The 72089-nt window shown below is 33.8% G+C and overlaps 1 protein-coding gene across 1 annotated transcript; it reads right to left on the reverse strand.

Moving 5' to 3' along the window:
* Nucleotides 1-17820: 17820 nt before the first annotated feature.
* LOC109093529 (PDZ domain-containing RING finger protein 4-like) lies at nucleotides 17821-57912 on the reverse strand. The gene is made up of 10 exons (XM_042752787.1): nucleotides 57656-57912; nucleotides 38738-38991; nucleotides 33622-33827; nucleotides 30083-30129; nucleotides 28083-28145; nucleotides 27311-27412; nucleotides 25142-25252; nucleotides 23328-23648; nucleotides 20978-21324; nucleotides 17821-19280 (listed from the first exon to the last, which is right to left on the reverse strand). The coding sequence occupies exons 1-10, from the start codon at nucleotides 57722-57724 to the stop codon at nucleotides 18863-18865; spliced, it is 1938 nt and encodes a 645-aa protein (XP_042608721.1). The 5' UTR covers nucleotides 57725-57912; the 3' UTR covers nucleotides 17821-18862.
* Between the last annotated feature and the right edge of the window lie 14177 nt (nucleotides 57913-72089).

Below are 72089 nucleotides of genomic sequence, written 5' to 3' on the forward strand. Positions count from 1 at the left end.
TTGTGAACAGATTATGATGAATGATTTATGGCAAACGATTCATCATATCAAAGATTTGAAATGGTCAGGTTGGAGGATTCAATTAAATAAATAATTTTTTGCCACTATTTTTTAAATAAAAAATACTAAATAATTACACCGTTGCTTAATTTTTACATTTTGATTTGATTTAATTTAGATTTTAAATCTAATTTTATTAATTCTTTATTTCATTCAAAGCAACTTACAGTGCATTCAAGGTATGCATTTATTTTATTTTATTTTATTTTATTTTATTTTTTTATTTTTACTTTATTTTTATCCAAACAATTTTATTTTATCCAAAGCAACTTACAGTGCATTCAAGTTATGCATTTATTTTATTTTATTTTATTTTATTTTATTTTATCCAAAGCAACTTACAGTGCATTCAAGTTTATGCATTTTTTTTTTTATTTAATTTATTTTATTTAAGTTATGCATTTATTTTATTTTATTTTATTTTATTTTATTTTATTTTATTTTATTTTATTTTATCCAAAGCAACTTACAGTGCATTCAAGTTATGCATTTATTTTATTTTATTTTATTTTATTTTATTTTATACTTACAGTGCATTCAAGTTATGCATTTGTTTTATTTAATTTTATTTTTATTTTTATTTTATTTTATTTTATTCTTTATTTTATTTTATTTTATTTTATTTTATTTTATTTTATCCAAAGCAACTTACAGTGCATTCAAGTTATGCATTTGTTTTATTTAATTTTATTTTTTATTTAATTTAATTTTATTTTATTTTATTTTATTTTATCCAAAGCAACTTACAGTGCATTCAAGTTATGCATTTATTTATTTATTTATTTTGGTAGGTGATTTAACGTAACTTAACTCAAACACTGTTTTTGCTCCTCAAGTTTAAATCCGAGATCCTAAATAATCGAAGTGTTGCTTAATTTAATATTGGCTATAAAATCATTGCACATATGTTTGTGAATATTAATGGCCCGTGACTGTAAAGCAGTAAATCTTTTGGTGAACATCCAGACATTTGTCTCATATAAACACAGCAGCAGCACATGCATCTGAAACATTAATCATCTATTTAAACATTCATAAGCACACAGTCTCTGTGTGAAATATGGAGAATATGGGTCAATGAAAGCTTGTGAATGTAATGTCAGACATCATTCTTGTGTTTTACAGTTCAGTTTCTCTGAGAGAGACAGGACTAGTTGAGTTTATGACTAGCAGCTCAGGTTTTTACTAGATATTTGTTTTGGATGATCTTTTGTACTCACTGTCGCTGAGATGAGAGCGCTGTGTGTTTGAGGTCACAGGTCTGTCATGTTCACTTCTGCTGCTGTTTACGCCTCTAATTACACCAGCTGTATATTACAGAAATATCTGTTTAACGATCTCAATAAAGCATTGACACACAGGGCCGTCTGCTCTGGATGACGGACACTGAATTATTTCTGAAGTGCAGCGTGAACGATGAAGCCACAGACGGAGGATCGATGATCTGCTGTTTGTTCAGAATCACTGACCGGCTGTTGCTCTGCTTGTGTTTCAGGAAAGTCTCACTATGAAGCTATGAAATACAGATCAGATCATTTGATGAGATTCAACTTTATGCTCACTGCGCTGCTACTTCTGGCTTTTTTTTTTGTTGATGTGCTTTTTTTTATTTTTTTTTTTGTTTTTTTTAATTTGTTTATTTTATTTTGTTGTTTTTTTATCAGCATCAGAGCTGTCACAGTAGTGTGAAGGTTCATGTGTTCATCAGGTGTGTGTGAGAGCAGCTCCATGTGTTTGAGATCATTATTTGGTCTCCAGAGCGCCTGCTGTTTGAGGTCAGAGGAGGTCAAGCACACATATTGATCATCAGAGTAATTAAGCAGCGCAGATGAGGAGAACATCATTAAACACTGAAGCTTCATGAACACACACACAGTATCGGTATGCTGTGATGAACTGACTCCCGGCATCTCTGCGCAGATATCTGAGAGATCTTCATCTCCGTGTTTGTCCCTCGCTCCCGTTCCTTCCCTGCATCAGCTGGAGGTTTGTCAGCTGCTTGTTCTCTGTGTTTTTCTCCAGACTCTGTGTATCTAAACACTGCAGTAATATCAGCTTCACGCTTGATTCTTCTGGGGCTCCCGGATGATTTGCTGATGTTCTTCTTCACACATCAGAGGTTGTTATGGTGTGTTTTCTCCTGAGAAGCTCTCACACGAGTCTCAGATACTGAAACCTCTTCTGGTTTTATCTCTCCATCACTTTCACAGATTCCAGTGTTTTATCATAATAACACTTTCCTCCAGGCTTATGTTCTGCAATACAGTACAGTATAACTCTCTTTGTTTGTTTCTTTGTTTTCATTTGGCTTGTGATTTTAAATGCCAAGCGTACTTGAGCACTGGAAAGGCTCTATATAAATCATTTTCTTCTCTTCTCTCTCTACAGGCGTCAGTCACAGTGAGCTGCCGCTGATGTTGTATTTTCAGTGTGCACGCTCCCATCATGCACTGTGTCTGTGTTTTTAGGGTGTTTGAGGGTCTGTGTGCTGTAGATCAGCTTTAGGGAAAGCAGGGCTTTGTTGTAATGCGATTTAAAATGATTTGATCAGAGTTGATGATTATCCAGTTCTGATAACGATGGTGATTGTGCCGGAGTGAGCCGCTCAAGGACAGGACCGACAGGGTAATGCTGCATTTGCATATAGATTATGCGCGCGTGCTAAACCTCTGCATGCAGGAATCTGATAATTGGATGATGCCATGTTTTCTGTCAGGTCCTTTCTGGAGGAATGTGGCGGACAAACATATGAAAATATTCCCTGCGGTGTTGGATTCAGACGCTCTTGTGACCCCATTAACTAAATGAGAATGAATTGAAGGGGCCGCTATGCAAAGCATGAGTTAATGCACCTACAGACTGAATATGAATCACACTCTTTTATCATAACCTAAAATATGTATAGTGGCATTTGTAAACATGTCCACTAGCATTTTGTCCATTTTTGCAGAATAAATATTAAAATGTCAACAAAGAAGGAATATATTAAAGCAACAGTTCAATTAAAATTCTGTCATTTTTAATGTCATTTTTCCACTCTTCTACAAATATCTGCCATAAAAATTTCTTACAGTGTTTTCCTATGTGACTGTTCGTCTAGGCTAATGTTTTTTAGTATTTTATTTTGTCTTTATAGATGCATTTATCCAAAATGGCTTAATTTTTCCACTCTTCTAGCAGTTTATTTTATTTTATTTTATTTTATTTTTTTATATTTTTTTATTTTTATTTTATTTATTTTATTTTATTTTATTTTATTTTATTTTATTTTATTTTATTTTATTTTATTTTATTTTATTTTATTTTATAGATGCATTTATCCAAAATGACTAACATTGCATTCAAGTCAGCATTATTTATTTATTTTTTTATTTTATTTTATTTTATTTTATTTTTAAAGATGCATTTTACCAAAATGACTAAACATTGATATTCAAGTCAATTTTATTTTATTTTATTTTATTTTATTTTATTTTATTTTATTTTATAGATGCATTTATCCAAAATGACTAACATTGCATTCAAGTCAGCATTATTTTATTTTATTTTATTTTATTTTATTTTGCAGATGCTTTTGTTTAAAGAAACTTATATTGCATTCCCGATATCCATTTTATTTACATTTATTTATTTTATTTTATACATTTGCCATCTGAAGTGACTTACATTGTTTTTATTTGAATTTTTTTACATTGCTTTGATTTATTTTTTTATTTTCCATTTAATTTACATTAATTTATTTTTATTTTATTTTATATACTTTCAAGGCTATTTATTTTTTTTTTACGTTTCAGCTATTGTTGATTTTTCAAGTAACTGTTTCTTCAACTTAACCCTAGCTGAAATCTAACAAGTTGAAGCTTTTTTATATTCTGATGTTTATTTCAGGTCATGAATATAGTTTTAGTGATAAGCCTGGAGCGCTCTGCACTTGACTCTGAAGTTACTGTAGTTTCAGAAGACTGTAAGTGTTGTCAGTTAAACCTCAGATATTCAGAGGATCAGAGCTGAACGAGGCTGCTGGACTTTGACGCTTGAAGCGGTCAGCGATTCCTCTGGACGTCTGTTTTACCCTCCCTCTGTATGCAGGAGCGTTCGCTCTGCTCTGTTTGACTCTTTACACACCTGAATGAGAATGGAGATGTTTCTGCTCCTCTGAGAGTCTGTGCTCGGGTTTCTTCCTCTGTTCTTACCGCGGTGGTAAAAGCTGTTGAATGTGTGTGGGTCAGTCTGTGTCTTTATTTTCATTCTGTGTGTGTGTGTGATGTTGTGGGAGGTGTTGTGCGTATGAACCTGATGAAGGTGTTTCTTCAGCACTGAGCTGGACAGGCCTCTGGTTTGTGGTTTTAAACTCATTTCATTATATATGAGCTCAAAATGAATAAGTCTGCAGTGTTGCATAACAAAGATGTGAGTCTCAAAGCTTCAGGACTCTTTTCTGATGAAGTTTCTGACTGAAGGTTTCGGTGGGAACTTTGCTGTTGTGTAAAAGTCCACAAATAAGCCAATTTTATTGAATCAAAGTGAGATTCACGATTCCTTCTCGACGTCATCAGCAGTTTGAATCTATCTAATGATTCAGTCACACTCGAAATGAACTGGAGAAGAGCTCAGAGTGAAAGATTCACATGAAGTTTTAGTTTTATAGTCTGTAAATCATACTTTAAACACATCCGAGTCCACGTATACTTATATAATAAGGACCTATAGAAATCTTCAAAAGAATTAAAAGAAACGGAATCATAAAATAGAATAAAAACCAGTAATTTTCAGTTGCTTATGAACTCAAAAAGGGTGAAAGAATCACCCTGAATCACATAGAAAGCTAAAACTATAATTATTAATTGTATTGTTTTTGTTCAATAGCCTATTTTTTTTTTTGTATGTAGTATATAATTAGGTCTAAAATCACTTTAAAATCTTCATATGTATCTTTAGGAAGCAGACATCATTAAACAGAATCGTAACCAGGACTGTTCAGTTTCTTATGAACTCAGAACGAGCTCATAGAGTGAAAGATTCACAAATCATTTAGGTTTTATTGTTCGCAAATGATAGCCTACTTCGAAACACATAAAAGATTTAAACACATTCAAATATTTAAATAATATTGGTTTTGTTAAATATTTTGTTTATAAGACTAATATTCTAGTGAAAATCTTCAAATGAATCAAAGAACCAGAATCGTTGAACAGAATCAGAACCAGGACCGTTATGATTGACTCGATAATGACAAGATCCCACTCTGTTATTTTCAGTGAGACTCTTTCTTCAACCATTTTGTGATTTAGATGACCTTTCTGTCAGCCGTTCTATTTAATATTCTTATAATATTTTTTTTTTTGCTTTAGTATCATATCATTTAAAACAACCATTTTCACGAGTCAATTGAATGAATCGCTGCGTCCGACTCCATCCGCCGTTTGCTGGAGTGAAGCAGATAAATGACTCACTCAATTGAATCGGTTGTCTGTTCTTTCGCTTTTCGCGCCTTTAGCCATATTTACACGATGCACTTAGCACTGCTAATTGCTTTTGGTTTATATTTTTAGTTTTTGAATGTTATAACCTGAAAAATATGATGTCTACGAATTAAATAAGCATGTTTCCAATCAGGAGATGTTTTCCACGTCAAAACTTCCAACACAAATCCACAATCATCAGGTGAGGTAACCGCTTTACTGCTCACTAATGAAACACTCTATTATTATGACGATCTGCTCTTTAAAATACATGTAAGATGGAAACACTGTGCTTTATGCTTTGTTGGATATCCCGGGTCTGTACTCGATGCTAGTGGGCTGAAGAACAGCCCTGTTTACACTGGTAAACACTGTATCGATCCAGAAGATGTGGAGGACCATGACCCACCTGAACCCAGAAGCCAGCGCAAAAGAAGATGTTCAAGAGCATGATTACCTGCAGAACAATTTAACAGCTTAAACACTGCAAATCAGTTCATGCTCTCAGATTGACATTGTTTAAGCCTGTCTAAGTTAATTACATAAAGGGATAGTTCACCCAAAAATTAAAATTAGCCCACGATTTACTCACCCTGAAGCCATCCCAGGTGTACATAACTTTCTTCTTTCAGATGAATGCAATCGGAGTTATATTGTGTGCTCAGACGGACATAGCCAATGCAGAGCTCTTTGTCTAGTAAATTTTTTATGATGGATGGATGCACTTTATTGGGCTTCAAAATATCAACAGCCATTCACTGCCATTATAAAGCTTGGACGAGACAGGATATTTTTTAATATAACTCCGATTGCATTCATCTGAAAGAAGAAAGTTACTGTATGTACACCTGGGATGGCTTCAGGGTGAGTAACTCGTGGGCTAATTTCTGGGTGAACTAACCTTTAATATGTAAATAGTTAGGTGTGTATGTGTTGTGAGGTTCAGTAGCAGTATTAGAGAGGTGCACTGCATCTCTTGCTTACAGCTTACATGCATTACATGGCATTTCAACTTTTTTCCCTCTCATTTTTGCTACCCAAATCGTTATTTTGAACACATACAGTGGAAGAAACATTTTGATGAAGTGAAGCCCTATATATGGGATCTCTAGAAGAATTTACATGTTAACCCTGAACTCCTTTTCATCTTCATTTTAAAACCTGTCTGTGAAAGTCATCTAACTGAAGCTGCTGAAGTTCATTTCCTTTTCGATGTTGTTTTAAACTCTGTTATACTACTTTATGGAAAAAAGCGGTGTGGTTTTCTCTGAAGCTTTGTGCTTCTTATCCATATGGAATTAAAAAAATAAAATAAAAAGAATACACTTTAAAGTTGAGTGTGTATGGGTAAGTGTTTTGGGATTTTGGTCTGTTTTGCTTCCATAAAATGTATTATTTTTAGGACTAGTGTAAATAAATCTCCAAAATACACATTTAATGGTTTATTTATTACACTTTTTGCAGTTTTAGGACAGGCAAAGGACAGTTTTAGGATATGATTTTGTTATCAGAGATGATTTAATTATTGGTAAATATACCAATAAATAATCAAATCATTCCTGTTGACAAAATATGTTCTCTCATGCTTTGTGTTGTATAAAATGAAGTGTTGTAAATGTTTAAACTGGTTGGACTGGTCTGGTGTGTGTAGCAGTATTATGTTTTTATATGTTGCATTTTATAAATAAGTAATTGTAAATTGTGCACAACTTTGTTGAAAAAAACAGTTTAAACCAGTCCAGTGTGGTTAGCTGGTCTACCAACATGAATAAACCGGTTAAACTGGTCTGTGTTTATGGTTTTTGAGACCAGCAAATCATCTCAAGGTGGTTTTAGTTGTGTTTTTGTCATTGGAAATGCTTCACTTACTGGTAAACCCTGTTTTGTCATATGTTGTATAAAATGAGTAGCTCACTGTAAATGCTGCAAAACTTTAATGAAAATCCATTTTAAGCCAGCATATGGTGGTTAGCTGGTCTTGAATAAACTGGTTAAACTGGTCTGTGATTGTGGCTTATAGGCACATTTAGGACCAGCAGACCATCTTAATTGGTTTAAGTCATGTTTTTGTCTGTGTCTGTACCTGTAAACTGTGTGTGTTTTAATGTTTATTGCGATACTTCCAGTGTAAGTATCAACAAAAAGTGTACAGGTGTTAACATTATGCCCAGATCGTTCCTCTGAAGACTTCTTCTGAGAGACACGACAGACGTTTGCTTCTTCTCGGGAAGTTTTTCAGCTTTCGTATGCTAATTCCTGATTGTGTGGAGCGTGATGGAGTCTTCAGGGAGTCTAAAGCCGCTCCCGCATTAAACACGCGCCGGGTGAAATCCTGCTGGAGTGACATTTCCGTTCTGCCAGATTAATAATGGAAACAGATTACAGACACCTCGAAGGGACAAACAAGACAAAACACAGGAAGGTTATTAAAAGAGCGACGATGCCGGCGACATGTCAAATAACGGCAGCTGGAACATATCAATATTTGATGGGCCTCCATCAGAGCGTCAACACTGTCGTGTGTGTGTGTGTGTGTGTGTGTGTGTGTGTGTGTGTGTGTGTGTTGGGCATATGGCGGCGAGTGTAACCCGCTTTAATGAGCTGTGTTATGAAGGCCTCCCGTGGAGAATCTCACCATGACTATTGATCTATGATTCAGGAGGCTGTAACGTCTCTCTCAGTGTCGGGAAACACCTCCATCTGACAGATGATCAAGACAATAGCAGCAGAATTACCTCCTCAGCTCTTTTATTCTGAAAAACAACAACCGAGCAGGTTAACCGCCGTAACCAAACAGCTGGCGAAGATGAGGCACAAGTTTGGTTAAAAACCAGCCTCATGTTGTTATTCAGTTTCCCAACAAGCTTGGACTGGTCTGTGTTTATGGTTTTTGGGCACATTTTGCAACAAGCAAACCATCGTTAACTGGTTTTAGTCATCATATGTTGTATAAAATAAGTAACTGTAAATAGCAACAACTTTTTGGAAAAAAAACAGCGTAAACAGCGTGAGGTAGCTATATAGACTGGTCTGTTTTTGATGTGTTTTGGGACCAGTAAAGCGTCTTAGGCTGGTTTAAGTCGAGTGATTACTGACTAACTGTGTGTGTGTGTTGTGTTGTGTTTATGTGTTTTGGGACCAGTAAAGCGTCTTAGGCTTAATTCACAGCAAAAAACACGATTCTCACATGCATAGACAATTTCACATGCATTAAAAACCTGATTCACGTACACACAAAAAAATTCACGTGCGTGAAAAAAAATATATATTCACAAAAAGCAATTCACATGCACAAAATAAATTATATATTCATAAAATACATTTCACAAATGCAAAACACAATTCGTAGATATACAACTGTGCACAAAACCCTTTGAATGTTTAAAATGTACGAGTGTCCTCTGATGTACAAATCGTCATTTACTACGAATCCACTCGGATTTGTGTGTGGTGTGTGTTTTTGAGACTTTCCTGGCAGAGCTCTCTTCCCACGGGGGTCTGTCGTACTTCTTTTAGCCCAATCAGATGCGAGCTTACCATTCAACCAATCATATCATAAGCCACTGAGAGTGCATTCAGAAGCTCGCAGCAATCGGGGAGACGTCAAGAGAGAAGCCCATAGAAGCCCTGGTTACATTTTAAAATACTATACAAAATAATAATCAGAATACTTACTCCTGCTCACTCACGCGCCAAAAGAACTCCCCCCTCAAGCTCGCCGTCTCTGCAAGATTAACGATGGCAGTTTGCACGCACAGCTACTAGAAGATTTACATCTGTCAGACAGGTTGCTGACGTCATCAAGCTAGTTTGAGTCTGCGCGTCAGAAACGGAAGTGCTAAAAAATCGCTATCCCTAAAAATGGGCTTCACTTGTCTCAAATGAGTTCCAATTGGGTTCGCTGTGTCCCATTTTTTTTACTGTCTATGGGATTACTGATGTAAAGGCTTAATTTCCGTTCTAATAATCCATATTGCGCAAAAAGGTGCGCAGAATGGGTGCTCCTTGAATGCAGTCTCAGTGGCTTATGATATGATTGGTTGAATGGTAAGCTCGCATCTGATTGGCTAAAGAGTACGACAGACCCACGTGGGAAGAGAGCTCTGCCAGGAAAGTCTCAAAAACACACACACACACAAATCCGAGTGGGTTCGTAGTAAATGACGATTTGTACATTCAGACACTCGTACATTTTAAACATTCAAGGGTTTTGTGCACAGTTGTATATCTACGAATTGTGTTTTGCATTTGTGAAATGTATTTTATGAATATATAATTTTATTTTGTGCATGTGAATTGCTTTTTGTGAATATATATTTTTTTTTTCACGCACGTGAATTTTTTTTTTTGTGTGTACGTGAATTAGGTTTCATGCATGTGAAATTGTCTATACATGTGTGAATCGTGTTTTTTGCGTGAATTATATTTGAGACTAATCTGCTTCCATAGTAAAATTGTCAAATTGTAAACCAGCTGAAGGTGGTTACCTGGGGCCTGTTTCATAAAACAAAAGTTTTCCAAATAAGTCAGGTTTATATCATTTAGTGTGACGTATTGCCAGTTGATTTGAGTCAAAATAAGTCAGACTAACTGAAATAAGCCTGGCGTATTTGGTAAACTTGTTTTATGAAACAGGCCCCTGGTATAAGTTAAACTGGTCTGTATTTATGTTTTTTGGGCATATTTGGAACCAGAAAACAATTTTATGCTGGTTAAAGTTGTGTTTTTAATCATCATATGTGTTGTATAATATGAGTTATTGTAAATGCAGAAACAAGTTTGTTGAAAAACCAGCTTAAACCAGCCTAAGATGAATGGTTAAACTGGTTGGGTTGGTCTTTTTTGATGTGTTTTAGCAGTTTTGGGACCAGAAACCATTTTATGCTGGTTTAAGTTTTTTTTTTTTTTTTTTTTTTGTGAAATGTGTGAAAATTTGTAAATGTTAAGCAGCTTTGTTGATAAACCAGCCTGAGGTGGTTAGCCAGTTTCCCAGCACGATTAGACTATTTAAACTAGTCTGTGTTTATGGACACATTAGTGACCAGCAAACAATCTTAGGCTGGTTTCAGCTGTGTTTTTGTCATTATATGTATTGAGCATGAAGTGAGTGATTGTAAAGAGTGAACAGTTTTGTTGACAGACCAGCCTGATGTGGTTAGCTGGTGTATTCTGATGTGTTTTGGGAGCAGTAAAGCATCTTAGGCTGTTTCAGATGTGTTTTCTTCATGAGGAAACCGCTCCAGGAAAGCCGCGCCACAGAAATGTGTTTTCTGACATGAAAGCGTCTCTTGCTCTGTTTCTGTCGGTCCTCCCGCGCTGGAGGCGTTTGACCTGTTTTAATCTCACACCTCGTGAACAAATCCCAGCGCCGCAGCCTGAAATCCCCCGGAGCTGTCACTAACTAGCATGCTAACATGTTTGTTTTGGTGTTCCCGTGGGCTTTGACACACACACTCTGACAGAGTTGTGAAGTTTAACCTCTGTAGAGAGCGGAGCTGCTGTGAGCCGCATGCAGATGACCGCAGACGTCCAGCAGCACTGCAGCACAGAGGGTCAGGAGCTCTCGAGTGTGTTCACTAACTCCATCAGCCTCAGCGGGACTCACTTCTGATGCTTCCAGTGTGATTCATCTACGCTCCACGTATCATTTCATATATCTGAACTAGGACTGACTTAAATCAGTGGTTCTGCTTCAGGCCAGTCTTATTTTAATATCAATAGGATACTATTAATATTTTTAATTTGTTGTTTTTTGCCATTTTTATTAGTTTTGTATCTTTGATATATATATATATATACATACTAGGGCTGTCAAATGATTAATCACGATTAAATCACATCCAAAATAAAAGTTTTGTTTACATCATATATGTATGTGTACAGGGTATAATTATTATGTATATATAAACACACACACATAAATTATGACAGTATAAAGTATTTATTTGTAAATTTATTTATTTATATTATTATATTTCATATTATATATTAATATATTTAATATAGAAACATAAAATATTTACATGTACATTTATTTATTTATATTATTATATTTCATATTATATATTAAATATACCACAGTATACACACATATATTATTATGTAAACAAAACTTTTATTTTGGATGTGATTAATCGTGATTAATCATTTGACAGCCCTAGTATATACATGATTACATACAGTTTTTTGTTATTGATTTTTGTCAGTTTTAGTTATTTTTGTTCAAGTTAAACTAAATAAAAATAAGATTGCCTTGGCAACTATCTGAAATAAAATAAGTTTATATTTGCAATATTTTATTTCAGTGTTCATTTGTATATTGATTTTATTTTTGTTGTGTTTTTGTCCGTTTTATTAGTTTTTTTTTTTTAAATGTATGTATAGTTTTTATTCTTTTTTAAAATTCTTTTTTTTTATAGTTATTTTAGAACTTCAGGATAAGCTAAATGAAAATAAGTAATTTTGCCTTGCCAACAAGCTACAATAAAATATGTTTACTTTTTAAAACTTTATTTCAGTTACTGTTTATTTATTTATTTTTAAGTTAAATTGAGAAATGTTGCCATGGAAATTTGCTGAAGTTCAGAAGTTCACAATTTGCTGAATTTCACATTTTTTATATTTTATTTTATTTCAGTTAACATTATTATTATTAATGTTTTGTCATTTTTATTTATTTATTAATATTAATAATATTATGAATATTGGTTCATTTTAGTACAAGTTAGAAATGTTGCCTTGGAAACATATATTTATATAATTTACAGTTTATTTTATTTCAAGTGAAGAATTTTTGCTCCATGCAAGCAGAGTATCTAAATAGTTTTTCATGCAAACTAAACAAAAATATCCTGAGATGCTTTAATATTTTGTTTTGTTCAGGATTTCTGAAGATGAGATCTTGTCGAAGTGAGAGATGGATTTGCATCACAATACTGTGAGTAAAATATCTTGACGACAGAAATCTCATATTTTGATGTGCTTTTATAGCAGATGGATGCCATATGACGCATGCAGAGAAACAGGTCTCTGTCCTGGATGATAATAGAGAGGGAGATCAGTCATAACAGCCAAACCCTGATCCCAGAGCAGCAGATATACAGAGAAGATCTGAGCTTCATAACTTGTATTCTCAGATCATGACAGGAAAGGAAATGAAATAATCAAGCAGATAACTTCACTGCTTTGTACAGAGACACAAAAGAGAACGTGTGAACAATGCTTTAATAATAATGTTGTGTCAGAATTAAAACAGGCCTTCAGTGCAGTCGCCGCTCTCTCACAGACAGTAATAACTCTGCATATGAATGTCCAGATCATACTGATGCTATCAGTCGCTCTTCACTTTCACTGCATGGAGAAGAAATCAATGAAGTCCGTGTTCAGGCCGTCGTATTCTGCTAAACATCTGCCTTTGTGTTCAGCAGGAAGAACGACACGTTTCATTTTCAGATCAATTATTCCTTTATGAGATCAATATGAGATCCATATGCACGAATAAGAGATTTCTGGACAGTGACGGAGGCTTAAACTCTCTCTGAAATGTTTCATAGAGTCTGTTAGTGTGTTTTTTAATGATATGTTGTTGTTTTTTTGTTTGATTGGATTTTGATTTCTTGTTTGAGTGGATTCTGTTTGAATATCAATAGAAATATGTGTTATGTATAGTGTAATTTTTCTGGTTGATCTTGTTGATTATTAATCCTGGGTGTTCATAATCTGTACGCTCCTAAACCCGGGTTTATCTTCTCATTTGCATATTTGCTGTGTTTGTGTCGTTTGATTGGACGAACCTAGTGTGGCCTGTTTACATAATGGCTCTAGCCTTGCATTTCCTCTTTATTATGGAAGCATAAAAATTATGGAAATATAAAAAAGGTTATTGTGAATTTTTGCCTCATAATTCTGACTTTGCATGCCGCAGTCCCAATATGTGGACTTTTTTCCTCATAAACCTGAGTCTACATCCCAATATTTGGACTTTTCTTCTCATAATTCTGAGTTTGAGACTGAACACACAGTTATCTTCTTCTGACTGGTGAGTGTGACTCTCACAGCTGGATCTGAAGGACAGGAACCCTTCTGAAGTAAGCGCTCAGGTTAGTGAGACTGACTTTGATCTGAGCTGCGGTCACATTGAGAGCGTTCAGTAATGATGATTCTTTCTGGGGTTAGTGGATGTGATGAGATCATTCTGTCACTTAGTGAATGACTTTAATCCTGTTGAGACCCGCAGTGACACACTGATGCACTTCTGCCTCATTTACATGCTTTAAACACACAGCACCCACAGGATGTCTTTCAGTCTGTGAGTGTGTGCACTGATCTGATTTCCATCTTTAACACTGGAAACGACTCTCTGTTTCTGCTCCAGCTCAGTTTTGTTGAGTGGTGCTCATCCCTCAGGAACGCTCCTGATTCCTCGTGTAGATTTCACTCATGTTTCAGCAGCTGCATCTTCTCCAGGGAAAACCTGTTCACATGTGCACCTCTGATCGAGGTTTGGCTGGTTATTATGGTACTTTGTTAGTACTTTTATTGTAGAAATGGACAGTGAGCTGCTTTTGTATGTAAAAGAGCAGCTAAACGGCTCATTTGTGTTTTTTTGTTTTTGATTTTGTTTTTGATATTTATTGTTGTTTGGTTTTGTTTGTAGAAGTCTTTTTTGTTTAAAGCGCTATATAAATAAAGATGACTATGCAGTGTCTTTTGTGTCCTCAGTAAAGAGCATGATCTTACTGCCCTGAAAAATACTAAACAATATCAATTCTAAACTCGGTCCTACTCAAAAAATAATATATCAACATACTGAAGATGATAAAAAAAAAAAAAAAAAAAATTAAACCACCAAATATCTCCCTTTTCCTTTGTCTCTATAGGATTCTGACACTTTTTCAATTATTAAATTTTATTTTATATACTATAGTTATGTATATATTGGTAGTAAAAGTATTTGAATTTGAAGCAGTGTATTTTAACTTCTTCAGTAATGTTTTACATTATTCTTTTGTCAATCTTATACATTTTTTCAATCTGTTACACATTTTTTTGTATTATAATTTCATTTTGTGGCAAAAACAAAAAAAAAAAAAAAAAAAAACTAATAATTAATTGTCAAGAAAAATGTATTAATAAGCATGCAAAAAATTCCTTATGTATTTGTATCTTTAAAAAAATGTGTTGGTGAGGAAAAAAACTTTTTTCTCCAGGTGGACATATAAAATATATCTATATGCATTGTTTTACTTGTTTGTTATATATCTATTTTGCATCGTTTTACCTTTTTTATTTATTTATTTTGCATCGTTTTACCTTTTTTATTTATTTATTTATTTTTGCTGACATTATGCCAAGGGGAATAATCATGACTACACCAAAAAGACATTTTTAAAAAACGGTTGTCTTCTGACATTATGCCAAGGGGAAAGCACATTCAAAAAATTAAACTAAATAAATCTATCTCTTTTTGAATAAATTTTAGATCGGTGAAGGTCATGTAGCTGAAGGCCTGATGAAGACGTGCTCAGATGATCTGCCGGGACAATGTGACGTCCATTATCACACGCTTTAATTAGCATACTAAAGATCATCTGCTCCATCAACACATGAAGTGACACGGCTGGAGCTGGTAAAGGCTCTGACTGAACGAGTATCACTCTGACATTTCTGCTGTTTGATGCTGAGACAATCACCTTTAATTACACCTGAGCCAATCACACGGCTTAATGAGCTGAGCACTGCACAGTGAGTTACAGTCTGGACGTGAAGGTCCTGAGTGAAGCCGCTGTGTCTGGAGCTCCTGAGATCAGATCATTAACTTCTTGAGTCTCGTTTCGTGACGTGTTTGAGATGCTGAACGATAAAATCTCAACACTGAAGTGCTGATGGACTGGAGTCCAGACGAGTGTGCTTTTCTTTTACTGAATGAAGATCTTCAGTGGTGTTTTACCAGCTGTACAGATCAATCTCATCAAACATATCCAGTGCATATTTCAGCCAAAATCAGATGAGAGAGAAAAAAGACAATTTACTAGTTTACAGCAGAGCAATCCTGTTTTAGGAGGATTGTTGCACTGTGATTGTTTTCATGACTAATACATGCATTTTAAATAAATGTTGTTCCTCAAATGCATTCATATACCTTTTATCTATGTATATTTAATATTAATGTTTTTATATATAATGTAATTTTTTTTCTTAAAGCTAATTAAACCCATTTTTAGGACAAACAAGAATGTTTTTGAATTATGTTCATTTTATCTTCATTTTAAATAAAAATGTAATAAAATATTGATTTTTAAAAAACTTTTTAACATTTAGTTTAAATACATAATTTTAATCCCAAAGCCTCAATATTGTAGTGGATAGAAGAAAAAAATATCTGTTTTTATATTAAAACTGTGTTTGTGTGTGCGTGTGTATATGTGTGTGTATATATATATATAGATTTTTTTTTTTTTTTTTTAACCAAATGAAGTCTATGTTAGGACAAACATTTCTTAAATTATAATTATGGTAATGCAATCGGACTTATTATTTTTCCTCTTCATTTTAAATGCTCTTTTAAGAATAAAACTACTCAGTCAATATAGTCATACATTTTTCTCAAAAAGTTGTCTTTTAGCAGTACATAAGCATATAGGTGGACGCAAAGCTATAGACATGAGCTTGAAGACACTAATCTAGTTATGATTAAACTGATTTCATTCACTTTAAGCGAAATAATTGTTTTTTCCTTTCATTTTATGACTTAATTTAACAGCAAATATCGCTCAAAATCATGAAGTAAATAGCAAATTGATATCGAAGGACATGATTTACATGGCTTACATCTTAAATATTATAAAATAAAATATTAGTATGAAAGTAAGAACAGGTTTTGAAGAAAAGATTTATTCAGTGTCAAAATATCACAGTGACCACACATTCACCTGGCCAAGAGAGACGACTACAGATTACTAAATCAAACCAAGAACAACACACACATTTACAGTTCTAATGTACAACGACTGCTCCAGATTAACAAAAATAAAACCAGACCGAGAAAGTTCCTTATACTAACAGACTCCAGGGTGAAACTGATCTGGAAAGCTCTAAAATGGCTTATAATTAACCACAGTTAATTAAACTAGTCCACTGAGCAGGACCAGAATATAGACGTCATTATATCCATTTGGGAAGCATTTATGAGCGTGTTTTCATATTTACGCTGGTATGTTTGGATTTCTGTTAAGCAGTTCCTCTCAAAGAAGAGCTCGTAGCCCAGGCATGAACTCAACACTAATACATGAGGAAGAACTGAGTCACCAACAGCTTTCCTGTCTGTACTGTGATTAATCTAGCAGTACACATGTTGAGCTGCTGGTTTCTCAGGATCTTGGGAAGCGCGTCTGAGGTAGAGTTAGTCCTGGTCCGGTTATCTTCAGCTACACACGAGTCATCCACCGCTGCTCTGACAAACAATACAAATCCTACAACAACTGAACAATAGACCCAGCAGTGTTGATTAAAGGCAGCAGATTGCACAATAATTCACGTTTTTCTGAAATGTAAACATTATTTTCAGATCGTGTGAGGAATGACAAATAAGACAAAAATAAAAGCATTTATTCACCCTCGTGCTGTTCCACACCTGACTGACTTTGTTTCTTCAGAACAAGATATAATAAATGTTGATATGAACTGGGGCTGTAAAAGTAGTCAATAGGATACATCAGGGAAATATGAGATGGGAGAAAATGATATTTCATACTGCGTTCACACAGAGGTTTTGCTCCATGAGAAATGTTGGGGGAGCAGTAGAGCAAACATTTACATGCAAACAAGTCAAACAAAGAAACAAACAAACAAAACTTTAGTTTACTAATGGGCAAATGTAAAGTTCAGCCGAACATTGATCATGATTAAATGAGCAAATGAAAAATTGTGAAAAAAAGCAAAATTTGTACAGCAAAATTCAGTGTGCAAATGAGTGAATGCAAAGCACAAATTCAAACTAAAAAATATAATTGGGTGAAAGCAAATGTTTTGTGATTAAACGAGCAAATGCAAAGTACAAATGTTGAGTTTTGATTAAAATAAATCTTGGGTGAAAGCAAAAAAAAAAAAAAAAAAAAAAAAAAGTGCGTGAACAAGTGAATGCAAAAAAAAAAAAAAAAAAAAAAAAAAATGGTGAGTGAACAAGTGAATGCAAAGTTCAAAGTCAAAATTTAAAAATAATTATTGGACGAAAGCAAAACTTTGCTGAGAAAAGAGACAAATGCAAAGTTAAAAATACAAAAATAAAATTTTATTAAAAGTTTTATTGGAAAGTAAAAAATCAATAATTGTGAAAAAAATATTGGGCAAAAGCAAAATTTAGAATAGAATCTTGTAATTCAAAAGAGTGAACAAAGTATGAATTTAAAATAAAAAAATAAAAAATCTTGGGCGAAAGTTACAATTTTGTGACTAATTGAGTGAACCCAGAGTATAAATTCAACTTTTTTTTTTCATTGAGCAAACAGTGAAAGTAAAATTCAAATTTAACATTTTGGAAAAAAAATCTTGGGCAAAATAATTTTTTATGAAAACTGCTCTTAAGGGAAAGCAAAACTTTAGTGATTAAGTGAGTGAACCAAAGTACAAATTCAAAATTGTAAAATAAATATTTCTTAGGTGAAACTAAAATTTAGAAAAAAATTATTGAGGGAAAGCGAAACTTTGTGATTAAAAACAATAACAATTCAAAAAAAAAAAAAAAAAAAAAAATACCGTGGACGAAGGTAAACCTTTAGTAATGAAATGAGCAAACGTAAAGTATAAATTAAAGTTTTGAAAAGAAAATTCTTTGGGTGAAAACAAAATTTAGAAAAAAAAATTCAAGCATAAGCAAAACAGTGATAAAAAATTCAAAATTTTTTGAAAAAGTATGCAAATCAAAACTATCATGTGCAGCTGAGAAAATGCAAAGTTCAAATTAACAATTTTAAAAGTTTCTTGGGGGAATGTTAAACTATTGATAGCACACTCAAAAACACTGAAATAATTTTTTCTCCCATGTCATATTTTTCCTTCACCATGTCCTCTTAGAGACTCAGTAGAAAGTCATACAGGTTTAGATTGAAAGTGAATTATGACAGAACTGTAATGTTTAAGTGAGATATTCCTTTATGTACCTTAGTTGAAATATTCCGGTAACAAAAAAAGCATAAAAAATGCAGTGATTCTCGTTGAATTGCTTAGAAAAACATTAACAAAGTGAAAAATATTCCGGTCTTTTCTCATAAAAATCGCCGCATTGAACGAGGCAAAAGTTGATCGTACCGCATGGGGTAAAGTTTGAGAAGTGGCGTGTGAATCTATACAGTAGTGACGGACAGGAAGGCGTTGTGGACGGCGGATCCCTCGGGTGCTTTCTCCCCGTGCGTCATCAGCTCCTGAATGGTCATCCAGTTGTCCAGGATCTTCTTGTTCCTCTTCTTCATCATCTTGCGGTGGCTGAGCTCGATGATGCTGGGCTCCGAGCGCCCCTCTCCGCTGCTGAGTGGATTCTCCCGCAGACTCTCCAGCCGGCTCCGCTGCATGAACTCTCGCCGCCGCCGCTGCTCTTTGGCTCGCAGGAGGTGCTGCTTGCGCTGCTCCTTGCTCCAGTAGCGTCCCATCTTCATCTCGCTCATGGCGTCGTCATCAGTCGTCATGCCGCCGCTGCGCTCCTCCTTGATCTTGAGCGCTCGCTCCCGGAGGAGTCTGTCCCGGACCGGCCGCTTGGTGATGTACCTGCCACAAATATCGAGTACAGAACACTACTCCAGTAACACTATCAAGTACTGCTTTTCCATTTTAATCCAGTAAAAGTACAAAACGCTTTCATTTTTAATGTACTTAATTTTTATTTTGTAATTTAATTAAGATACCTTCATATTTAATAATGTTATATTATATATTTTATATAATCTGCTTAAAATACCAAAATAATTTTATATACTGTACTGCTCAAAACCTGCCGAAGGGGGGCTTGTCATAACATCAAAATATGAAATATATATTAAAATATTGGTTTGTTACTGATACTTCATTTGTGCAAACAAATGGAAAAATAAAATAAAAAAATTTATAAATAAATGAATATATATATATATATATTTGTTTTGTTATATATATATATATATATATATATAACAAATGGAAAAATAAAATAAAAAAATTTATAAATAAATGACACACACTACCGGTCAAAAGTTTGGGATCAGAACGATTTTACATTTTATTTATTTTTTTAACAGGAGTTTCTTCTGCTCATCAAAGCTGCATTTATTTGATGATTGATTTGTAAAAAAAAAAAATAATAATATTGTGAAATATTATTATGACAAAAAATAGCGTTTTTCTATTTTAATATACATTAAAATATTATTTATTTCTGTGATGTGCAGCTGTATTTTCAGTATCATTGCTATAGTGTTGTGTTTTAAGTGTTATTAATAAATTATTCTAATATGCTGATTTATTATCAGTGTTGAAACTGTTGTTTTGCTCAATATTTTTTGGGAACGGTGATACTTTTTTTGGTATTCTTTTTTTAATGATTATTTGATGGATGAGAAGTTTTAAGAAGAGCATTTAAAAAAAAAATAGAAATCTTTCCCAGAGACATCAGTATTGGTATCAATGATACTCGTCTTCAGTCATAAAAAATGACTTTATGTTTGGTCATTAATTTGAACATTGAATGTGAAATTATTGCAATATAACAGTATATGTAAAAACTTCAATGTTATTATTAGTGTCAGTTTATAACTATTTAAAAACTAGGAAATACAAATTTATACACAGAACCTCTTTACTGCCACATCAAACCAGAGAATCAGTGAATTGTTAACTGGAGACTCGCTCTGGGGTGTCTTTGGGAAACACACCCCTGATCAGATAATTTGAGTGGATGACGATTTCTCCAGTATAAAGTAATGAGGACCGACGTGTTTTTAAGAAATGTAGTTAAGTTAAAAAGTACACTTTGGAATGTAGTGAAGTAAAAGTTTCTCGAAAAATTAGGGATGCACAAATGTTCAGCAACTGACATTATTTGGCCGAAAATTGCAAAAAAAAAAAAAAAAAAAGCTCTTTGTGTGTTTGGCTGAATAACTGAAAAGACAGAATAATTGTACCGAAAACAATGACGTGACGCGATCAAACAACAACAAAGACAAAACAGTAAAAAGCACATTTAATTTGGCTATTTAACTGATGCAGTGGTGAAAAAATTGGCAAAATACATGAGGAAAAAACATGAAAAACTGTGTTTGGTATTCGACCTTCGGCCCAGTGTTTCACTTTGTTTGGTTTTGGCTTCGGCCAAGAATTTTCATTTCAGTGCTTCCCTAATAAAAATATTCTGATAAAGTACAGTTACTTGAAAAATGTAGTTAAATACAGTAACGAAGTAAAAAAGCTTGGCTACTGCCCACCACTGGTACCTGGTTCCGTCGCTCCGGACCTTCACCTTCCACTCCATCTTGGGTTCAGAAGGCCGGCTGACGAACTCCACCGCCGTCTGCTGCTGGATCAGCTGCATGTAGCTCTGGCACTGTGGGCCCTCCGGTGGCGTCTGCTCGGACTCGGACGGGTTGCTGTGGTCGGGGCTGCCGCTCGGGGCCCGTCGGAGAGCTAGCAGGTTCCTGCGGTTGGTCAGGCTGACCCTGCGGTGCTCCGGAGAGCGATCTGCGGCGAGCGGCGTGCTGCGTGAGCTCTCGGCCGTGTTATACGCGCTCGAGCTGTCCTTGTCCGACTTCTCAGGACGCTCACGGGATCCCAGCTGATGCACCTGCATGTAGGGACGGGTCTTGTTAAGGTTTTAACAGTAATTCTGCTTATCAAACCGGTACTTTAACAGTATTCTTATTGGTACTTTTTATCATATATAGTCAAACCAAAGATTATTTACACAACAGATGTAATTTTTTATATTTTTTTTTACTAGTGGGTGCAGGGCACTATAGTTCACTTATGTAGACGAGGATAGCAACATAAAGTGAACTGTGACAGATTTTTGTCTGACAACAGCCAGTGCTCCACACAGAGATCTGATCTCATCATCATCCGGTCTGTCTGGAATGACATGAAGAAGCAGATTAAACTGAGACAGAATAAATCCAGAAGAGCGTCTCGGTTAACTATGTAACGTGTCCCGGAGACGTCACGTCAGTAATGACCAACGAATTGGGATCTCGCTTAGAGAGACCAATCTACTTTGAGTCTAAACTAAATGAGCCAATGCACATTGGCATGCGATTATTGCATCCAGCTGCCGCTGATCACAGTGTGAGCATAAAAAGGCAGCAGGTGCTACACATACTCAGGTTTTTGCTGAGGAGACGAGCCGGTGGTAGTACAGCAGCTGTGGCGACGGGACGTCTCCATTCCCTCCTTCAGGGAACGAGTGTTACATACGTAACCGAGACGTTCCCTTTCAGTCGGTCACTCTTGACGTCATGTCGGTTAATGACCGACAAATTGGGCTCCCTACCAAAGTGCCACGGATGCTGCCCTTTCCAGTGTCCTGTGCGAGCCTCCTGCGCCCTCTTTTGATGTAGGCCAGGGCTCGCAACAAGAAGGCCAGTCACTGCTGTCGTAGCACTACCCACTCAGTGAGATTAGATAACACTGGGAAAATGTACCCGTTCCACCTGGAACAGGAACACTGTGGAAGCCCCACTCTTCCCAAAGGAGGTTTTGGAAGCACTTACACATATGGATACTGTTTAGGTGCATATGGACGATTAGAGGTGATTGTAACCCTCTTGGAAAATAAAACTCAGGCTCTGGGGCTATACTGTGGACTTTACATATATGGGATCCACTTAGGTCTGTACCGGTTCTCACAGATTCATCGTCTGGCTGCCGAGGGGATGGAGGAGTTTGACAGGGTCTACAGTACAGACACTCTGGAGCAGTCTTAGCAAGCCAACACTAAACTGACAACACAAACACCGCCTCAGCGTGCTTAACACCCAGACACATGAGGCAGAGATCGTGACCATCAACCAAGCGCCAGGTAATGACCGCATCCAGAAACACACGGGTGGAAGGGCATCTTTTAAAAAGATGTCTACCCGTGAATGCTCTTTAAAATTCGCTCTTTTAATGTGCTGAAGCACACAGGGGAGATGGCCGCTTGCAACACAAACAGGGGTAGTGTAGCCTGATGTGTGCAACCCACTCGACACGGGAACCACCGCCGCTGAAGCACCGTAACACCAACACCACAGCTCCAAAGAGCACGCTGAACTCATTGAGTTCCTCTCTCCAAACAGAAGTCAGGAGTAGAACGATATGACCACTCAGCTCCGAAGCAAAAAGCTGAGTATGTGTTGCACCTTCCACCTAATTATACTCGCGCTGCAATCAGCGGCAGCTAGATGCAATCATCGCATGCCAATGTGCATTGGCTCATTTAGTTTACACTCGGGCTAGACTGGTCTCTCTAAGCGAGATCCCAATTTGTCGTTTGTAATTACCAATGTGACGTCGAGAGTGACTGACTGAAAGGGAACTGTGGCAACGTCTCCAAGATGCTTCAAGAATCCTTCCTGCAAAGCTCCCCGAGAAACTCTGCTCAAGTGCACAGAAGGCAAAAGCTACTTTAAATACAAAGGATGCTCACACCAAATGTCGATTTAATTTAGTTAATAGAAGTTAAATGATGAAGAAAATCTATTTATGACATTATTTTTGACAGCATCCTCATTTTACAGTATTTTTACACAAGCGCCTAAAACTTTTATCAGTGCTGTAGCTTTGCACGTAGGATTCGCTACCCATCCATACCTTCATGATGCTCTGGCACTCCAGCTGGATGCTGCGCAGCTCCTCGTTCAGCATCCGCAGCTCGTGCTCCACACCGCTGCACTGGATGCTGCTGCGTGCGTAGAACAGGTCATACTCGCTGCCGTTGCGGATCTGACACTTGAGCTCCAGCAGCTGCCGACAGCGCTCGTCCTTCTCTGCTCCGTCCGCTGAGCTCCGGCCCGACAGACACCGTGACAGCTGCTTCTGGATCTGAGCTAGGACACTCTTCTCTGGCTCCATGCTCTTCTCCTGACTGTAGGAGCAGGATGCAGTGATGCTTTCTTCTTGAGTTGCTCTGGCCTGCAGGGAGATTCGGAGTGAGAATCATTTAAGCTAAACCAGAGTCAACTGAGACTTCATTAGTGGGTTTCCGTGTCCATTTGGGAGATGGTAGGAATACATGATTATCTGCCTTTGTTTGAATGTTCGTTGAGATTTCATTAGTGGGTTTCCGTGTCCATTTTGTAGATGTTGGGAATAATTGATTGTATGGGTCACAATTATACATTTCTCTTTTATGCCAAAAATCATTAGGATATTAAGTAAAGATCATGTTCCATGAAGATATTTTGTACATTATATATTATATGTCTGTACCTATATATGTATATATTGTATAAATCAAATTTGACACTTGTGACTGGTTTTGTGCTCCAGGGTCACATATATAAACATTCTTGCTTGAGAGTAAGAATTGAGTAATGTTTCCTGAAAAACCCAAATTAAGTAAGTTTATATTTCAAACAAGAACAAATATCTGCCAGTGGGGTCAAAAAAAATAACTTTAGAAAAAGAGTTTATAATTGTTTCATGAAAAACCCAAATTATTGTTCTTGTTTTAAATATAAACTCTATAAACATATTTTTGATATTTTTGCTTTATATTATATATATATATATATATATATATATATATATATATATATATATATATATATATATATATATATATATATATATATATGTATGTATGTATATATGTATTTATTTATTTATTTATTTATTTATTTAGGGACATTTAGATATTTGTACTGGAAAACAAGACAAAAATACTACAAAACTAGGAAATTTAAAACTAAATTAAAACAGTTAAAAAAACATTTTTGTTACTTGAAATAAAATAAATATTAATTGAAATTGAAAACACATGCATATATATATATATTCAGCTACTAAAAACAAAAAAAGATATGTAGTCATTTTATAAAAAAAAAACGACTGAAAATGAGAAAAACAAACATTAAACTTTAATTCAAATAAACAAAAGCAGAAACAAAAAACAAAAATCGAATTCAAAACATTAAAATATTAAGGTTTATTTTAAGATTTTGAATATGATTTTATTTATAGATTTTCTGTTTCCACTTTAATTTTAAATAAAGTTTTAGTAATTTTGTTTTTGTATGTTTTTGTGTCATTTTTTTTAATTTAAATTCGTCTATGCTATTTATTCATTTTCATTGATCAGTTTTAGTCATTTTAGTTCTTTAAAGGGATACTCCACCCCAAAATGAAATTTTTGTCATTAATCACTTACCCTCATGTCGTTCCAAACCTGGACCTTGACACTGTTATTTATTTGGCAGTCTATGAGACAGTCACAAGCCTCCCGGTTTTCATCCAAAATATCTTAAATTGTGTTCCGGTCGAACAAAGATGAACGAAGCTTTTTACAGGTTTTGCTAGCTAAAATGAGAACTTTACATGTGCATTGGCTGCTAGCTAAAATGAATTTTAAAGGAAACCAAAGTTTACAGCTGAAGTGTGTGATGATTGTTTCTGGTTTCTCTGACCTTCTGGTCTTCCTCTCGAGCCGCTCTCTTCATCTCCTCCTCCTCCTCCAGCATTTCCATCTTCAGCTCCTCTAAGTATTCGCTGTGCTCGTCATCCAGCCACGGCTCCTCCTGAAACAGCACAAACCACCTCAGTCACCGTACGTCATGCATGAAGAAGATCACGCTCTTTTGGCCCATTAGGACTGTTCATGGTGACATTACATCATGAGGTTTGAGTTCAGCTTCATCTGAACATTCAAATAATCATGTCAGATTTAGTGAAGAACTGCACTCAATCCAGCAATCTGTCAGTGTTACCATAGAAACAGTGCCCACTCCCATGATGCACTGCGAATGATGTAACAGGATCAGCTCTTGGGAACACGTTTAGGTCATACAAACGTGGGAATGTTGTTTTGAAATGTTTCTAAAACATTAAAATGTCTAGTTTTCCTGTTGTGGTTATTACGTCATTTAAATGTTATAAAAAAATGTTTCTAAAACATTAAAATGTCTAGTTTTCCTGTTGTGGTTTTTAATAACATTTATTTTCCTACTCCAAGAACATTAAAATGTTCAGAACGTTATTTAAAGATTAAAATGTGTCTTAGAATATTCTACTAATTCCATTTTCACCCATAATATAACAGCATTTGAATGTTTATTTTCTTATTCTAAGAAATCATGAAAATGTACTAAAAATCTATGTTATTTTAGAATCACTGAGGTACTATAATACTTTGTTGTTTTTATTATATATATATATATATATATATAATATATATATATATATATATATATAAAATATATATAGATATTATTTCACCTCTGTTTTCATTCTCACTTTAAAGTTTTAGTTATTTTGTTGTGTTTTTAAAATATTCCTTTTAATTTCATTTTAAAAGTAGGTGAAATAAAATAAGCTTAAGGTTTATTTTATTTTATTTTATTTCAATTATAATTTATTTTAAAGAAATAATTTTTTCCCCATTTTTCACTTGCTCTATTTTTTATCACTCAAGTTTCATAAATGTATTATTTACACTACTGTATAAAAATCTCATCACTGTATGGAAAATGTAAATCTTTTTTTTTTTTTGCATTACTATAATATAAACGTGTAGTAAAAATCATCAAAATCAGTCATTTTTTGGTTTATATTTGTTTCAGTTTTTATTAAAGTTTTAGTAGTTTGTTGTGCATTTTGATCCTTTTTTTATTTTTGTCATTTTTAACAAATATTTTTATGTAGTTTTTAATCTTTTTGTTTTGTTTTAGATGTAGTTATTTGTGGTACCACTTTTTTTTGATGTTGTTTTTTTTGGTTTAGCTTTCTCAGTGAATTTATTAGTCTTAGTTGATATTAATTTCAGCGTTTACTAATCCATTATTAAAATCACAAGTTGTGTTTGTTAACATTAGTTAATGCACTATGAACAAACAATGAATGACTGCGTTTTTATTAAACAACATTAATAAAGATTATTAAATAGTGTAATTGTTCATTGTTTCTTCGTGTTAATACATTACTAATGTTAACAAATGACACCTTATTGTTAAGTGTTAACTATATTATAACAACCCTGAAGAAAAAAGCAAAAATAAAGTAAATGGTCCTAAGAATATGTGAGTGAGTTAAAGAACGTATTATCTCATTTTCAGTTAGTTTAACTGACTAAAATAACCATCGCTAAAATTTAAATAAAAATTAATAAAAAGAATGATAGACATTTAAAAATGACAAAAACACAACAAAATTACTAAACTAACTAAAATTAACATAAATCTAATTAGATTTTAGATATTTTCTGTCTTTAATTCTAATTAAAGTTTTAGTAATTTTGTTGTGTCACTTTTATATTTATTTGAAAGTCTTTATAATATTTATTAATTTATATTTATCGTTTTTAATTTATTTAGTATTAGTTATTTTCTTTCAACTTAAACTAAATTAAAATAATAAATTTTCCCTTGACAAGGTTTTTTTTTTTTTTCGTTAACGTTTATTTTATGCCAAGTTAAATTTTTTTTAAAATGTTTTTAGTTAAAGATAATAACCCTGTTTATAGTAAGATGGACTGCTGGGTAAACAACATGAATATTGATGAATTAATGATTAATATTCATAAGCCATGCAGATGTGTTTTATAACTCAGTAGATGTGTGTGTGTGTGTGTGTGTGTGTACCTGTATTTCTGGCCTTGCGACCAGCAGCACAATATTCCTGCATTCTTCATTCGAGAGAACGGCCACCGCTTCCTGTCTGTCCTGAACGTCCCGCCCATTTATCTGTCAATCACACCCATCAGCCAATGAGACGCAGCGTTACATTACTACACTGCAAGCAATGACCTTCTTACTCAGTATTTCTGTCCTGTTTTCCAGAACAAATATCTAAACATCCCTAAAACAATAAACATTTACTGGGCATGCACAATGACAATAAAAACAATAACAATCTTGTTTTCACTTTCAATTTGCATTATTTTTCTGACCCAATTGGCAGATACAGTAGTTGTTCTTGTTTTATGCAAAAACTCACTTCATTCTGAAACATTTTTCATTAATTTTGTATCTCCAGTAAATGCATCTTGATTTATGAGTGTTTTAATATTTATACTGGAAAACAAGACTAAAATACTAAGGAAGTAAATCATGTGGCAGCATCTGTATTTTTACTGTTTTTTTCAGATTGATTTGTTGCACATGTGATCCTGGAGCGTGTGAGTTTACTGGGAAGACAGAATCCGTGGAGAGCGTCTCAGAAACACCTCGGGATGCTTTCCTGAGCGTCAGACCGCAGCTAAAAATACACCGGCATCAGAGTAACGATCCTGACAGGACCCTGCTCTCCCTCGGGTCCTGTAGCTGCCGGTGTAATGTGCCGCTGCTGAACTTAACGAGCCGCTCGGCGCAAACACAACAGCCTCACAGAGTTAATGAGTGAAGGTGAAGTTACCTGTAAAATACGGTCTCCTTCTCGGATTCGACCGTCTCTCGCAGCGATGCTGTTCGGCTCGATCTGAGGATCAAAGCAGCAGGTTTCAGATTTGAAATGAATGATGTCATTTAGAATTACAGACTCAGGATCTGATTGGCTGAGGCTTCAAGACTCCAGATGAATCCCTGCTCATTGGCTGAGGCTTCAAGACTCCAGATGCAAAGATGCAAGACTTAACAGCTTTAGTGAGGGAAGTGCTAATGTTATATGTTGTTATGAGAATGATATATGGAGAAATGATTAAGATGTTTATTTGAAGTTGTGAACTGTTATTGATATCACTGATTAAAAACAATATATTTTGCTTATTGCAAAATACGCATATTATACATATTTATATATGCGGCATATATATATATATAGATATATAATATATATATATATATATATATATATATATATATATTTTTATATATATATACATCCAATATATATATATAATTCAGAAAACATCTTGTTTTCTGCTAAACTAAATTATATATAAATTCAATATATAAATTATTTTATTATCACTGAGTATTCGTATTTAATTAGCATTCTTTTCATTTGAATTTTAGATAAAGTTAATAATAATTTTATGTTTTTGTCATTTTAATTTTTTTCAAATATGTCTATATAGTTTTTATTCATGTTTATTTATTTTAGTACATCGAGTATACAAACTAAATAAACATGAGATTTACTTTCTTGGCAACTAGCTGCAATAAAATGTTTTTAATATTGTATTTTATTTCAGTTGCCATTTATTTCAAGTAACAAAATTAGTTTTTAATAGTAGTAATTTTAGTTTCAGTTTTAGTTAACTATAATAACCCTAATTAAACAAGAACAAACATCTGCGAATGAGCTCACATTTATTCTTCTGAGCCAGATATTTGTTCTTGTTTTCAGTATAAACACACTTCATTTTGTAAATGTATCTTGATTAAAAAATATTTAGATATTTATACTAGAAAAAAGTTTAAAATACAGTGTAAGTAGCATTACGTCATTCGCAGTCTCTGATTGGTGGAATCTGTTTCACAGAATCATGGGTAATGTAGTTTTTCACTAGGAATGCTGCTGTTAAACACAGTTCTTTAGAAACAACTGATGGCTTTAATGGGCGCTTATACCATCGATTAGCAACCTCTAGGTCTTCTTTAAAGACACCTATGGAGAAAAATAAATGTGATTTTTACTCCCAGAAGCGAATGCTGTTCTTTATAGAGATGCATCCTTTAAGAGCCAATCAATGACTGTGTGATCGGTCCAATCAGAGCTGAGTTTGTGTGTCTTCATTAGATCGAGACGAGTCACCCGTGATCAGACTCTAGTGAGTAATGAATGAAGAGTGTTTCATCTTTCTCTCTCTGTCTGCTGTAGCGGGCCGTTCATCGCTGATATCACGCTCTCTGCCCTTCAATTTTATGGAGTGGAGATTTTAATAAGCCTGTAAGCGCTGACGGATCTGTATTCACTCGTGCTGCAGAGACCTGATGAATCTGAGAGGACTTCTAATGAAGCCCAGAGCTCAACAAACACACACACACACACACACACACACACACACACACACACACACACACACACACACACTTTTTTTTTTATTACAGTGAAGACTTCAAAGTTTGTGTCATAATTCAGTATTAAAGACGTTTTAAAGGGTTTTTATGATCAAATATCAGACTTTATGATTAAAACTACATCTGAGTGTTTATGTCGCTCTAATGAAGGTTTATAAGCGATCATTTCATCAGGACTTATTATTAACTTCCTATATAGGAGACAAACTATGAAACAAAGATGTTAAATATTGATGTTGTTAGATGTGTGATATAAGGAGAGGTGTATTGAGGTGAATGTTCTGTTGGTGTGTTAGGTGATAAAGTCAGTGTCTGAGGTGATGTGTTTTGTGAGTGTTGTTTGCTGTAGGATGTTCTCTGACTTGTATGTCCTGTGTGATGTGTGTGGCGCACCTCGCTGACGTAGATGTCTCTAGGAAGTCGAAGCGCAGCTCGACCTCCTATATAGGAGGAGCTGGTTCTCCTGAATGATAAGTCGAAGCAGCTCGAACTTGTTGAATATATATCTGTCAGCTACACATGATGAAAATATGTTTGTCATCTTGAAGCACGCACACGAGGCTGTTAGACCTTCTGCAGAGGTTTGATCAGATACTAAAAAAAAAAAAAAAAAAAAAATTTTTTCCTTGCATTCAGCCAAGTATGGTGACCCATACTCAGAATTCATGCTCTGCATTTAACCCATCCGAAGCGCACACACACACTGTGAACACACACCCACTGTGAAACAGCAGTGTGGCAGCCATTTTTTATGCTGTGGCGCCCGGGGAGCAGTTGGGGGTTCGATGCCTTGCTCAAGGGCACCTCAGTCGTGGTATTGAAGGTGGAGAGAGAACTTGTACATGCACTCCCCCCACCCACAATTCCTGCCGGCCCGAGACTCAAACTCACAACCCTTCGATTGGGAGTCCGACTCTCTAACCATTAGGCCACGACTTCCCAGATAGTATTAATATGGAGATTGCATTGGTCTAAATATGCTTTAATATCATCAGTGTTAAAGTTGCATCAGTCAAGACGACTCAATTGAAAGAAAGGGCACTGGGTTTATTGTAGGATTTATTTATTAATTTTGTATTTATTTATTGATGTAAGGCTGACTTTAAAAAAAGTTTAGTAGTTTTTTTTTAGTAGGATTTTTATTTTTTTAATTTTTTTTATTTATTTTTGGTATAATTTTTTGATGTGGGATTTAGCAATTTTAAAACAATTTAGAACAATTAAAAAAAATTAAATTTTTTGGTTTTTATTTTTGGTGTATTTTTTATTTTTATTATTTTTTTTGGTTTCCTTGAAACCTTTATTTTATTATTTTGGGATTTTTTTTTTTTTTTTTTACATTATTTATTTATTTATTTGTATTTATTTATTATTATGTTTTGGTATAGCATTTCCTTTAAAACTTTTTTTTTGTAATTTTCTAGTGTAATTTTCACAATCACTAAAATTGATAGTAAATGTCACAAATAATTACAAAGAAATAGCATTTAACGACATCTTTAAGTAGAAAGACTGAAATAGTATTTTATGACTATATAAGCATTTACAATAAACTATTTTTATTTACAACAAAGATTTACAAGTTTGTTTTAAAACTTGTTTTAAAAGTTACATGTTTTATATATTTTAGATAAAAACAATAATTTTGACAAAAAAAAAATCATTGAGGCCATTTTTATGTTCAAAAAAATATATTTTTTTAATTGCCTCCTTTTAAGGTTGAAAGTTAGAGTTAAATCATATTTCATGTTGTTAATATTTCATAGAAAGAGGAAAAATCCTGAAACTAGAAATGCGGCTGAAAATCATCTCTTCCCATTTCTCAGTTTCCAGCACGTCAAACACTGATCAGCGCTCTTCTGAGGAAATCAGTCTGTTTACTATGCACAAAACTGATGTTTATTTTGTAAATAAGTTTGTAATAATGTTAATGAGCATTAATTTATTCAGTGGCTCAGGCGGCCGCTGTGAATCCCACGATACGGATGAAACATTCATGCAGTGTTTCAGTGAGGAAAAACTGGAGAATCATTGACAACACGAGCTCAATAAATCAAACAAACACTCAGATCAGTCATTTCTTCAGGTTCAGCAAATGAAGCTCAAACAGTGTGTTTGAGAGTCAGACGATCCATATTTCATCTGCAGAAGAGCAGAAACACACTATAACAGTAATGAAAACAGCACTTGCAACGACAGTAATGAAAATGGCAATTTACTTTAAAAAAAAATTTATTTATTTAATTTATTTATTTATGTGTATTTTTTTTTGGTGCAAGATTTAAATTAAACAATTTTGGTTTTGTTTATAAATTTACTTTAAACATTTCTATTTATGTATTTATTTATTTATTTATGTGTAATTTTTGGCTCTAGATTTAAATTAAACGATTAAATACGATTTAAATGTTTTAATTTTTATTTATTTATATTGGTGTAATGTTTTGTGTTTAATTCACTGTAAACTACTTTTTTTTCTTTTTTTTTTTCTGGTGTAAGACTTACTTTAAACAAAGAAACAACATATAAATAAGATTTTCACTCAAATATTGCTAGAATATTTCAGAAATAATGATAAAGAAACAGCAAGTATCAGACTGAATTCAATGTGAAATATTAAAGCAGAAAGACTGAAATAGTATTTTCTTGTATAACATGTTTTTGGGGTCACCTAGGAGTCAGAGGATCCATATTTCATCTGCAGACATCCAGCGGCTGAATAATTACATGCCTCACAGAAAAGCCTTGCATTCGTACATTCGAAAGAATCAAACCTGCTCCTTCCCACAATGCCTCTGGCCTAAATCCAGAGTCACTTCAGCGTGAGTTTATCATCATCCACAGCTCATCTATGCTTGTGACGCTCCAGAGAAAGATGATGAGATCATCATCCGTCAGCGATAAACGTGACAGTCATCAAAACCGCTCGTTACACAAGACTCATTAAACACACGCTTCTCAATCTCGATTCTGATTGGATTGGCAGCATTCTGGATTGCATTAACAGTTTAATGAAAAATTTAATTCTTACTTGGTATTTTCATCTTGTTTTCCAGTACAAATATATCTGAACATTCTCAAATCAACATACATTTACTGGAGAAGCAAAACAAATCAAAATGAATTGAGTTTACGCTCAAAACTAAAACAGACACCTTCCAGTGGTCTCAGAAAACTAACCTTGCATGGACAGATATCTGTTCTGGTTTTGAACAAAACTCACTCATTTAATGCATTTTTCAGAGTTGCTTGTGAAGTCAATGTATGTTGATATTTCTCCTGGAAAACAAACAATACAGTGTTTTCTGTCTTTCTCTCTTCTTTCTGCAGTGTCATTAAACATCGGTGTCTTTTATCACACTGCTTCTGAAACATTTATCAAATGCTGCTACTTGTTACAGAATGTACGTTCAAAAGTAACATTTCCATAATGTTTGAAAAATTATTAATGGAATGATCCCTTAATGCTTGCATAACCAAGAATTTTTTTTTTAAAACACACACACATAAAAAAAAAAAAACACGTTTTGAACATTCAGAGAACATTCAGAAATAACGTTTTCATCACATGATAAAATATAAAAATTTCTTAAAACACATTTTTGCTCTCTCATCTTAAATTACGTTCTCAAAATATTACCACAGAAACATTATGTATACAACAGTTATTTCTATAATTATGTTATTTCCCTGAAACGTTTTAGTTGGACAGCTATGTAGCAATGTTTTTTAAATGTTACAAGTTGCTTCGGAATGTTCAGAGAAGCATTTATATGTAACGCTCGCATAATGTTTGCTAAATTCTAAAATGGAATGTTCCTTTAACATTCACATAACCAAAAAAAAAAAAAGGTAAAAACTGGACATTTTGAATGTTCAAAGAATAATGTTGGCTGTGTTCTCAGCACATGTTTTTGTCAGCCGGGATCAGCCTAACGCTGTATCTTCAGTGTATCTGCCATCAAACTGGGATTTCCAGGTCAAAGGGCGCTGTGTGTATAAATGGTGTGTTACTGATAAACGGAGGAAGCTCACCTCGTACTCAAAGTCATCGGTCCTCTCGGCGTCCGCTGCCATGTTGGAGAGATACTCGCTGCCCTCCAAGTATTCCTGATCCATCGTGTGCAGAGAGAGACAGCTGAGCAGAGCACAAACACAGATCTCATTAACTTCATCTGAGAGACACACAGTGAAGCTGACAGCGATGTGTGTTTGTGTCAGCAGTCTGCTATATATCCACCACAAGAAGAAAAAAGACACGCAGCAGACACTGTTTCTCACACTTCTGAGTACTGTGTGATAAAAACCTGCAACTGTGACAACAAAAGTCAGAAATGTGAGAGAAAAAGTCTCAATTACCTTTATTTATTAATGTTTACCCTTCGAGGAAACTAAAAAACTGTCCCTGAAAGGCAGAATTCTGAGTTTATGTCTTGCAGTTTTGACCTTTTTCTCATAATTGTGTGTTTGAATCTTGCAATTCTGAGTTTATATCTCAGACTTTTCTCAGAATTGTGAAAAAAAAAAAGAGTCAGAATTGTGAGATAAAAAGTCACAATTACCTTTCTTATTTCATGGCGGAATCAAAAAAAAAATCCAAATTGCAAAATTAAAACTCAGAATTGCGTGAAAAAAGTCTAAATTGTTAGATAAAAAGTTAAAAAGTAAATGTAAAAGATTAAAAGTATAAAATACTTTAGCTTCCATATCTGTACTTTTATAAAGAACTCCATTAAAAGCTTCAGAATTTCATCATAGATCAGCATCTGCAGCAAACGGCATGCTTTTTGCTCAGTTTGAGTCTCTGAATAAAACTGAGCTGTTTTTCCTTCATATTCTTATTATATCGGATTATATGAGTCTAATATTGTACAATACTCAACATAAAACACATGCAAACTGAAGTCTCAGAAAAGAGTGCAACCATGTCTCTCAACTGACTTTGATATCAGCGTGTCGTTAAGCTAATGACGTGATACAACACACAAATACTGAGTGACGTTTTCAATACCTTACTAATTTAATTGATATTTCTGGCAGAACATTCATTTGTATTTTTTATCAATGGTTTTCTTGCTTCATCTGCCATTTTGGATGGATTTTTCTTTTCTTTTTACAAAGTTAGTCAACGCATTCTGGAACTGTCTTCATCTGTGGAGTCTGTTATAACTCTAGTCTGACTGTTTTCAACTCGAGTGTTTCATCATGTGAATGTTTTTACACTGATTCATCCCAGCAAACAAAAATATGTGACCCTGTAGCACAAAAGCAGTCTTAAGTCTCTGGGGTATATTTGTAGCAATAGACAACAATACATTGTATGGGTCAAAATTTTATGCCAAAAATCATTAGGATATTAAGTAAAGATCATGTTCCATGAAGATATTTTGTACATTTGCTACTGTAAATATATCAAAACTTAATTTTTGATTAGTAATATGCATTGCTAAGAACTTCATTTGAACAACTTTAAAGATGATTTTCTCAATATTTAGATTTTTTTGCTCCCTCAGATTCCAGATTTTCAAATAGTTGTATCTCAGTTAAATATTGTCCTCCTAACAAACCACACATCAATGGAGAGATTATTTATTCAGCTTTAAAAAAATTGACCCTGATGACTGGTTTAGTGCTCCAGGGTCACATATGTTCTAAGAACATTGTGATAACGTTTCCATTAGGTTATGAATGGGAAACATTCCATGCCTGTTCCATGAATGCTACATAAATATCATTTTTGTGCTGTTTTATGAATTCCCAGCAAAAACAACTATATCATGAGATACACTAATAAAATGCTACAAGATGTCTCATTGCACAATATGAGGTTTTGGAGCTCTCTGTATTTGCTCAGGAAGAGCGACGGCGTCACATGTGCAGAAGGCTGGTGAAGAACGAGTGCAGAGACTGCAGATGTCAGCCGATGGAGACACAAACACACATCATGCATCTTCAGTAGAGATGAGAATTGAATTGTGCGACAGAAGAAATGAAGCTCCTGTCGTGTGCGGCTGCTCAGAGTCTAATTCATCTCTATAAATCTCGTCTGCTGTCCTCTGCGTGACTCGCGTGTCTGTGTTTTCTTGCGGTTGTGCTGAAATGTAATCTGTGCTTGTGCACACAGCTGATGGTGGTTCATTAGCATGCACTAGCATCTCAGATCTGGTTTCTCTGGTACAGTCAGGTGGGTTTATGATCTGCGGCTTATGGTTTGTTGACTATAAAGCGAGCTGAACACTGATGATGCTGAACCAGCCTGATCACGACTGCATTCAGATCCACTGGAAGAGAAGTGAAAATGATGGGATGAGCAATTTACTGAACTGTACAAAGGAATTTAACACAGGTGATGCATTCTGGGAAACTAAGTGTTCTTCCATTCCAATACAAAAATGTTAATTTATTAAATATGAATAAACTAAATATATATGGGTGAGTTTTCAATCATCTATCTATCTATCTATCTATCTATCTATCTATCTATCTATCTATCTATCTATCTATCTATCTATCTATCTATCTATCTATCTATCTATCCAATTCATCCATCCATCCATCTATCTATCTAATTCATCCATCCATCCATCTATCTATCTATCCAATTTATCCATCCATCCATCTATCCAATTCATCCATCCATCCATCCATCCATCCATCCATCTACCTATACAATTCATCCATTCATCCATCCATCCATTCATTCATCCATCCATCCATCTATCTATCCAATTTATCCATCCATCCATCTATCCAATTCATCCATCCATTCATCCATCCATCTATCTATCTATTCAATTCATCCATCCATCCATCTATCTATCTAATTCATCCATCCATCCATCTATCTATCTATCCAATTTATCCATCCATCCATCTATCCAATTCATCCATCCATCCATCCATCCATCCATCTACCTATACAATTCATCCATTCATCCAATTCATCCATCCATTCATCCATCCATCCATCTATCTATCTATTCAATTCATCCATTCATCCATTCATCCATCCATCCATCCAAATGGCAATCAGTCCATAAGGGTGAGATTACTGTATATTATTCCTTTATAATTCATACTTCTAGGCACTATTACAACAGTAACATTCACAGAGAATCCCTGAACGCTTTTGTCTGGAAGAACAAAGGAATTCAAAAAGTCCACATCAGCACACGACGCACCAAAGGGAATTTAGAAACAAAACGCGGATCTTGAGTGGGTGACAAATTTTAGACTATGAATTATCAATGGGCCATTATGCGGCATTAATTACCTCCCTAACCCCCACTCTGCGCCTCAGACGCTTTCAATTAACTTCCCAGCATCCACTGCAGCCGCCCCTGTGTCTCCTGAGGAGAAACCCAGATACTCCTCATACTAAACTTCATCTCCTTTCTCCTGACAGACCAACTCCACAACAAGAAAGAGAGAATTATGAAAGATTCCAGAAAACGAGCATCGTTTTCGAGGAAACCTCATGTTGCCTTATGAAAATATTCTTATTGTTACTCATACCTGAATGTTCTATGAAACATTTTGTAACCTTTAAATAACATTCTAATCACAAGAAAACTGGACATTTTAACATTCTCAGAATACGAAAAATAAACCTTCAAATAATATTTTTGGTGAAAAACAACATTAGTACAATGCTGTCAAACACTTTTGTAACTTTTAAATAACATTCTTATTATGACAAGAATAATGAACACTTTAAATAATGTCATATTTTGGGTGAAAATAAAGAAACATTTTTGTAACCTTTAAATAATATTGTTACCATGACAAGAAAACTAGACTTTTTAACATTTGTAGAATATTAAAAAATAAACATTCAAATAATGCTATATTTTGGGTGGAAAAGTTAGCAGAGCATTGAAGAAATGTTTTTGTAACCTTTAAATAACGTTTTTAATCATGATGTGAAAACTGGACATTTTAACAATTGTAGAATATGATAAAAAATTAATGTTGAAAAAAAATTATATTTTGGGTGAAAAAGTTACAGTAGTAGAATGCTGTTGTAACCTTTAAGTGACCTTCTAATAACAACAGGAAAACTGGACATTTCAATGTTCTAGGAATATGAAAATAAATGTTCAAATAACGCTATAATTTGGGTGAAAATAAAGTTGGTGCAATGTCAAAATAAACATTTCTGAACCTTTAAATAAGACTGCAATCATGACAAGAAAATTGGAAATTTCAGCGTTTCAGAAACATTTCAAAACAACGTTCCCACAACGTTTTCAGAATCAGAAAGAGCTTTACTGTTTACACACACTAGTACTTTGTCTTGGTGTCAGCAGCTTCCAGTAGGTGTGTGCGATATTGACAAAAAAAGAATAGCTCGATATTTTCTGGGATTTTATCGATAACAATAATTAGACTATATTTCGCTCAGTGTGTTATTGCACTGTCTCCTAAAGTTTTTGATATTCTTCATATTCTGTGTGGTGGTCAGTTCACACTGATAGAAATTAATCTTCAATAAGTTTAAATTGATTTTTACCTTTTATGGGCATTTTTACCTTTATAAAGCCATTTTTCTAAAAGTGTCAATTTTTCTACAGTATCAATAAAATTAATTTTTGCACTGCAGAAGAAACACAGAAGCTGCATCTGAAGAGGCATTTAGATGTATTTACAAACTGTTTAATGCAGGACATGTAACCTGCAGTTACTAATAAATAAATTTTTTTATATGTTAAACATAAAACACTAAATACTGATAAAATAAAAATACGTTAAATGTGAAATTAAAACCACCAATAGGTGGCAGCAAGCCACTGTTAATAAGTGAGTCATTGCAATTGAACCAAATCATTTAAATGGTTGATTCATTTAGGAACGAATCACCGTCATGTTCCTCAGAGAGGCAAAACAGTGCTGTGGCTGTGTTTTAAACCATTTTTTGTTGGCGAAATAAAGCAAAAATAGATAATACGGTGTCTAAACCAATCAGTATCACGTATGTAATCATGGTAATTTTTAAATGGACAGACATAAGCTAGCTATATTCTCTAAGCTGAATGTGTTGGCGCTCACCTGTCGGACAGGAGGAAGGGGCAGATGTCCGGCACCGGCGGCGTGGCGGGACGCAGTTTGGCCAAAGCCATGATGTGCTCGAAGGTGATCTCTGTCTGCGTGCACACGTCCACCAGCTGGACGTCCTGCGCTGACCCTTGACCCCGGGGCCGAGGGGTCCGCCGGAGCACCTGCACCACGATGGGGTCTTTAGCGCTGCGTAAAGCCTCCGCCGCCTCCTCATGACTGGCTCTCGACAGATCCCTCCCGTTCACCTGAAACAGACCTTACTCAATGACTTCAATGCTAACAACTCAAACATACTCAGAATAAGGGCTGCAAAGCAATAAGTCACGATTAATCGATTCAAAATTAAATATTATGTTTTCATACTATATGTGTGTATATACATATAGTGTATATACATATATATATTTATATATACATATAGTATGTAAACATAAACTTTTATTTTGAATGGATTAATCACGACTAATCGCTTTGCAGCCGTACTCAGAATTCACATTTTGCTCACTATGAATGTAGAAAAGAGCGAGAACATCCTGTTAAACATCTCCTTTTGTGTTCCTTAAAAGAAAGGAAGCCTTACAGGTTTAAATCCTAAATTTAGGATTGATGAATTGGTATCAGATTTCCATGCATTTGGATCTCACCATTTTAACAAAGTAATAACCCTAATGACATCCATATTTGTCATTCATAAAAAAAAACAGGTCAGATTTCTGCACTCAAAAAAGCAAAATATAGTTCAATTATTTAAATGCATTTTATTTCATTTAAATAATCATAATTTTTGAAATGCATTTATGAAATTGCTTGGAAATCAGCATATCTGTTCATTAAGAAAACAATTACATTTATTCAGTTGAAATTTTAGTATCATTGAAATACAATTTTTATTCATATTTTTGTTATTTTTAGATGTTTTTTTATTTAAATGTATTTTTTATTGTTTAATTTTGATACACATTCAGTTTATTTGTACTATTGCAGAAATCTGAGCGTGTCTATTCATCAGTAATCTGTAATTAAATGCTCATGATTGAACTGAGCAGATTGAGTCTCACAGGACACTGATTGGCTATTAATGACACACATTACATGAGAAACGCTTCAGAGTCTCGTTCTGCTGTGTGTCTGAGTAAATCACACACGATTTCTTCATTCTCCCTGCGTCTGGATCATCAGAGTGAAGAAATACTGTTTGATGATGAGAGTCTGAGCTACTTCATCTACTGAACCAACCAAGGGAGTGAGAGTGGGCGGGGCTATCTGCCTGACTGACCAATGACAGACAGGGGTGTGTTCAGGAAACATGACTGAAAATCGTCTTTTAACATTTCTCCTCTGATGTATTAAAATAACTAAAGCTAGAAATGAAATAAAAATAAATAAAAACTAAAGACATATGAATAATAATAATAAATTCACAAAAAATAAAAACAACTACATTTATTTCTCATTTTCATTTAGTTTTTACTTAATTTACTAAAATGACTAAAACTAAAACTGAAATAAAATTAATTAAAACTTTGCACATTCAAAAAAAGACAAAAAAATACAAATATTAAAACTGTAATTAATTAAACTAATTAACTAATTAAATATATTAATAAAAAACTATTATAGCATCTGAATGACTAAAATAAAAAAAATAAAATAAAAAAATTGTCATTGAGACTCTTGTTTGCATAAGTAAACATTTATTTTTCAAGTTTTAATTACCATAATGTGAAAAATGTAAAATTATAAAATCAAAGTTAACTAAATAAATACCTTAGATAAATATAAATATAAAATATGCTATAAATAAATAAATAAATAATAGCAATTAAATTATTGGTTGTATATTTTAACATAATGTAGTGTTTTTGTGCATCTCCCTGACGGACCAATGACAAAGTTCAGGACACATGACTGAAAGCAGCTTTAATTTCCATCTGCCAGTGCAGAAATTATACAATTCACCTTTAAATGTAAAAATCTATAATAATTTAGCACACCAAAAAAATCCCCTTGAAACCTGTATATATATATATATATCAGAGAAAGTCTTGGTAAAGCAGCTTTCTGAATAATGGAGGAAACACAAGTGTTTCTTCAACACTTTAAATTCCCGGTGAAGACGAGACGCTGTTTGACGTGATGTAATATTGATGCGTTCATCAGATTCACTGCTGGAGCGATCGAGCCAGGGTTTGCTGACTGAATGTGAATGAAGCGTGTTTGTTCTGCATATGTACAGACGAGGAGAAGCTTCCTTTAGCTCAGTAACCGGCCTGTCGAGTGAACAATCATCACCAAACAGTCCAGTGAATCTCACCATTCAGAGTCTAACACAGTCAAACCAACACGAGCCGCGTATATACTGCTGATCCAGTGAAGCACACGAACCTGAAATAACATCACTCACAGCAAACAGATGAAACCAAGTCCTGATGTGAACTAGACTACCATCTGATCAGACACAGACACGTGATTTGAGGAATCCTTCGTGTCTGGATCTCTTATAAAGGAGTGTTTCCACTCGAATGAAGGTGAGAGCTGAGAAAGTGACTCTTGTGGCAGTACAGATATCTTCAGAGACTTAGTTAAGATGATGATTTCTCATTTTCATTTATTGCTTGATGTACTAAAATAATGCAAAACTAAAACTGAAATAAAAATTAACCATATTTAGACATATTAATATATATATATATATATATATATATAATATATATATATATATATATATAATAAAAATGGCAAAAACAAAGTTACTTAAACTTTAGAATTAAAATGAAAACAGAAAATACTAAATAAATTAAAAAATAATAATAATAATATAGGCATATTTATTATAAAAAATGACTAAACTTTTAACTAAAATAAAAACAGACAAAATTAAAATGAAAACAGAAAATATAAAACAGAAAACTAAAAAAACTAAAATATAAATGAATAAAAATAATGTAGACACTTAAAAAAAACTGAAATTAATAAAATTGACAAAAACAACTAATTACTAAAACTTGAACTAAAATGAAAATGAAAACAGAAAATACAAACCTATAAAAATAAAATAACAAAAAAGAGACTAAAAACAATATAGACATTTAAAAAATAAAAAATAATAAAAATGACAAAAACAAAATTACTAAAGCTTAAAATAGAAAATATATATATTAAATATTAAAAAAAAAATCTATAGGCATATAAAAAAAAACAATAAATTGACTAAAACTTTATAAATAAATGAAAATAAAAAATAAAATAGATATTCCTAAAACAATAATAGTAAGTCACAGTGTCTCAGTGCTGTTTGCCGGTGGTTTCTGTACACTTCTGTTTGGGCAGAGGATCTGAGTGCTGGAGCAGAGGCGGGAACACAAAGGATCATGGGTAGATAAATGACCTCATGACGAGCTGAGAGAGAAACACCAGCAGATCCGAGGCGTAGCGGCGACTCTCTCAATGAAAGAAGGACAGAGGAAGAAAGAGGAGGATGGAGGAGTTTCCATCGTATTGAGAGCCAGATGGAGCAATTAATCCCAGTGGAGGATGAGAATATGAATTACTCCGTTAGCATCCACAGACATTCACGATGCTTCAGAGCTAATGCAGTGCAGATGGAGAAGGTCAGACCTGAGCCCTCTTCCTCAGAAACCATCATCAGAGCAGATACACAGCTGAACTCAGCTCAGAGAAACACACAGACCACAGATCGTTCAGAGCTTTTCATGTTAAAGTTAATATAAAAATAAAGAAGAAACATAGCATTATATAATAACTGTAATAACAAGAATAACAAAAATATATACATACAACTATATATATATTAACCCTTTATAATGCATTTATGACCAGGATTATCTGCTGTTGTTTTCCGCTGTAACAAACATTTTGAACACATTATCTCCATTCTTTAATAGTTCATCTACAGTAACCTACCTTTAAGGATTATATTAACTGACACTGATCATATGAACATTCACAGCACACTTCACATCCATTATGAGATGGATTCCCCCATGAACATGAACATCCAGTGCAGTTTGCCTCTTACAGAGGCCAGAGCCACGAGGCTGCTATTCAAGGGTTTCTGCTTTTGTCAAAGCCATCAGCCCACATTACTTCAACTAATTGTTTTTAAAAACATATTTTTTTTTTCCTGGTCAATTAAGTGCATCATGTGGGTATTTGAGGTGAATATTTTCTATGCACATTTTTTCTTTGTGTATATGTGTGTGTGTGTGTGTGTGTGTGTGTGTGTGTGTGTGTGTGTGTGTGTGTGTGTGTTTTGTATCAATCACACAATTAATACTACAAAATGGCAGAGAATAGTGCATACAACCGATTAAAAGTACAAAAGTCAAATAAATAAAATAAAAACACATTAAAATTAATATATAATTCTGTTAAAATAAGTAAATTAAATAATAAATTTTAAAATAAAATAAGTAAATAAAACATTAAAATAATGGAATTATAAATAGCTACTCCAATTTTACTAAATTAAGCAAATTGATTAATTACATTTCAAAAATAAAAATAAAAATAAAAAATAAAACAATAAAACTGATTAAAAAAAGAAAAAATTAAATTTTAAATAAAGAAACAAACAAACAAATAACGATGAGTACATAATTGTACTAAAATAAGTAAACAAATTAATTAAATTGAAAATAAATAAAAATAAAAAAGTAAATGATGAAACAGATTACAATAAAACAATAATTAAAAATTATTATAAAAAATACATATAAATAAATAAACCTGAATAAATAAATTAAATAAATAGTACACTATTAAATGAAAAGGGTATGAATTGGCATGCATTTAGTCTTGTTCCTTTGTTCATTTGCTTAGTTTCAATTTTTGTTTTGTGTTTCAAAGCAAAGTTTGTAATGTTGTACAAACATTTCATTTTGTAGCTGGCTGGTTTGGTTCACGCATTATAACTCTTGAGCGAAGGCTTATTAAAACCCCTCTGGGAGAAATGAATGCAGCGGAGCTGAAAAACTGGACAACACTGTCACACTTTACTGAACTCTCCTGAAGAAACTCACCGCTGTTCGTCAGGACATTACCTGATGCTTGACTTAAACACCACTAATAAAAGAGAGGCTTCATTTCCCATAATCACCTGCTGCATGCGGCTGTGAAGCCCTGAGGTGAGAGAAACCGTGCTCCATTAAAGACAAGTCACATTAATGGCCTGCAGCCCAAACAAACCTTTAAACACGTCCTCCGTCTCTCTATGTCTCCATCTGTCTTTAATTCAGTGTCTGACTGAACGTCTGTCTTCATAACGTCTCTCCTCACGCATTAAACCAGAGAGAAACTCAGTGACTTAAGGGTTAAATCTGCCCTGAAACACTGCTATATATAACTGGGGTTTCAGTCTGGGGTCCTGGGAGCCTCAGGGGCCGCAGACGAGTGGAAAAGCTTAAAAACAGTCAAAAGAAAAAAGAGAGAAAAAAAAAATAAAAATAAATTAAAAAAGATACTAAAGTAAATAATACAATTATATTAAATATCAATCATATTGATTATTTTAAACAAACATAAATACAGTCAAAGTATTAAATAAATAATAAATACAATAATACAAAATAAAATTATTTAAAATTATTAAATATAAAAAATATTTAAGTAAATAATAAATAAATACTAACATATATAAAAAATTGATAAATAAATAATGAAAACGGTATTAAAATATCAAATGCTGAAAGATACAATTACATAAAAATAATTAAATAATTAAAACCACATTAAAACAACAAATTCTACACATAAAATTATACTTGAAATATATCTTTAAAACTGTTTTGAATTTAGGACTGTGCATTTAATCAAATTCGATTGTCAATCTTTCAATCTGTAAGCAGGAGATGGACATTTACTACTAATCACAGACCCGGCTTTACTGACTGGCTTTATATATATATATTAGGGGTGGAACAGTACACAAATGTCACGATTCAATACGATTTTGGTACAACAGAAAAAAAAATCTAAATCAGATAAAATATAAAAATGTGTTACCAAGGCAACATTTCTAATTTTTATGTTTTAGCTGAAATACTTCATTTCAGTTAACATTTATTTTTTTCAAGTACCAATTTTTTATGGTGTTAGTTTTTGTTAATAATTTGAATACAATTTTATTTTTAAATATATATATTTTTTTTACTTTAATTTTAGTTAAAGTTTTAGACATTTTGTTTTTGTGGTTTTTTATTATATATTATAATTTTGTAAAGGTCTAGTTTTATTTAACTAAAAATATATTTAAAAATAATTGTCAGTCAACATATTTTGTTTCAAGTAACGAAAATGATTTTAGTTAATATTTTAATTAGTTTTTATTTTTAATATTTCCTTTTTCACTTTTTGTTTTCTTTTTTTTGTTTATTCTCCTATTTTGTTTTTTTATTTTTTAAAGTATTTAGTTTTATTTATTTCAGTACTTCAAATTATTTTAAAACTTCAAGTTATGTAACTTTGGCAACTGTAGCTTAATTCTATTTAACTTATCTCTAATAACCCTGTCACTGAATCAATGATACAAAGAAACGAATCAGTGTGAATGACTCTCTGAAGACTGGTCCTGACAGCAGCTGTTACTCTGTTTCAGAAGCGGATGAAAGATCATCATGATTAACAGCATAAACTACTGCAGTGTATTAAAGTCTCTGTGTGACATGAACTCACATCATGACTGTTCACACCACACCTGCACAGAGACGTGATGCAACGCACTGAAATCATCCTGAATCAACAAAGACCCATCTAATTCTGTGAAAAAAATTATAGTTATTATAATTATGTGTAGAATTTTAGGCTGTTCGGAAAGTACTTCTATTGAAGTAAAGTACTGTTACAGTATATGTATTTAAATCTAATTTCATTTTAATCATTTTTTATTTATTTTTATTTTAAGAAAAATGTTATTTATTAAAATATTCTAATCAAATATATTTATTTAAATCAAGTTATTTTAATCAAACATACTAGTCATATTTTATTTATTTACTTTAATCAAATGCATTTATCTTATTTCATTTTCTTATTTAAACAAATTTATTTATATAAAATTTTATTAATTTATACAAATCAAACTGTTAATTTATTTCTAAATTAAATGTTCTTTTTGTAATACATTTTCATTTATATATTCAAGTTTTTTTAAAACAATATTTTATTTATTTATATACTGTAAATCAAATTATATTATTTATTTTAATACCTTTTGTTATTTAATTAAATTAAATTTATATTTATAATTTGTTCCACTTTAATTTTAATTGAAGTCTTAATCATGTCTTTTTTCATTTTTGTTAGTTTATTTATAGATTCTGTATCGCGTGTGTGTGTTTCAGTTTATTTATTTTTAGTTATTTTAGTACTTCAAGTTAAACTAAACAAAAGTGAGAAATGTTGCCTTGGACACTTGCAAAATATTTTATTTATTTTTATTTATATATTTCAATAACATTTACATAAATCAAATTATTATTATTATTATACATTTTGTTATTTATTTAAATCAAATCTATATCAGATTTTATTTATTAGCTTTACTATTTTTGTAAATGAAATTGATTTAATTTATTAATTTCATTTTATTATTTTTTTAATATTTGTATTATTATTTAATCAGATTTAGTTAGCTAGTTAGTTATATAGTTTATATAGTTATATATATATATATATATATATATATATCTATATCTATATCTAGATAGATAGATAGATAGATAGATAGATAGATAGATAGATAGATAGATAGATAGATAGATAGATTTTTTTTTAAGTTAGACTTCCTCCCAGGTTTGTAAAGCCCTGTTCTGGAACAATGCAGCTTGAGCAGGAAAACTCATGTTTGTATTTCTGTGTGGTGGGGTGGGTTATGTCCCACAATGCCCTGCAGGTGTGTGAGATCTGCAGATGGAGGTATTTCCTCTCAGATCTGGTCTGTGTGTGTTTGTGCGATCGATCAGCACTTGATTTCTCCCGTTTCTCTCTCTGCCAGCGTTACAGAACGATCACAAATGCAAGAAATTCATTCATCAACATACAGCCCATATATTTTAACAGTAAAGGATTCAAATCAATGATTAACATTAGCTTTAACTTTAAAGATTTTGAATTGGCTTTTTATTTTTCATTTTAATTTTAGTAATTTTGTTATTTGCTCTTGTCGTTTTCATTAGATTTGTTTTGTTGAAATATTTATATTTAGATGTATTTCTTTTAGTATAAGCAATTTTTTGTACTTATTTCAGCAAGGCAACATTCTAATATATATTTGATTTAATTTCAGGTTTATTCAAATTTACAAAAACTATTTGTAATAGTAATTTTAGATATTTTATTAAGTATTACATTATTTCATTTAGTTGCCAAGGGAACATTTTTCAAGTTTTCCATGTAATATTTTATTTTATTTAACAATTAAAAAAAAATATATATATAGCTTTAGTTTTAGCCATCTTTTTTACTTTACCTATTATTTTAAAACTGTTAAATTAAATATTATATTGTTTTATTTCAGTTACTAGAAATAATGTTTTTGATTTTAAGTTATGTTGTTCAGTTTGGCTCATGAATATATTAATTAAGATAAAAGGCCAGTAAATGATTCAGTTTAAGGTCAATCACTGTCATGCTGTCGACTCAGAAACGCTGCCTGCCTGCCAATCATTCCTGTGATTGACAGCTGTGTTGTTTATGGTGGGAATCTAATACGTTTCTGTTTAGCCCCAGTTTCCATGGCAACACTAATGCACGTTTCCTCTTCCTGTGGGCCAGACGAGAGACAGGAAGAGGAACGAGACACGGGAGAATGAGATTCGACACAAACAGCTCGTTTATTAAAGAAGGAAGAATCAAACGATATTATTCATATGAATTAATTACCTTCCCATATGAGCTGATCTGAGCACAACAATGGATCTCATTCAGATTAAAGATGGCTTTTCCAGAAGCCTTTGTGCTCCTGCATTGAGGAGTGTCTCATTAAAGTGAGTGTGTGTGTATGTGTGTGTGTGTGTGTGTGTGTGTGTGTGTGTGTGTGTGTGTGTGTGTGTGTGTGTGTGTGTTTTATTCGATCATATCACACACATTATTCAGCTCTCAAACAGTCCGTTCACATCACAAACTGATATGATTTCAGATCTGAACTGACTGTACAAACTCCAGTTGCCAAGGCCGCATTCTAATATTTATATATATTATTTAATTAATTAATTAATTTTGTAATGTGCTTTTGTGGGGTTTTTTTATTTTATTTTTTAAAATTCTTATTCTTAATATATTTTATTTCTGTTTTAGTTTTAGTAATTTTAGAACTTTAACTATCATTTTTAACTATTCTATTAAATATTATATTATTTTTATTTCTGCTTTGTTATTTTATTTTATCTCTGGGAACAATTCTAATTTTAAGTTTGCCATTTAATATTTATATTTCATTTCATTTCAACTTTATTTAAATTATTATTATTATTTTCATTATTCATTATATATTTTATTTTACACATTTATTTAGTTTATTTTATTTATATTATTATATTATTTATATTTAATTATTTATCATTTATTTTTCTGCTTTATGACATAACATATACCCATCATGCCCTGAATGACCAAAAACACTATTCAGACAGAAACACATTTACAAAGATACTATCCTAATCAGATTTCTACATTTTAAAAAAAAACAACAACAACAACAACAAATTGATTAGAGAGTACACTGCACAAGAAAACACAATTTCAGTCTTTCTACTTCAAAAGTTCATGTTTAATTCAATGCTGTTTCTTTGTAATAACTTTGTAATTATTTTCTAGTAATTTCTGAGTGTCTCTACAACACATTTTTGTCAGTTCACAATTTTTTTTTGTCATTCATGTATTGGATTCTCTCCTTGTGTGAAGATGTAAATGGATTCATATCTGCTTTTGTGCTTCCTCTTTTATCATGCTCTCCAGCCAGACGCGTCCCATCATGCCCTCTGTCACCCGCCGTCTTATCAGGGCGGCCGCAGAGGGTCTGCTGCAACCCGGACAAAGCTCACGCGCCGCTTTGAGTCCTATATCCCTGCATCGCTCACAGGTGATAAAGCTGCTCTGTTCTGATAGTACGAGCGTTTCTGGAAATGTCAGAGCAGATATTGAAGTGCAGAGATCTGCCATAACAGCACAGACCATCTGCTTCTTAACACACCAGGAGAACCCCACAGAGACACAAACACAACTAACAGAGGAAGAGACGCACCGTCAAACAAAGACGCCCAAGAAACACGCCCGAGAAACACGGCTGAGAAACACACCTGAGAAACACACCTGAGAAACACCTGAGAAACACACCTGAGAAACACACCTGAGAAACACACCTGAGAAACACACCTGAGAAACACCTGAGAAACACACCTGAGAAACACACCTGAGAAACACCTGAGAAACATGGCTGAGAAACAAGGCTGAGAAATACACCCAAGAAACATGGCTATGAAAGGCCCAAGAAAAATGCCAGAGAAACACACCTGAGAAACACGGCTGAGAAACACCTGAGAAACAAACCTGAGAAACATGGCTGAGAAATGCCCGAGAAACACGCATTAAGAAACAAGACTAAGAAATACACCCAAGAAACATGGCAATGAAAGGCCAGAGAAACATGGCTGAGAAACACACCTGAGAAACACACCTGAGAAACATGGCTGAGAAACACACCTGAGAAACACACCTGAGAAACACGGCTGAGAAACACGGCTGAGAAACACGGCTGAGAAACACGGCTGAGAAACACGGCTGAGAAACACCCGAGAAACACCTGAGAAACATGGCCTTGGCAACTCATTAAAAAAATACTTTTTAAAAACGATTATATTTCATGTTATATTTAATTTTTTTTCCAGTTATTGTTTATTTTATTTCAATAAAAAATGTTTTTAGTATTTAGTATGTTTTAGTTTATTTTAGTATTTGAATTTAAACAAAAAAATTTGAAAGTTCTTTTAATTACCATAATATTTTAGTTTTATTTTACTATAATAATCCCGATATTGGGCAGCTTAAATAGATCAATGCATTTAGATGTTAATGCTTGATAAATCAGTCAGTCCAAACACTTTCTCACAATCAATCATCTCACAATCATCAACTGCTCCAGTTTCTCTCTCTAGCGTTTCTGTCTCAATGATGAAGTCAATTAACAAGTTCTCCGTCTGTCCGGGACGGAGCGGGTCAGACGACTGCCAGCGACAGATGCCCGTGTGTGTGTGTGTGTGTGTGTGTGTGTGTGTGTGTGTGTGTGTGTGTGTGTGTGTTTTCATTCACAACACAAGAGAAGGGCTCAAGCTGTTCACACACAAACAAACTGAAACCAAACATTTCATCATGTCACTTGATTTACGCCCGTGATACCCGCTGTCAGCTGCATTAAGGGTCGATTTGGAGAGATGATGCAATAAAACCAGGTGTTCAATGAGGCTCTCTGTTTCATTTAACAACACTGCAGAGAAACCAGCAGGCACTGACTCGTCTGACCTCAAACTAAAGAATAACAGCGCTAATGACCAACCAAACCACACACACACACACACACACACACACACACACACACACACACACACACACACACACACACACACACAGCTGAGGACACTAGCATTTTATAAAACATCATCATTATGACTTCAAATCCTGCTCGGATGAGCATCTGAAATCAGTGCGTGTTACAGTGGTGTAAAATATTTTTTTGTATTTTGTTGTTGTTGTTGGTTCAATTTATTGTCGGGTGAGGATCACGATCTCACTTGTGGTCGTTTTGATAGACAGAAGTGTTAGATAAATTATACATACCATACATACACATACAGAGTCAACTAAAAGTACTGTTGGCTGCATAACGTCTGTTTTAACATTTTATGAATTGACAATATGCTGGGAAAACTAAACAGTTTAAATCTGGTTTAGGGTCAGTAATATATATATATATATATTTTTATGTTAAAAAGAAGTCTTTCCTGTTCACCAAGGCTGCATTTATTTGATAAAAATACAGTAGAAATAGTGAAATATTATTACAGTTTAAAACAGCTGTTTTCCATGTGAATCTCTGTTAAAGTGTAATTTATTTCTGTGATGCGCAGCTGTATTTTCAGCATCATTACTGCAGTCTTCAGTGTCACATGATCTTCAGAAATCATTCTAATATGATTTGATGCTCAAGAAACATTTCTGATTATTATCAATGTTGAAAACAGTTTTGCTGCCCAATATATTTGTGGAAACTGTGATACATTTTATTTTTCAGGATTCACAGATGAACAGAAAGTTGAATGTGTGTGTGTTCACAGGTGATAAGAGTCTCTCTCAAGAGTCTTTCTCAGGTCTGATATGCGTCTGTAAAGGTCAAAGTGTCTGAAGTGTCATGTGCTAAAGGTCAATCTACAGATCGGGAATGAATGAAATGCAGATGAAACAGAAGATGTAAATCCATCAGATTCTCATGGGTTTATGAGGATCTGTCTGAATCAGACAAAAGACAAATCACATGTGAGATCTGGATCTGATTCTGATGCTCCTTCAGATTGAGTTCATACTTTTCCAGATGATTATTCACAGTGCATTAAGTCAACTTTTTCATATTACACATTTTCTGAGATGTTGTTTAAATATCTAATTAAATATGCACTAATTTGCATGCAATTCCAGAAAATAAATCTGAACATTGGATAAAGCCACGCTCCAAATTTTCTTTCATTTTGTTGACATATTAGAGTTCAGGGTTTTTACTGAGGCAATTTTGGATTTCTCTTTTTATTGCTCCATAAATCAGAAAATACTATCAGCAGCCAGAAAAAAATCACCATGTTTTCAAGATTAAAATGTTACAGAAATCAGTGTGAATGAAATATGAACAAACCCCTCAGTAAAACCTTCAGAATAAAGTGTACTGTACTTCGGTGTACTGTAAGTGTTGCTGAAGTGGAGGAAAAACTTTTTAAGAAATTGATTGGAGCTTGTCCACTTGTCTGAAAAGACATGTTATGGAAGCAAAATAAATGAAACATCTCAAAACTGAGCAGTGCATGTAAAAACAATGGTTTTGTTTGTAGTGTCTCACCTTAAGATAATGAATTCATTGCAGTCAAACAATGTTTAGTTTGTACTATAAGCATAAAGTCTCATTCGCTTCTCATTTTCCGTGATCTACTAATCAAGAATGAGTTTGTATGATGCTAGCAACACCTAGGTCATGTGTTTGATCCCTAGAAAATTATATAAATATTAAATGTTGTTATATATTTAGTACGTAATATTCAATATTCAGATCTTACGAACCAAAAGTCAAAATATTTGACAGATTGATGCAGAGGCTGAAACTCTGTGAACGGCAGACTGATGTCTATTTCTGATGCATCATTTCAGCACAGCACACACACTCACACACATTCACACATGCATTATTAATAGATGTGTGATTATGTAACACTGCCATGATTCTTCAGTCTCAGGGATCTGTAAATATTCCCTTTTCATATTCCTGCTCGGAATGAGCTGGAAAAATGACGGAGTCAGCAGCTAGAGGCTCATTCCCGCTGAACCCCAACACATTCACTCACGTCACTGGATTTACATGAGAGCGACGGCCTGCATAGAACACTATATATCCTGCTTCATCCTGTTTCAGTTTTAAATGCTTTAATTAAATTGCAATAATCAAGAGGATGTCTAATTAATTTAATCCTTAAAACTTTTACAATCTAATACATTTTTTTTTAATAATAACAATGTTTTATGACGTGTTATATTATTATTTTTTTTTCATAAAATCTATTTGGTCTGTTTTAATTAACACATTTACAATATTACAACTTAATATTTTGCATTTTAATATTTATGGACACTAGTCCATATTGCAATTTGATTCCCCTTGATTTACTCATCCAAAATGTCCAAAATTCCAAGACATTTCACATTATACTCTGTGATTTTTATGACTGTATTCGCTCTGCGTTCAAGTGCATTCATAAAACTTTAACAGCTTAAGAATTTTATTATTATTATTATTATTTTCAGAAATTATATGTTGTCTGTTTAAATTTGTCTGGATTCTTTGTTTTATGATATAATATTTGTTAGCAAAAAAAAAAAAACCAGTAATCAAATTAATGCACAAACCTTTAACAATTTAATTAATCTTTTAAAATGTAATTAAATTTGAATTGTTTCTTTCATTTATTGGCTAACAAAACACTGCACAACAGTCTTCAGTGTTTAAATTAAAACATGGAGGAAAAAGTGTGTGATATTCCTTAAATAATATTTTAATAAACTATATTATTATTTTTAGGATTTTGATAAGTACATTTTACTCTACAACAGTAATACAAAATTTGTCACAGTTTCTTCAAGTTAAACCAAACTTTTATTTTGGCGGGTTAAGTTTCTGTGTGTATTTGATGATAGTTTTCTCAAATAAAATGGTGAAACTATTGTTAAGTGACTTAATAGCAGTCTTTGTGCTTTTATATTCATAAACAGTAGTCCACAGCATTACATATTCATTCAAAATTTGCCAAATTCCACTTTGTACAGAAATTACATTTTTATGACTGGATTCTGTGTTTTCCATGCACAGAGCCAGATGCTCATGGAAAACTAGGATATTTAAACACAATCCCACTGGAAAAAGATTGAGAATGAGGAATTAAACACGTTCTCATTCCCTCTTTTAAAATTTACAGCTCTCCATCTCTCACAACAACATCTGTTTCCAAACAGGTTTCCCAACTCTCCTTTACAAATCGAAGGAAAGAGACTCAAAGAAACAATCAGGAGCCAGAATTCCTCCATCTAGCAGGATGCAAAGGACTGGGGAACTCTCTCTCTCTCTGTGTTTCTGCAGGTAATCTCACGGCTGTGGACACCAGATCAATCAAGCGGCTCATTTTTCTCGTCTTTTGTTCCTGGTTCCAGCTGTGAGGTTTGAGGACCATCAGTCAGCGAGAGGCGGCCGGACAGAGAGATGGATTGGGACATTTGTAGCCTACAGTTTGGTGAGGAGGGGGTCACAGGGGTCCCGGGGCCTCAGGCCGTTCCTCAGACACACACACACTTGTCCCAGCAGTGATGAAACTCATTTATCAAACACACATGCGTACACCTGTCCAGTTCACACGTTCAGAAACAGATTTTATGAAGTCACTGTAGAGCTCCAAATGTGGCTGTTCATGCCACACCTGACGAACACCGGATTTCCAAGATTCTACATTTATTATTTCAAATAAATGCTATTCTTTTGCACTTTCTATTCATCTGTGAATCTTGAAAAATAAAATGCATGACGATTTCCGCAAAAAATATTTGGCAGCACAACTGTTCTCAACAGTAAAAATGTATGACTCATATGAATCAACATATTTACTAAATCTGCATTAACCACGAATAAAATATAAACAAACGAGTCACTGAACTGGACATAAACATTCCTTTGTTACCTGAGAGAAACTAAGAAAATATTTCAGAAAAGCATGCATGATAACAGCATTTGAACACATTGTTGGTTGCACAAAAGAAAACATCCCTACAGGATCCCAGGATTCCTGGAGCTTAACTGATAGAAAATATCTCAACCATGAATATGTGAAAACCAGTTCAGTCCAAGCACTTAAACCAGTCTGTAGGTGGCGCTCTTCATCACATGCACTGCAGAATGCACTGAACTCCTCTTTGACCTCAAGCCTCTGGAGACATCAGCACAGCATTATGGGGCTTACAGACCATCAGCAGACAATTAAAGAGCCCAGCGTACGCACACAAACACCAGTGTGGATAGAAATGTCACTTCCTGTGCAGCGATGTGTTCCACACGCATCTGTAGAAAGACTAATTAGCCCAGAGAACGACACACACCGCTGAGTTTGACTCTCACCAGCGGCGCTTATAACAGAACAATATTCCTGAATTTACTTCATTATCTATCTATCTTTACATTCTTTCCCTTATTTTGTATACTCTTTTGTGTATTTTCTCACATTTATGCTTATTCATTTACCCTGTTTAACTAGTGCAACAGGACTCATGCTAAAAGAACCACTGTTGCAGTATCATGGTACAGTGGTGGTTTTACTGTGGTACTTTGATATATTCAATGGCAATGGTGCTAAGTGATTACCATATATATGTGCCATGGTATTTAAACGGCACTCCAAAGAATACTGTGAAGCTACCATGGTACATGTCCAATAACTATGTTATTAGGCCTATGTCAAAACAGTAAGCATCATGATCAAAAATAAATGGCATTATGATGAAAAACCATTGTAAAACCATGGTACATGTCCAAAACTATAGTATAATGTGAAAAAATACATGGTATTATCATGAAAACCCATTGTAAAACCATGGTATATGTCCAAAAACTATGGTATTATATTTAAAATCATGGCATTGTGACCAAAAAAAAAACACTGTAAAAACATGGTATTTGTCCAAGAACTATGATATTATGTTGAAAAAACAGGTATTTAATGAGGAGAAAACACTGTAAAACAATGGTATTTTTTGTACATACAGAAGATTATGCTTCCTTTTAAGACGCCTTGTTTCAGACAATTTGTGAGTTAGCATTCCCAGGCAATCCCAGAATGCATTGCAATGTGGTTTATGAAGTAAAACAAAAATCAAGGAGGTCAATATAATACCTGGCGTCTCTATCTGTTAGCATTCCCATTCATCTCAATAGCAGATGTTCAGCTGCTGCAGGAGCTCCATAATTACATCATTAAGTCTTAAAGTAACAGCAGCAAGAGTCATGAAAACTACTCAGACCTGGACAGACCTCTGTAAAGTCTGAATGAAATCCTGCAAACGGTTCAGAGTCTCTGAAATGAAAGGAGTGAAGGAGAGACACACTGACACACTTTCAGCCGTGGGTGTGTGCGAACACGCTCACGAACACCTCGTTTACACCATCTCACGCTCTCAAACGCCAAACATTCGCTTACGTGATGAGAGCAAAAATCTGAACGCTACAGCTCCAAAGAGAAGATTCACAACAATAAACACCAGATCTGAGGATCTCATCTGCTGTCCACCTTCAGAAGCAGAAGCATAAACACAAAGAAAAAAAAACATAAGATATTGAAAAATAACCCAAATTAAAGCAAATAAAACCACAGCGGAAGGAGAATCAACTCCAGAAACCACAAGAAATATTAGCAAACACGCTGTGATTAATGTTGTTAAACACAGAAGTTCTCTGAGACAGCACATAATTGGTTGGGTTTCCAACAGATCCTCAAATCAAGGACTATTTCTATTTTATTAATGGCCTAATTCTGTTAATGTAGTGGTTTTGGTTATGCTTCAGTGCAGAAATGTGATCTACAGAAGCTCATCAGACCCACGTGATCTCCATCGGTCTGATTAAAACGATCCATCCGGAGGAGCTTCGTCAAAACTCCTCGTTACAGAACAACGGCAGCAATTAACCAAGTGAATATCCCATCATACACACAGTTTTATTAGGACCCAGAATCATTTTCTACGAGCGCTAATGAGACCATCGTGAACATGACGAGCGCGTGTGTGTGATACAGAGGCTATTAAAGCTCTTCAGCGTCATAAGAGTTAATGAAACACGCAGCAGAGAATCAATCAGCAGCTCCTACAGGAGAAGATCAACGCTGGATCATCTTCAACATTACAGGCCTTCAGCTCGCTGGGAATCAGCACTGATCGTGTTTGGATGTGCTGTTGGTTATAGACTCATTGTGTGTCTATTTATAATCAGCAAAATCACATGAAAGCCCCACAAGCACATCAGATCTCCAAATAAATCTACCTCAGGAACATCAACTGCTCCATGTTTGTGTATTTGCTCACACTTATGCTTATTTATTTACTGTGTATAACTAGTACAACAGAACTAATTCTACAAGAACTACCATGGTACAGTGGTGGTTTTACTGTGGTACTTTTACATATTCAATGCCAATGGTGCTAAATACTGTGATTACCATATACTGTACACATTCCAAAGAATACTGTGAAACCATGGTACATGCCTGAAAACTATGGTATTGTGTCAAAACGATACATGGTTTTACTGTACAGCACATATCCAAAACACCAAGATATTACTGCACCTTTATAGTGTGAAACATACAGAGTGGTAAAACCATGGTACATATCCAAAAACTATGGTTTTATGTGAAAAATACATTAGACTGCCATTCAAAACCACTGTAAAACAATGGTACATGTCCAAAAACTATGGTATTATGTGGGATGAGGAAACAACACAAAACACCATGGTCAAAGATACACAGTATTGTAAAACCTTGGTAAATGTCTAAAAACTCTGACGCTATGAGAAAAATACAAGGCATTACCATAAAAAAGCATTGTAAAATCATGATGTACATCCAAAAAATGTGGTATTATGTGAAAAATACAAGGTATTACCATGAATAACCATTGTAAAACTATAGTACACATCTCTAAACTATGGTATTATGTCACAAATACATGATATTACTATGAAAACCATTATAAAATCATGATACACGTACAAAAAAAAACTATGGTATTAAGTGAAAAAATATGTGGTATTACCATGAAAAACCACTGTAAAACCATGAAACATGTCCAAAAATACATAGTAGTACCATGTAAAACTATGGTATTATGTGAAAAACACAGCAAGCATCAATACCTACAATAGAGAGTATTGTCCTAAGAAAGCCATTGTAAAACCATGGTGCATGTCAAAAAAACAATGCTACTGCCATGGTGCAAATAAATAAGTATGGTAGCATGCCTAAAAGCAAACATGGTATTACCACAGTACCAAGTCCAGAAACCGGACAGATGAGAAAGTGTGGGATCAGCAGGTATAGCGTGTCTCACCTGTGAGATCTCGTACAGTAGTTTGTAATGCTCCTCTCTCTTCTGTAAACTACACAGATTGCAGCCCATCCTCGTGCTCAGGGATACAGCAGCCGTCTCGCTCTCCCTCCAGAACGGCTCGCGCACACACAGCGCCTCTCATCCGTGTGTCAGCGCACAGACCTGCATGCACAACCTCAGCCTCTGGCATCCGACAGTGTGTGAGATCCTCTCTCTCACACACATACACACACGGACATACCCCCTTCAGCAGCTCAGCCTATGAATAATGATGAGAGGGGTGTGGCTACATCAGTGGGAGGAGTCAGTGAGCATCAGCGCTCAAACAATGAGGCTCTTTTGTGTCAGTAACACTGATGTCACACACACAGTCAGCACTGGTCAGATTGTGTGTGTTGTGGTGGAGATTTTAAGTGGTTTTCAGTCTTATACTGTTATTACTGGTTGGGGAGAAGCGGTTCACAATGGAATTGATCAGAAGCTTTTCTACATAATGTGCAAAAAGCAAAGTAGGTCACCAACCAACCAACCAACCCATAGGGACTTCACACACACAACTATACATACATGAAATATGAGTATTATCCATGCACATTTAGCCAAAAGCAATAGCTGGTAATTTTAATTTTATGGCTGATCATAAATCTATACTACTAGTAAAAAGCTGTACAAGCAAACTCAGACATGATATTGTCCAGTTAGTAACCATGTACAAAAACTATGGTATTATGTGAAAAAAATAATTATAATAAAACAACACGGTATCATGACCAAAAATACACAGAATTACCATTGTAAAACCATGGTACAGGTATATTTCCAAAAACTAATGATTTATGTGTTTATGTGAAAAACACTGAATGCATAAATTACAGGGTTTTAAGGTTATTAAAATTAAACAGTAAAACCATTGTTTAAGACTATGGTATTGTTTAAAAAAAAAAATGCATATTATCACCCTGAAAACCATTGTACATGTTCAAAAATACATGGTATTACCATGAAAAACCATTGTAAAACTATGGTAAATATCCAAGAACTATGGTATTACAATGAAAAACAATTGTGAATGTCCAAATATACATGGTATTATGTAAAACTATGGTATTATATGAAAGAAATAAAACAGTCAGAATCAATACCAAAAATAGACAAACACATAAAACATGTTAATATCACCCCAAATTTATCACATACTTATCACTCCATAAATCAGAAAATACTGTCAATAAAATACATGATCACCATGATTTTAGGAATCAGATATTAGATAAACCAGTGTGAATGAACAAAGTTTTGGTGTGTGCAATTCCTGCAGAAGTGGAGGAAGAGAACTTTTAAAGATATGTATCGAAATTGAAATTCAGACACACATAGATGAAGTGTCATAAAATAAACACTTTAATGTGTATTCTGTAAGTTTTCTTAACACTAACCTGAAAGAAGACAATGGAAGCAACACAGACCATAGGTAGAGTCTCGTCCTAATGCTGAGCTGAAGAACATCATCATGTCCATCACAGCAGGCGTGATTGTGTGCTCTCACAATCAGACGAGACAAACGACACGCTGAGAAGAGACGCTACAGAATTAACCAGCTCTAATTGTTCTGTAATTGGCCCTGGAGCTCACCATCACACACACACACACACACACACACACACACACAGCTCTCATCAGCTGACGATCAGTCAATTCCATTTGGGAGAAAATAATCGGATTTGCTGGCTTTAATTTTACTCAGACGCCCTGCGGGCAAAACATGAGGCACAAAACCACAGAACTATTCACAGTACCATACCACACAGTGCCTTAAGACCAGAATAATAACACAAAAAAATATTATAAATAATTATTAAGTAAGTATATATATAAAATCATAAAATAATAATATTATTAATTAATAAATAATAAGAAATACATTTCATATCACGAGGTGTTTTCAGACACGATTTAAAAACAACAAGTGACTGTGCCTCACTTAGAAACATCTGGAAACATGAATTAATATCAGTTTACTCTTGTTAACTGTGTGAGAAGACGAGAAAGAGATCATTTAGACACAAGTCCTTTAATACAAGCTGCACATTTGTTCTGGACATCTTCTCCTTCCTCATAGACGTCGACTGTAAGTGTGTTACTGTAAACCAGTTTTATTCTAAAACTGAAGTACGAGTCAAAATGATTGTCAAAAATGTTGTCTAGTAGTAAATATGCTAAATATAACCTGGTATACTTCTTTAAACACACACTTTTAGTTACAGTATCTGAATGGAGACATTCCATAAATACTATAGTTTTAAACACACACTTTTTAGTTACAGTATCTGAATGGAGACATTCCATAAATACTATAGTTTTTTTTTTGATTTAATTTTATACAATACTAAGTTTTTTTTATAATTTTTTGGTATTGAGGTCTTTTTCAAAAATGAGTTTTTGGAGATAATGAAGTTTAGGGAGATAATGACAAAGTTTTACTCACTTACGGGTAAAAATGTTTTTGTAATGCACATGTGTGATTCATTACATGCAAACAAGTGTTAAAGCATTGTTATAAGAAAATAAATATTAGACTGGGTAATAAAACGGAATATGTGAATTTATCATATTTTCTGCCACTGAATGTGTGTTCTCAATCATAAACAAGATAAAAACGCACTGGTGAGCTTGTTTAAATCTCGACGTGTGTCTGAGAATAGAGAATAAACCTGAACCCTAATGAGAACAACAACAGCAAACATCTGTAGAACATCCACAGAGGATGATCTGTGAGATAGGATGATCTGTGGGAGTTCAAATATTACTGCGTTACTCAAGAAACATCTGTAGAACATCCACAGAGTATGATATGTGAGATCGTAAGACACGTCTGACATCATGTGTGTCAGCGGATGCATTTTCGGGGTTTGGGTGTGGATAGTGAGGGGGGCCCTATGAAACCCATTTTATTTATTCCCATGTCCGTTTTATTTTTTTCCAAATTTATTTTTTTCCGTTTTAATTTTTCTGGATTACATTTTTTTTTTTTTATTCCAATTTCTCTTTTCTTATTTTTTAATTTTTATTTTAATTTTTATTAATATTTCAATTTGTCTGTATTATTTTTTTTTTTTTTCTCAACATGTTTTATTGTTACCAAATTCTGTTTTTCGATATAAAAACTCAAGTCAATTTGATTTTTTTTTTTTTTTGTTATTACATTTTTTTTTTTTCTCAGAAATTGTGTATTTAAATTTTTTTATTTATTTTTAATTTTTTATTAAATTTAAAAATGTTTTGTTTTTTTTTTTTTTTTTTGTAATTAATTTTTTATTTTTTTTATTTTTAGTTGTATTGGTATTTAGTAGTTTTAAATATTTCCGTCAATATGTCTTCAAGTTAAACCGAACTTTTATTTTGATGGGTTGCCGTGAATACCTTTTAAGTTTCTGAGTGAATATGATACAGTTTCTCTCAAATTAAAGAGTAAAATGCTTATGAAGTGACTCTCATGTAATTATGTCCTGTAGTGAGATGGCAGATGCTGAAATCACCGCAAGCACATACATAAAATTGGGTTTTATGACTGGATTGAAGACGGCTGAAGAGAATTCTGTTACGAGAGACATTAACAAACACATTCTAGAACTAAAGTGACTCACAAATTCATTTCAAGAGTAAGTTCAGCTGATCTGCGCTGAAACACTACATATAAAATACACAATAATGTCCATCACTAATGTCTGAACTGTTTTCTTGAAAGTAAGAAAGAATCTGAATTAGACCGAACCGCACTAGCAAAAAAAAAATTGGGTGTGGGTTTGCGAATCATTTGATTTAGATCCGAACTTCGGAGGGCGTATTGCAAATCTTTTTTCTGATTTCTTTTCTTTTCTTTTTAAACAGTACAGAACATCAAACCAGTTATAAAAACAAAACACAGAAAAAATTAATAAATAGTGTATGCAGATACAAAAAAGAAATACATTTGCGCCTTAAGAGGACACATAGGATGAATATATAGATACAATTTTCACTATATATGTTTAAAAGTTACATTGGCTAAAAAGTTTTATTTATATATTTATTTTAAAGCCAAGATTAGGCCTCATTAAACATGCAGGCTTCTGTACTATTGCACTTGCATAAATAATATTATGAGAATAAAGTTTCAAATATAAAAAAACTAGAATAGACATAAATAGAATAGAGATTCTTTTTTTCTTCTGGCAGTTGTTTTTAGGCTTCAAATTTATACATATTGTGTTCATCTGTGTAGATTATCATGATGAACAAAATGTGAAAAGATCATAAACGTTTGTTGGTCAAATAGCTTTTTCTGCAATAATACTAAAGTCAATTTAAAAATTCTATTGGGTTTTGAACGAGGGAACCAGGGTGATGGGAGCGTATGTGTTGGCCTACTAAAAGACATCATCACTTCTGCACTCTAAAAGCAACTGGGAGGACTGAGAGTGAACGTTTGTTACTGGATCCAGCCGTCAATCCCAGCAAATGGAGCTCTTAGCTAAAAACAAACTCACAGATGTGTGTTTTCAGGTTTCAACCGAGATGAAAATTGAAAGTAAATCAGTCAATCACTCAGAAAAGACTTGAGCAACCAGACACACATTATCACCCGCTGTTCAGCATCACGTCAGACACAGAATCAGACCAGCAGGCGATGCACACACACACACACACACACACACACACACACACACACACACACACACACACACACACACACACACAGCGGATAGCTTTACTGCTGTGGGTGCTGATGGCTAATAGCTAACAGAGCTCAATGAATCAACCTCTGACTGAGTCTCACCAAGCGACACAAATTACCCACAACCCCACTGAGACAGACAGGGAATGTTTTCCAGTTTATCTGGTTTAATTAAACCACTGTCAGTGTGCGCGCTAACATCTGGAGGAAACAGACCTGCCTCTCCACGCTCAGCCTGAGGGGTTTGTGCTTCCTAATGGTCTGTTTGGGTCGGACGGTCAGCGCTTTCACATCCCACACATTCACTTACAGCTGCAGGACACAGATATCAGACTATGAACAGCTTTAGTTTGATAACAGCCCTTCTGACCGGTCCAGCTTAAATTGGTCGTTATCTGCCTGGCCAGCAGTAAGGTTCATAAAACCAGCCAGTTTGGAACAGCAATACTGTTATCAACCATATTATTTGATACGCACATTACTAATGCTCTAAATGATCAACATGATTCTGTTAAAGATGTTTCACACTCCACTCCATGTCTTCTGTTGCATTGATAGTTAAGAGTGTTTTATCAAGTCAAAGCACTTTTAGTGTATTTGTACAAATGTCCAGCTTCTAATCGTGTGCTTCTGGTGTCAGATCTTGAGTGATTTTGATCAAGTAAAGGTCAGAATAACTGCAGTAATATCTCCAGATGAACTCTTACTGGACTGAAGCAGCTCAGCTTTACTTGATTCTCCATCAATCTTCTTTTAGAGTCTCAAATCTGATCATCAGGATCTTTTGAGGAGCGTTTGTTTCCAGAAGCTTTACTTTCACTGTTCCTCAGCGGAGGAATGATCTTCACAAGCCTCCAGAACATCTCACACTCTTCTGAGGAGCCTTTATTTCTTCATCTCTCAATCACTGCATTATATGTTTGGATCATTTACATCTCATCTCACTGAGACACATTACTGCAGATACAGAGCACAGACTGATATTTAGATCGTTATATGACAGTATCTGCTCTACTGTTATAAAGATCTCATTCATGTACATTACAAGCATCAGAATTACATCATATAAATATCAGCATCTGCAACAAATTCATATTTTTGCTCAGTTTGAATAAAATTCAGCTGTTTTTGCTCCATATTCTCCCTATATCAGACTACATGAGCCATAAAGCTTGATGATCAAATATGACTCTCTCTCAAAAAAAAAAAAAAAAAAGGAACAAAGGGTGTTTAACAAATATTCTCCTGAATTAGACAAAAACAACTTGAGTATAATTAGGGTTTAAACATAAGGAAACCTATAGTGAAGAACTGCCTGAATTGCGTTCTCATGATCTTGGTCAGGTAGCTGTTTTACAGTTGAACTTTCAACTTTTGTCCCTGTTCAATACAATATTAGGAAAGTTTCTTGTAGACACTGAGAGATGTAGATTCAGAGGCTGGTGAAGGAGAACATGAATTAATAAACCCCTCAGAGCCGCGCGTCGCTCCCGACACTGAAGTTCCTCAAAAGTTCATCGTTTCAAAATATTTGCATTGCAACGATTTCAAGTGAGATGTTCCATCACCCGCAGAGACACATGTATGAGAACATGAATTATTTATCAACAAAGTAAAACAAACAAACACACTGAACTCGCTGTTTATTTACGTACATGTGAACTTTTCAGTTTTCAGTAAAAGTGTATAATCAGGTCATTCAGAGAGTCAGAAAACATGTTTATCCTGCTAAAACATTGGCTAAGATGGTCTGGTTTGATGATTTTAGAGTGGTTTTGGGGAACAGCTAAACTGTTCTTCAGTTCATTCCTCATATTTATGAGAAATATAGATATTTTACTATCTCTCTTAAAACAATTATGAAAAAAAAAATCACCCCAAAATGAAAATTATTGACTTATCTTTACATCAAATCTGTATTCTGTTGTCTTTTTTCACTGGTTTTGAAAAGTAAATGCTGCTAACAGACATTGTTTGGTGTTTAGACTGCTTTTTAAAGATATTTAGTCCTAAAATTAAGATTTGTTTTGATTGCACGTCAAATTCCCATCTGTTTGGATAATGCAGTTTTAACATACACTAATAAATGTGTATTTGTCATTCATAAACGAAACAAGTCAGATTTCTGTAATAGTACTAATAAACTGAATGTGTTTGAAAATACTTGAATTTACAGGTTTATATGTTTTTTATATTTATTTTCTGTTTGTTTTGTTTTTTTATTTTTAATGTTTATTGCTTGTTCCAAAGCCAGACACTTTTATTTCTATGCTTGTTTATTTTAATAAATTTTATTGCTTATTTATGTGAATGATTTATGCTGATTCTAAGCAACTTGAATAAATGCATTTTAAAAATATGATTATTTAGATAAAATCATGCAAACAGTTAATAATAAACTATACCATGATTTTTTTGAGTGCAGAAATCTGACCTGTTTCATTAATGTATGACTGACAAATATGATCACATTATGTTTATTAGTTTGTTTGTGTTAAAATTACTAATCTAAATGGATGGAAATTTTATATGTAATTTAAATATATAAATCCTAAATTTATGCCTACATTTTTTTTTTTTTTTTTTTTTTTGGCATCAACTAGTGTTTTGCACAAATCTGCTCAGACTCAAATGTCCCTCTGCTTCATATTCTGGAGAAGCTCTGAATTTAAAGCGCGATCATGAAAAACGTCTGACTGTTGAAGTGTCGCAATAAACCCTCAGTTCTGTGAAGAGAAACACAAAAAAGATTGAAACATACACAGGAACATGGAGTTAATCTGCTTTTCCTCATCAAACCGGTGCCAATGTGAACATGCATGAGAGGAAAGTCATTTGACTGACCTCTGAGGTGAAACTTCACAAAGACTCAAAGTCATCAGAAAGCTGCAGACATCTGTCAGAGAAACTCGTGACAGACTCGGTTCAACTGCGAGCTGAAGAAACATGCTGAACTCTAATGTTCAAATGGTTCAGGTCAGTGATTCAGATCCTGCTGGTCGGTTTGAAGATGAAGTCAGAGGCTGAAGTGAAGGAGCACAGTCTTTTTATAGGCTCATAAGGAGTTGTGTGTCAAATGTGCTGTTTAAGAGTTTAAGCTAAGATGTGTGCTATGAATGAAGATCTGTAGCTCATGACTCCCTTCCTCCTCATGTCTTTAGGTTTATCTGGCTTCTCATAACATGCCATTTCAGACTAGTGGAAAGAAAACATCCAATATATACATACAAGTGTTTATTTCACTGCATTTGATCTATTTGCGTCTTCATTCAGTACCAATCCATATCTTTAAAAGTTTGTTTCTCCACTTCAGCAGCACTTACAAACACCAATACTTAGAGTTTTATTCCTCTCTACATGCTGAAGGTTTTTACTGAGGGGTTTGTTTATATCATTCACACTGGTTTTATTATTGCACGTCATCTATTTGCGTCTATAGAATTCAATTGCATTACATATATTTAAATGCCATTTTCTCAAAATGAGTTTGTTTCTCCACTTCAGCAGCACTTACAGACACCAATACTTAGAGTTTTATTCCTCTCTATATTCTGAAGGTTTTTACAGAGGGGTTTGTTTATATATAATTCACACTGGTTTATACAACATTTTATGTCTAAAAACATGGTGAAAATGTATTTTTTTCTCTAGCTGTTGACAGTTTTTTCGGATTTATGGAGCAATAAAAAGAGAAATCCAAAATCCTCTCTGTAAAAATCATTAACTCTAATGTGTCAACGAAATGAAAGAAAATTTTAAACTTGGCATTATCCAGTGTTCATATTTAATTTCTGGAAATGTATGCACATATTAATGCATATTTAATGCTTTGTTTGTGTAGTTAAACATGATATTTCAGAATACAAAAAAAAAATGGTTTGCAATTTTTAATGTAATCAATCTACTGGGAAAGTATAGTGATGTATTTTAGTTCATTTTTTTACCCTGTTCACTTGGGGTGTCTTGGCTTAAATAACATTAATAATGCAGGTAATACAATTTTTGACATTTAAATCTTCAGTACAACAAATACCACCCTAACAGATCTTCCTGTGCAGTATTTACATTTACATATACATTCATGCATTTAGAGAATGCTTTTACCCAAAGTAATCTACGAGCCGGTCTGTTTCTGATGAGGAACGGCTCTCAGAAACGCTGTTATTTTCAGACATGGAAACTCAGAAAGTGAAAGCGCGTGACCATGGGCTCGATGTCTCTGCTGATTGGTTTCAGCAGCAGGTGTGTTTCTTCTGACCTCCGGGGTGAAACAATTTTACAAGGCTGTTTTGTAGCCCAGCAGACAGGATTGACTCATAAAATGCTGTATGTTCATGGACGCCATTCCATAAAATCCTGACACCTACATTTGTTTCTCAAACGACGTGCTTACAGCCGCACTTACGGCCGGCGGGGGAAAATGATTCAGCCAGACTTTCTTCTTGACACGACTGAGAAACTTTAAGATCTATGAGAGAGAGTGAATTTACTCAAATATGTCTAGTCGTAATCATATGCATTCATCCGAAAAGGTTTGTCCATTATTATAACAGATATTGACTGTTTACTCTGAGTTTCATTTTACAAAATACACATCTGACATTCATCCATCCATACTGATCAGAGTCAACTTGACACAACATTTCCATTACACTTCAGGAATGTGATGCATTTTAGAGAAACAGAATATTTAATGAGAAAAACTGTGAGCTGGACTTGAGGAATTTAATTGGATAGTGAAAAATTGGTAGTTTAAAAATATGATATCGAAAAATCTTGGATGAGCTGTGATGACATCAGTGATGTCAAAAAGGTAAAACGGGTTTGTTTTGATTTCATGTTGACCCTCCCATCAGGATGACATCTGGTTTTCAGACAGTCAAAGCAGGGTTATTATTAGGGTTCACTAAAACTAAAACTATTTGGGGTAAAAAAAAAAAATAAGTGAAGTTTGCAAAATAAAATAATATATTAAAAAACTTAATGTAAGACAAAAAAACTTATCTACAGCTAAGGCAACATTTCTCATTTTTATTTAAAGTACAAAAATAACTAAAACTGAACTGACACAATCATTAATAAAAACTATATACTGTATACTCTCTCTCTATCTCTCTCTCTCTCTCTCACACACACACACACACTATCAAAAATGCTACTAAATTACATTAAATTGTCTTATTTTTTTTACTTGCATTTGTTCATTTTGACAAATTTACTTATTTTTACTTTTACTTAAATTTAAAAGAAAACTGAACATTTAAAAACGTACAAATTGTTTTTCAAAGCTGTAAATAACAGTATTTCCGTTTTTCTTTTGTTTCAAATTTTCACGTTTAATTCAATGTGTTACTTGCCATTTTGTAATTATTTTGTGAAATTTACTTGCAATTTCTGAGTGAAAATTCTTTCTACACCATTTTTTCCCCAGAGTTACATTGAAATCCATTCTGCTCTGTCATTGTGTCCACGTCCATCTCTGACTGATGAAAAATTAAAGAGGCCTCACGGTTTCACTCAGATCTTCCTCAAAGCTGTTCAATTCTGCATGGAGACGTTGAGCTGTAGTTTGTGATTCCTCTGGAGGACAGATGTGATCTTTTATAAGAGCCGCTCATCTATAATACAATGTTATGTAACGCATTCCCCTCGAAAACTCATTTATCTGGTGTCGTCTGGGGCTTCGGCGTCACACACGCGTGTCGTCTGACCCTCCTCCGTGTGTTTAATGCCATGCAGAGCACTTTAAGAAACTTCACTTTGATCTACACACTTTCACAGAAAACATGAAAATCAACCACGCGTCTGGATGCTTTTGTCCTCTGGGAAAAGAGCATCAGATATTGTGAGTGTTTCCTCACAAACAGCTTCTGTGGGATTGGTTGCTATGGAAACGCCTCTGTTTGATAATGCGGATGTCAAAGGACACTTACAAGACATTAGACTTAAGACTTTCACTGAAAAAAAAAAAAAAAAAAAAGAAGAAGAGGTGGGTAATGGGGGGGGAGGATGAAGCCACTCAAGAAATAGACCATGATAAAATGAATAGAGCATTTACAAATGATGAGCAGGGCTGGGCAAATTAACATTCGGTGACTAATTTTTTTTTGTTGATGGGGGATGGGAAAATTTATATTTAATATCACCAACCTGATTTGGTTTAAATATATTTATTATGAAATCTGATTCTGAATCAGTTGATCATGCCACAAAATATCATTATTTATGTTTTATATTATGTTTATATTACTTAAAATAATTGTAATAATTTAATGAAAAAATTCCACTTAAAAATATTTAAATTTTTAATGTTGCTTAATATTACTTAATATATACATACATACACATACATACATTATATATATATTACATTTTCTAAATAATTATTACATTTAAAATAAATTAAAAGTATTATTATTATTATACTATTATTAAATTTATTTACTTATGTATTTTTTATTTTACTTATATATTTATATATTGTATTTGTAAATATAAATCAATATATTTTTAATAACTATAAAAATGTATTTATTTATATATAATTTTTTCCATTTTTTTTTTTTTTTTTGCCAAGTCTTCTGCGATTGTATGTAGTTTGTGTTAAGTGCTGTTTTGTTTTTTTTGTTTTTTGTATTAAACATTTAAATATGCATGTATTACAGCACATATGACAAAACTGTGCACATTTTAAAGCAGAATATGCTGTCCTGTCTGAAGGTTAATGAATAAATTATGCTGCTGTACGTTTGCTGGTGAAGTGTGTCTACACTTCATTTGGTCTCTTTTCTTTGACACAGTAATACTGATGAACGAGTTCCTGGTGAAAGGGTTTCTGGGAGAGTTTCGGCTCGAAGCGTTCAGCAGAATCCAGCATCGAGCTGCTTTATTCCCCCATCAGCCCTTGCTAACGAGAGCAGGAGAAACTATAATTCATCTCAGACGAGGTTAAAGTCCAAGAGCTCTCCGAGAAACAGTCACAATCCAGCAGATGAGATTCAACGCTACAAATAACCCAAACCCTTCTCACAGATCGTTACACACATATCTACTGCACAAAGTCATGAAGACACTCTAGAAACACTGACTTGACTTTGCCCATTTATTTTATGCTTTCTGCATTGCTGGACTGCAACACCAAGGTCACAGGTTCAATTCCCAAGCAGTGCATGAACTAATAACACGTGTAGCTTGAATGCCTTGGATAAAAGCATCTGTCAAATGCATGAATGCAAATGTTTTCATCCTGTGAGCCGCTGATCATGATGAATATACTGTATTGTGGCCCTGCTCAAACACCAGAGTTTAAACATTAAAAATGAATTAGGCTTTTAGAAGGTGTTTGTGCACTTTACTTTTAAAAATGAAAAATGAAAAAGCTAAACAGAAATATTAAAAAATGAATGATCACAAAAGCACTTTGAAAAAAGTAAAATAAACATTCAAAATATTCATAAATACCACAATATTATATAAATAATACTAAAATAGTAAGACTGAAGCAAAGACATTTAAAGTGTTTTACTCACAGGAGCATCATTTCAGAAGTGGATTGGGATCTGAGGAGACAGAAGAGACATGAACTGATTTCAGACTGATTCCTTCTGCTGGATGAGAGACGTCTGATTCCCATCGTTAGTCTGATCACAGCAGCACACATGATGAGAGGAATCACGAACACACACCAGCAGCACTAACACTAGTTATGACATCACAGCTTGACTGGAGAACAACAGTCTTCATTCACAAACACACACACACTCACACTTGCACACGCAGGCTCACACACTCACATGCACATGCAATCACACACTCATACTCACACACACACACACGCACGCACAACACGCGCGCACGCACACTCACACGCACACACACACACACACTCACACACGCACACGCACACTCACACACGCACACACACACGCACACTCACACACACACACACACACACACACACACACACACACACACTCGCACACTCACTCACACACACTCTCTCTCTCTCTCTCACTCTCTCTCTCTCTCTCTCTCTCACACACACACACACACACACTCTCTCTCTCACACACACTCTCACTCTCTCTCTCTCTCTCTCTCTCTCTCACACACACACAGATTGATCATAAAGCTGTTCCTCTTCTCGGCCGTGTCTGGCCTGCTCTAGATTTAGTGCTGCTGGTTTTGTCAGTTAATTGCGAGTGCAGAGCGGCCGGGGTCAGAGGTCACGCTCGCAGCGGCGGGGTCTCTGCGAAATGCAGCTAATCGCTCATAAAATGTGTCAACATCCAGATATAGCGCTCGGCGGCGATACGGAGGTCACCTCTGCAGCCGGACACGGGGCTGATGGGAAATCACACACGGTCTGTTTACAGCCCAGTATCACACTGAGAAACACTTCTGTCACAGATATATCACACTCACACACACACACACACACACACACACAGGTAAACTCTGACAATATCAAAAAAAAAAAAAAAAAAAAAAACACACACACACACACACACACAGGCTTATCGAGCCAGAATTCAGCTCTGAGTTCATACAGGATCATCCTAAAACACAAATATTATCCAGTGTTCAATTCAGATGAGACAAGACAAGTGTTCATAGACATTATTATTGTATCTCGTGCTCTTGATTTAGCGTACATTACAGTGATTTACCACAGGTACAGTATGAGGTGTTCATAAACTACACAAAAAGCATTTTAACTATGTTATGCAGTTTAAAAATGCTTCAAACAACATGCATTTTAATTGTTTTTTTTTTATTGCAAAATTAATTTTTATATATGTTTTCATTTTTTTTCTTATGCCATCATCAACTTGTTTCTTTCATATTTCAAGCATAAACCTTGCAAAATATTTTTTTTAAAACAACTTGTTTTGTTTTTAAGTTAAAATATGATTATGATTAGATGAATTTGTTTTTTTTTATTTTTTTATTTTTATTTTTTTTTTTTATGCTGTCGTGAGATTGTCAGCTTGTTTCAAGCATAAACCTTGCATGAAATTTGCAAGCAATGTATATTGTTTTAATGTTATTAAAGTATGATTATTTTTTGAATTTGATGCATTATTTGATTTTATTTGAAAATTGGTTATTTTTTATGTTTGGTTTTTTTTTTAATTTTTGTTTTCCTGTTAAAAAACTAAATCTATTGTAAAATTAATTGTACATATTTTTTTCTTATGCCACTGGCCTTACAAAATGTTTAAATCTTATTTTCAGGTAAAAAAAAAAAAAAAGAAAAAAGAAAAGAAAAGATAAATGTGTTTTTTTTTTTATTATTTGTTGATATTTTATTTTTTTTATTTTTTTTCTTTTTTTTATTGCATTGTAGAATTTTTTTTTTTATATAGTTTTTTTTCATTTTAAAAATAATGATGTTTAGTTTTTTTTTTTTAACAATTTTTATTACTGGTTTTATTTATTTTTTTTTTGTATTGTAAACCCGTTTTTTTTTTTTGCTTTTGTGCATAAACATTGCATAAAAGTTTTTTTTTTTTTTAACTTAATTTCCATTTAAAAAGACGGTTAAAACAAGATACATCTAGTTGATTGTTATTGCAAAATCAATTATAAATATTTTTTCCATAATGCCATTTCCTTCTTGTTTTTTCCTTCCAGTAGCAAGTCACAACAACTTGCTACTGGGGTTCCTCAAGGCTCAGTGCTTGGACCGCTTCTCTTCTCCATCTACATGACGTCATT

This window comes from Cyprinus carpio, chromosome B25, assembly GCF_018340385.1.
Source record: "Cyprinus carpio isolate SPL01 chromosome B25, ASM1834038v1, whole genome shotgun sequence".
Classification (NCBI taxonomy): Eukaryota; Metazoa; Chordata; class Actinopteri; order Cypriniformes; family Cyprinidae; genus Cyprinus; species Cyprinus carpio.

Coding starts and splice junctions, on each gene's coding strand:
- LOC109093529 (XM_042752787.1), bottom strand. CDS start 57,724: ATGGGCTGCAATCTGTGTAGTTTACAGAAGAGAGAGGAGCATTACAAA. Junction 23,649..25,141: donor CTCGAGAGGAAGACCAGAAG/GTCAGAGAAACC, acceptor ATCTCCCTGCAG/GCCAGAGCAACTCAAGAAGA. Junction 21,325..23,327: donor AGTGCCAGAGCATCATGAAG/GTATGGATGGGT, acceptor CCCTACATGCAG/GTGCATCAGCTGGGATCCCG.